At 52.0% G+C, this 70,614-nt stretch overlaps 2 protein-coding genes across 6 annotated transcripts in view; one reads left to right on the top strand and one right to left on the bottom strand.

Annotated features, from left to right (window-relative positions):
• Nucleotides 1-23,765: 23,765 nt before the first annotated feature.
• On the top strand, nucleotides 23,766-35,914 carry POMGNT2 (protein O-linked mannose N-acetylglucosaminyltransferase 2 (beta 1,4-)). Its single transcript, XM_066351249.1, has 2 exons — nucleotides 23,766-24,028; nucleotides 33,568-35,914. The coding sequence occupies exon 2, from the start codon at nucleotides 33,676-33,678 to the stop codon at nucleotides 35,416-35,418; it is 1,743 nt and encodes a 580-aa protein (XP_066207346.1). The 5' UTR covers nucleotides 23,766-24,028; nucleotides 33,568-33,675; the 3' UTR covers nucleotides 35,419-35,914.
• Nucleotides 35,915-45,347: 9,433 nt separating this feature from the next.
• GASK1A (golgi associated kinase 1A) overlaps nucleotides 45,348-70,614 on the bottom strand; it is a 35,610-nt gene continuing 10,343 nt past the window's right edge. For 3 of the 5 annotated variants that reach the window (XM_066350748.1, XM_066350746.1, XM_066350745.1), the window contains exons 2-5: nucleotides 54,414-55,670; nucleotides 48,033-48,155; nucleotides 46,533-46,636; nucleotides 45,348-45,855 (exon numbers count right to left, since the gene is read on the bottom strand). In XM_066350748.1, coding sequence (XP_066206845.1) covers nucleotides 45,645-45,855; nucleotides 46,533-46,636; nucleotides 48,033-48,155; nucleotides 54,414-55,625 — 1,650 coding nt within the window. In that variant the 5' untranslated portion in view covers nucleotides 55,626-55,670 and the 3' untranslated portion in view covers nucleotides 45,348-45,644. Of the gene's footprint in view, nucleotides 45,856-46,532; nucleotides 46,637-48,032; nucleotides 48,156-54,413; nucleotides 55,671-58,897; nucleotides 58,989-70,614 lie in introns of those variants that run through there. The other 2 variants (XM_066350747.1, XM_066350750.1) reach the window with 2 other exon arrangements.

Genomic DNA, 70,614 nt, shown 5'->3' on the forward strand with positions numbered 1-70,614 from the left:
TCACGGCCCTCACCTGCCCGCTCTGCCGGAGTGGAACCCCCCACAAAGTGCTGTGTCGTCCCCTCCCCACACACACGCAGCCTGTCCTTGGGGTGTGGGAACAGCAGAGACCACTGCTGCATAGAACAGAAACCCACTAAAAATTTCCCGGCAGACCTCACTGCTGGCTGAGCGCACTGCCTGCCCTGCCTCGGGGACCCACGGGTCCTTCCTTGGCCACGTGTATCCCGGGTCTCTGGTTGCGGGTCTCCCTCCCAGCCTTCCTCCACTCCCTCTGCCCCCTGAGACACAGCCCCGGCCACTCGTGCCTGCCCTCGGCCTGCTCTGCTGCTTTCTCTTTCCTCTACTCTCTTATGATCAAGCCTCTGAGCTCCGTTTCTCCTCCAAGTCTCTCCCAAGCCCGGTCTGGCAACTGGTTCTCTCAAACCCAAGGGCTGTTTTCTCTCGCGGATTCCCCCACACCCCCATCCGCACCGGCCAACAGAAATATAACATGAGCCACATGTGAACTGTTAAAGTGTTCCAGTAGCTATCCTGAAAAAATTCAAAGAAGCCGGTGGGGTTAGTTTTCTTTGTAACCCAATATATCCCAAATATTTATTATCATTTCAACATCTACTCAATATAAAATTACTGAGATATTTTAATTCTGGTGTGTAACAAGATATTTTAAATCCCATGTGTGCATTACACTCACAGTACCTCTCAGTTCAGACTAGTCACTTGTCACGGGCAGTACCACATGTGGCTCATGTGCAGAATAACTCTAGAGCACAGACAGACCGTAACCACCTTGTAAACGATGACCAGATTTCCACCATTTCGCGGGGACAATGGATTCACCTTAATGGTAACAACCCGTGTTTCACTGCCCTGGTTTCTCTGGCCACGAAGAGCACCTTGCAGCTCACCCAGGTGTTTCTGCAGATGAAATCCTGCTCTCCCCGCCTCTGTTTCTGTGTCTCACAGGAACGCACCAAGGCCAGCGCCCCCCCTCCCCCCTCAGCGACTGCTGCCAGGGCCTCTGGGGACTGTCGCACCTGTCCCAGGCAGGACCCCAGCTGCGTTCCTCCAGATGTCCGCGTCGCAGTGGCCAGAGCCTGTGTGTCCTCATTGTTCCCAAACCATCGTACCTCCTGGCAGTGGAGAGGACACCACACTCAATTCCGAGGCACACTCTATCAGCAGCGCCCCACAGTGGTTTTGTTTGAATATAAACTCCTAGCGGGCACAGCCTATGGGTCCAGAGGGCTGGGGAAGGGACCAGGGTCCAGGACAGACAATAGGTTGTCCTCCCTCCTTGTCTCCTCGGGCACCTGTGCACCCCGCCCTTCCTTGCGCCTCCATAGCTGTGCAGGGGGGAAATGGGAAGCGACAGCACGAAGTGTGGAACCCCTACGGTGTGTGGAGGATGTTGACTGCTGTCACTAGAGAAAGGGTGGGTGTCCGTAGTAGAGCAAGGTTAGAGAACACTGCGTTGAGCAGCAGGTGTCTGAACGATGTATCCTCAAGTCCACAGCATGGAGCATGTCCCCACTTGTTTGACCAGAGAGCCCCCTTTCTGCAGCGTAGTATGAGGAATGAGAATTTGGGGAAATAATTTTCAGGTATCCTGATACACAAATGATCTCTTTAAACCAAGGTTAGAAGTTTCTTTTCTGGTAAAGAGTTCTCAATCCCATGAACACCAACCATCCTACTTCATCCTTGACTGTGTCCTCCATGCCTGTTTATGCTACAGGGACACCCCACACACTGATGTGAAAAGCTAAGGACTTCAACACTGAACTCAAGCCAGACTTTTCAGAAGTGCCCGTCCTGGAGGCCTTGAACACAGCATCCTCTCCCGTTTGTTTATCTTTAGAATATTTTCCCCCAAATTATACACATTAATACATTTTTATTAACACGTAAATAATAAATCTCCTTTAACATTGCCCTGTCTCACTAGTTGGCCAGGGACACCTGTCATTGTCAGCCTTGTCTCTAACCTTCACTGCTTCCTAAGCATTTATTCCTCCATGTAAGTCCCTATGGAAACACAGATGTTTTGGTTGGCGGATTTGTTTGTTCTTCGTGTAACCCACTGTACGTGTTGTTCTGCAATTCTTTTCCCCTTAACACTTCTTAGCTACGTATTCTTTTTTTTTTTAAAGATTTTATTTATTCATTTTAAAGAGCAGAGAGAGAGAGAGAGAGAAGAGGGAGGAGCAGGAAGCATCAACTCCCATAACTACATACTCTTATTGATCAATGTCACCCCATTAAATTTAATTTTCTAAATTAGAAAAAAGAAATCTTTGCACATCAGTATATGTCGGCATCTTATTTTTTTTTCAACTGGGCCATGGAATTTCACAGCATTTATTAGACCATTCCCAAACTGATAGCCATTAAGGGAGGCTTCTAATTTTCACATTTGCAAAGAGTTCCAGTAAACAAGTTTGTGCACACAGGTTGAGTATTCCTGTAGGGTCCAGACCAGAAAGGGGAATGGTTAAATCAAAGCTTATACTCATTTAAATTTTAAAATTTAAAGATATTGCCAAATCACCGTCCATATGACCATCAATTTAAACTCCCAGCAGAAGTGTGCAGAAAACCTACTGCCCCACCCGCCCAAACAGCTCTCTTGGCTCATCCGGCTTTAACTCCCTTGCTGATGTGAGCACAAAGGGAGGCAGGAGAGCGAGACATGTAAGAGCCATCCTCGTGACAGACGGGCACCGGGCCCCCAGGAAGCTACGCCCAGGTCCCAAGGAAGCAGAATTAACAGAGCAAATGGAGGGAGACTTTATTATTTGCAGATGCAATTAATACCCCCAGGGAAGCAGGCCGACATGAAAATATGATAGAAACAGAGAGAATGGAAATAAGAGTTTGGCTACTAAAATGTTTTTGAAAACTCAATAGTTGAGAATAGAATGGGTAAGAGCGAGTTATTGTCGACCCCGATGGAGGTTTATAGAAAGGGCACACAGATGGACAAAGATTTGGGGAGGATGAGGGGAAAATCAAAAGACCTAAGTCTAGAAATGGAAACATCTGTCTCATAGCACGAAAAGAAGTAATCAATTAAAACTTCCCCAAACTGAAGAAACGTTGGCAGAAGTGTCGAAAGCAGACCTACACCTCAACATGCATTTATTTCTCAGGTGCAAAACTTCCTATATCAGAATATAAACGTCTACTTATTCTTTCTGATGGTGGCGTAGAAGACCATACTGTGCTCAGGTGTGCATAATGTACACGTAATTTAATTCACAACAGCACAATTCATTTTTCTGTTAATGCACACTAATCTGATTGCTAATAGTCACTATTATAAACAATGGTTCAGATTCTTGTCACTATGTCTGTGCGGATGTGGGTGAGTATTCCTGCAGGATACTTTCCTAGGAACAGAAGTGCTGAATGACATCTGAAATGTGCTCAGCTGCAGCTAAGATGCCCTCAGGAAGGCAGTGACAGAGGACGTTTGTGAAAGCACCGATTTATCATCTCATCGTCAACACTGGACAGTACAGTTTGCTTCACTGCTGCCAGTTTGATGGGTGCAGAGTATAATTTTCCTTTCCCTGCTGATACGTGAGATTCAGCTCTTTTCAATTTATGTACTAGCTATATTCATGTTCTTGTCTGTGAATCATCTGTGTCCTTTATCCATTTTTCTATTAGAATTATTGCCCTTTTTGAAAAAATGAGTTTTAGAAGCGTGGTTTGGATCCTGCTCAGCTCTCTGCCGGCCTCTTTCTCTCTGAAGCGTTTCTTCAGCACAGGGATACTTTCTTCAATATCTTTATTCTCTCCTCTCCATTCTCCGTGTTCTCCCCTCCGGAACTCCTATAATAAAGGAGTCTATATTTTCATGTTACTGAACTTTTAAAAGGATGACATTTCATTATTTTTCTTTCTAATACAGTTTGGGGGGATTACTTAAGCTCGATTGGCCAGCTTACTAATTTGGTAATCATTTGTCTATTTGGCTCATTTATTGGGTTTTTTTTTTTTAATTTTTATTTATTTATTTTTTACAGAGACAGAGAGTGAGTCAGAGAGAGGGATAGACAGGGACAGACAGACAGGAATGGAGAGAGATGAGAAGCATCAATTATTAGTTTTTCATTGTGCATTGCAACACCTTAGTTGTTCATTGATTGCTTTCTCATATGTGCCTTGACCGCGGGCCTTCAGCAGACCGAGTAACCCCTTGCTGGAGCCAGTGACCTTGGGTTCAAGCTGGTGGGCTTTTTCCTCAAACCAGATGAGCCCGCACTCAAGCTGGCGACCTCGGGGTCTCGAACCCGGGTCCTCTGCATCCCAGTCTGACACTCTATCCACTGCGCCACCGCCTGGTCAGGCTCATTTATTGGGTTTTTAATATTAGCAATCACCGTTTTAATTTCCAAGAACTCCAATGGTATGTTTTTCATGGAGGCTTTATTTTTTAAATGGATATGATGTTCCCTGAACTCTCTCTGGGATGTTCATTTTCACTACTTAAATAAGGCTCCTTGCTGTCTTAGATGTTAATTCTGTGTTCTTGGGGTCAGTTCTAGGTGTGCACCTACCTCTTCCGGGCTCGAGCTTTTCTGAGTGGCCCGCCAATGCTTGGTTTTCTGTTGGAATTTGCAGGTGAGCACATGGGCCGAGCCGTGTTGGTGGCTGGAGGACATTTCCCTGCGCCCCTGAGAGCCACATTCCCCCTGGCAGGGGCTATAGTAGCTGGTGTGGGAGCTGGCCTCCGGTGACAGTGGGTCCAGGGGAAAGGCTAGTGGACAGTGGAAAGGAATCAGCTCCAACTGTCCCACAGTCCCCTCCCTGCCCCCGAGCCCACGCTTTCCACCAGTACTTGTTGCCTCTGCCCTGGAATCCCGCTGGGAGAAACCGCGCCTGATGGCTGGGCATTCAGCTCTTGCGATGGTATTGCTTCCATTTTGTTTAATCATCAGTTCGCCCTTAGAGGTTTGTCCTGTATTTATTGAAATCCCACAGTCGTCTGGACGTTGACCTCACTGCTTCTGACGGTCCACAACCACTATGAGTCACTGTTATTTTTGTATGTCTTCTGTCATTTCAGTGGGATTTGGGGAGGGGGCGGGGAACGAGAGGTCCGCGCCAGTGTGTCCTTAGCCACGTTGCACTTTAAGACACGTGTTCTGCCTTTAGGACTCTTTCATGAGGATAGGTTGCCGGACATGGGATTACTGCATCAGAGAGCTAGAATGTTTTTGAGGTCGGGTTGTGGGCACGCCTCTACAACCGCTCGCTGGACCGAGGAGGCAGGAGGCACCAGCTTCAAGCAGAGAGAGGGCTGAGTTCCGACCTCAGCGCCTTCACTTGCCAGCTGCGGGAACCGGCTGAGTTAGGGGCCTTCTCTGAACCTCGGTTTCCTCATCAGTAAAATGGGCGTGGCCATAGTACCAACCTATAAGAACAATGCGGAGGGTGAATTGTGTAGGCATCCTCCGCAGGGCCCAGCCTATAAACGGTGCTTGATAAATGCGGTTAGCGTTGTTTCCAATAAGAGGTTTGTCAGCATCAAAGAACTATGACTTTAATTAGGTGCTTGGAAAAGCATTCTCTCCACTGGTCACCAGCATTTCACGATCTCAGCTAAAGCACTGCCCAGCTTGGTACCTCCATCTCCAAAGACAAAAGCCTGCTTCCCACCTGCCTGTCTGTGAGGGTGTCTATGATGACTTGCTGTTACTTGTAAAACCCTTAGAAACACCCCAATGAGAATCCGTGGGGTTGGTCCTGAGCCCCGGCCTCCAGCTCCAGATTGACTCCCTACCAGCTGACTCCTCCTTCCCAGCTTGGCCAAGTGTAAACTCCCGTGGGAGAGAATACCTGATCCTTATTCTGGGCCAACTTCCAGAAATTTCATTTCTTCCTCCGCTGAGATGTTGGTTCTCATGACTTCCTTTTCCTATGTGACAACTTGTTAATCAGAAACCACCAGCAAACTTGGTCGGGGGAGGCAGGCTGAGCCCTCCACACGGCATGCCCCGTGAGCCCAGGAGGCGGGACAGTGACACATGCAGGGACACATGCAGGCGGGGGCTTTTGCTGGAATCTCTGAAGGCGCTGGCCCAGGGGGCACCATGGCCTGGGGGCGAGGGGGTCAGGAAGCATAAAGGCTAAGACTGTTTACCAAGAAAACCAGCTCAGGGGCAGAGAGAGAGGCTTGCCCAGAGCAAGGTCAGCCAGGGGCCAGCACTGCGAGAGGTCACTGAGGCAAGGTTTCCACAGACTGAAACTGAGGCGGGGGGGGGGGGGGGGGGGGGGGGGGGGGGGTTTGGAGGGGGAGGGGAGGGAGCGGAGAGAGTCTTCACAGAAATATCAGGCAGGTTGTAGGGCAAGCAAAAGGTCTGAAGGATGCTTTTTTTTTTTTTTTAGATTTTACGTATTCATCTTTATGGAGAAAGGAGAAAGAAATAAAGAGAGAGAGAAGAGGGGAGGAGCAGGAAGCATCAATTCCCACATGTCCCTTGACCGGGCAAGCCCAGGGTTTCAAACCAACAACCTCAGCATTCCAGGTTGACCCTTTACCCACTGCGCCGCCACAGGTCAGGCGAAGGGTGCTTTTTAATTTTATTTTATTTGGAGGTATTTCACTTGGCTTTTGTTTTGATTTGGTAAAAAGTAAACAAACAAATGAGATGCAGGCGTGAACATGATAGAGGCAGGCCTTTGCCGGGAAGGGTAGTCACTTTAGAATCTCTTCCTTTCTTCCCATTTCGTGGCCTCACTCCCAGCAGGGGCGACAGCCACCCGCGGCCCCACAGACAGGCCCCCGCAAGGACCACGACATCACCTCTGCAAAGAACCAGGCCTCCCCCTTCAGGGTAACCGCTCCCAGAATGCACAGCGGCGTCTGGAGAGGTCCAGGGACTGTGCCTTGGCCACATGGCAGAGCTGGCCTGAAGAGACTGGCAGGGACGCAGCAGGCACAGTCAGCTGTCACAAGGACCAGAGGAACATTCTGTGCCACTTCCACAGAGTCACATTTCTGACTTGATTGAAAAAAGAATCTTTAACAATATATAGATTTTTCAGTGACTGGAAGGCTTGCCCTTGCCAAATCCTAGCATAAAGCATATTTTTACAGCTGGGAGAAGTCTCTGAAAGATGGCATTTACCATGGAAACGCTGACACAGCCTCATTCCCTTCATGGTGATTACAATCCTCATTTCAATTTGTTTTTCTTTATTTTGAGCTAGTCATTTGCAAGCACGCCCAGGAATTGCTCTGGCTGTAACAGAAAACTAAATGCTGCCCCCTGTCGGAAATTAGTTGGAACTGCTTTTGACTTGCTGGAGTGGAGCAAATTCTGGTTTGGAGAATTATGGACACCCAGGAAAACCACCTTTCTCATTAACAATCTTACCAGGAAAGGAATTCCTGCAGGACTTACCTTGTTTCCTAGGAAAGTGAGGCAGGAAAGGGAAATTGGTGATAAGGGGTGCATTCTTAAACCAAAGGCCCTTATGGACAACTGGCCATTCAACCCGGTGGGGCAATTCTAGGAGTCAGTGTAGACTATGCACCTTAATCATCCCACCTGCGGGGAGGGGAGGGAGCCCGTCATTGGGCGCAGGCTGCTTTATATCAGTTCTCAACGCACCTCTGACGTGCTGACCACCGCTGGCTCCAGTGGCCAGAGGAGGTCTTCCAGCCGAGGACAGATCCAGCCCTTGCCACGTCGAGACCCCGGTGGATGTGGGCAGCTACTGACCTACCTGCTGCACCCACTCGCCATTATGACTTTTATTCTCCTTTGGACACTTTCATTTGCTGACAATTTATGCCCTTGGACTTCAGGGGCATGTGCCCTGTTTATTTAAGGCCTGTCGTTTCTGCTGAAACAAAAGCTCAATAGCGTCCCTAACAAAATGCCCGAGAATGTCTTTCTACTTTCCAGATGTCTTTACTGATAATAAAATTTGTCATGGATCTGGCCACTCTTCTCGATTTCCCGGTGAGATCACAGGGCTCTGAGAGCTGACGTGTTCTCAAATTTCCCCACCCAAACAAGGCTTCATTCAACGCTGCAGATCACACTAGACCGTGGCCGAGTGCATTTCCCCAATCCTGCGCACAGACAGCGCTGTGGGGTAGAGTTCTCCAAAGTGTGTTTCGCAGATAATCAGTACGCAGAGATACTCCCCACAAGAGGAGTTCAGAGACTGAATAAGGCTGGTAACGTTGCAAGCTGCAGTACCCTCTATAAGGTCATCATACTCACCAGTGTATTTATTAAAGGCTCTGAGAAGTCCTGCAGGGACAAAAATCCAATTAATTTTGTTTTACTCATGTTTCCTCACTGGACCATGTCTTCATGGAACATCTATTACCATCCTGTAACACTTCAGGCTGTGCTACACATTAAAAGCTTAGCTTTTTTTTTTTTCCATTACAGAATTTAACATATTTTTATTACACAAAATGTTTTACATGTTCACTGTAGAAAAACTGGAAACATGCAAATAAACAGAAAGGAGAGAAAGGCACTGAGGCATAATTACCAGGGGCATTCGGAGTTTTGACGAGCGTGTGGCACTGTTGGAGCAATCCTCTGTGAAAAGGGATTTTTGTTGGAACGAAAGTCAATCTGCATTCCCCAGACTACATACAATTTTCTGACCCTGATTCTAAGTGGCAGATCTCATAAAGTAAAGCCCACATTTCAGCCAACAACAGCTAGAGAATCATTTTGAATTATTTCCAAAACCCCAGGTAGAGGAAAATTCCTCTAGCATATGTTAGAATTTTTATAAGAAGTGGCAGGCCAAGACAATAAATGAATTGGTAGGAAGAAAAAAAAAAAAGATATATAGCGATTTATCAACTATGTGAAAATATTAAAAAGATTGAAATGAAATGCACTCAGGAATTAGGAAGATTATCTCTGGAAGATGGGCTCAAGGTGACTTTTATTTTCTTGGTTGTTGTCAAAGCATAAATTAAAGATAAGTATTTTTAAAAGAAACACAAGACCAGTTTCAGTGGGAATTTAAAGCAGAGCAAGGCATGCTGAGTCTGGTGGGGGGCTCTTGTCTGGGAGGGGCAATTGTCTAGGGAGTTGGGGGGGTCCCTCATCCCTCATGTCTTTCTCATCTGAGATTGCTCAGAATGTCATCACTTCCTATTCCTCCAGATGCAATGAGCCATGTTTGGGAGTCACGAGTGGTTTGGGATGAAGTAGGAGGTGAGGCCGGTTTGCTGCTCCTCCGATCAAGCCTAGGAGGGAAGCGCCTTTAATACCACTTTTCATAGATGCTTTCTGAACACAGGAGCTCATTCCTGCCCTTGGGGCTTTGCACTGGCTGTTCCCTCTGCCTGGCATATTCATCGTTCATGTCTGAGCCCAGAGAGGGTCTGTGAAGACCCCAAGATCACACAGCAAGGGATGAACCCACATCTGCCTGGCTGCACATCTCCCAGGAAGAAGCTGAGTTCCAAAGCGTTCTCAGTTACAGCTGGAGGAAATTCCTGTTCCAACTTTGACATAGGAGGCCTGGTGCCACCGAGGAGAACAGCTAATGTGTCATTCAATCCAGATTGCTTTTTAAAGATAACAGCCTGTCTGAAAGGTGTCCCTCCAGGCAGAGCCAGCCCCCATCAGCGACAGCCAGTGTTCACTGAGCGCCACCAGGAGCCACACTGGCTCTACAGCTGCTGCTTGAGCACCGCATTCCCCCCCATGTGTCAGAGGGGACCTCGTGGAAACCATGCTCGGGGTCTCCCTGACCCCTGGGCAACACAGCAGCTCCGTCACCCTCAAACCGCTGGTCTCTCTCTATCTCTCTCTTTTTTTGTATTTTGCTGAAAAGCAGGGAGGCAGAGAGACAAAATCCCACATGCACCCAACTGGGATCCATCCGGCATGCCCACCAGGGGGCAATGCTCTGTTACAACCAGAGCCATTCTAGCACCTGAGGCTGAAGCCATGGAACCATCCTCAGCACCCGGCCAACTTTGCTCCAATGGAGCCTTGGCTGTGGGAGGGGAAGAGAGAGACAGAGAGGAAGGAGAGGGGGGAAGGGTGGAGAAGTAGATGGGTGCCTCTCCTGTGTGCCCTGGCCAGGAATCGAACCTGGGACTTCCACAGGCCAGGCTGACACTCTACCATTGAGCCAACCGGCCAGGGCCTCTGTCTCCTTTTGTTCTTAGCATTTATCACTCACTGGTGGTACATTATTTAGCTCTTTCTTACAAGAGGCAGATATGGGAACCGTCTCGTCCACCTTGCTCCCCAGCACCCAGAACGTGAGGGGCAGGCCCTGTTTCGCTCGTTTGGAGATAATTATGGGCCATGAGGACCATTTGTGACTGTAGATTTGGAAGCTCAAGTCCACTAGTGTGGCCTAGGACCCAGAATAAGTCATTTTCCTCTGTGGGCCTCAGTTTCTTCACGTGTAAAATGTGGTGGCTGAACAAAATGATCCCTAGGAAGAATGAACCTCGGTTGCAGTGGTTGCAGTTCCGAGGCGTGCCAGGAGAGGGCGCAGGCAGTAAACTCAGCTGCTGCGGGAATTCGGGTGAGGAGCGCCCCAGCGGCCGGGAGGGTTTCCCGGGGAGTGAGTGCCATGACCTCCACAGCTCCTCTGCTTGCTTCTTATGGTCGTCACGTGGCTGGTGCATCTCCCATCTCCGTGCGCTCTGAAACCCGATCCTCCCTCATTGCAGATTCACGCTCCTTGCCTCCTGCAGGGCTCCCTGGACCCCGGGTCTCTCGCCTGTTCTAGCCCGAGGGGTGTGCCCCGTGACTGCCACCCCCTGCTCTAAAGCTCGGGCACTGGTATTCATCCTCACACCTACGCGCTCCATCCAATCGCCCCGGTCTCTCAGCTCAGCTCTGCCTCCCCCACCCCGGGGAAATGGGAACGAGAGAAGCCAGCTTAAGGGGACAGGGGACGGGGTAGGTGGGGTTGCTAGGGTTGGTCCTCACAGCGCTTCATTTCTGGAAGCTGGAAGGGAATTTCTAGGTGAACCCACTCTGTGCTCCTCTCACACCTTGTGTTCCGGTGTTTCAGCACACTGACCCTGGGTATCATTTTTTAAACTTGAGAACGGTTCCTCATCCTCTCTAGAGCCTCTAACTGCCCCAGGCTTCCACCTCGGGGCCTCCGGACAGGCCGCCCCTCTCACGGCTGGCCCTCTGCCAGCTTTGCCCTGCCGGCTCCTGCTCAGACTCAAGGGTTAGGCTGACAGGCCTCCTGTTTGGGGCTGTTCTCCCACTCGTCCCCCTGACCAAGTCTGTGTCCAGGTCCTGATTAACTTAAGAGCACAAAATCAAGCTGAATGCCTTAAGCGAAATAGAAAAGCGTTGCAGGGGTGTAAGATCTCTCAGTGTGGACAGATGTGGAAGAGACAGCAGGAATGGCCTGGTCATCCAGGTGAGGTGCTGACCCTGGGGCGAGGGGGGGTGGCTTCATCATCCCATGTCACTCAGCCAAGCTGCAGAGGCCTCAAAAAAGTACGGCTGGCGGGGCCACATGATTGGCCCTGGGACGATAGTGGACCAGGGCCCTAGATGCAGCCTCCTAAGACCGTGTACCTCCAACACTGTCATCACATACAGGGGAAGCTTGCAAGGAAAATCAGGGTGCTGATTGGAAGGAAAAATGGTGCTGGGAGGCCCAGAGCAGCACAGCCCGCCACGCGCCTGCTCCATGTCCCTCTGGGCCTGTCCCCACCCAGTCCCAGCACACATACCACATGGTGCTGGAGCGCACCGGTTATCAGCTCTCGCCCCACTGGACCGTGAGTGTCCTCAGGCGGGGAGGCTGTGTCTGGCACACGGTTCCGGCTGAGCAAGTTCTTCATGGATGGATGAATGAGAGAACAGGGGAGGGAGGGGACTGCCTTCCTGTTCTTTGTTCCCGCCTGCCTCCCTCTGCTGCGTGACCTCACAACAGGCTGAAGTGGGGGAGGTGGTTCTCCTGCCCTACTGACCTCAGACTTGACCACGGCCACGCAGGCAAAGGGGCAGAGCCAGTTCTGAGCCGAGGCCTTCGGGGGCTATATTTCTGCTCATGGTCCCGCACTCCTCACTTTTCTTAGAATCAGTTGGCGAGAGCCAGGAAGAGGCATTTTTTTTATCTTGCTTGTGTCAGGTGTCCCTCGCTGGGCCAATCAACAATGGCTAGGAGGATGGGTCAGGTGGCACCCATAGGCTATTATCTGTCAGGGCTGTTCTCAAAGTAAAAGCACTGTGAGCCAGGAAGCAACCCCAACTGGAGTATATGAAGCCCCCCCCCCCAAGCCAACATGAATTCAGAGAGAGGGGCTCCCTCTTATAAATCTTGGTCCTTGAAACAGGGCTAAGTGCGTAGTAGATGCTCAGTAAATATTGTACCGGACTGTATTTTCCCACAGATGGCTACAACAAAACCTCTCAACCCACCTTCCCTTCTTACAAAGTGACATTAATTGCCCCCGTCCTACACACACACTGAGAGGTTGGGTCCATTCCGTATAACCTCCCCTTGATTTTGGGTGGACTTGCAAGTGTCATGGCCACCGCACCTGTGACTTCCAAGACTAGATCATCAAAGTTGATCAAGCTTCTGCCTGAGCTTTTTTTTTTTTTTTTCCCTGAAGCTGGAAACGGGGAGAGACAGTCAGACAGACTCCCGCATGCACCCGACCGGAATCCACCCGGCACGCCCACCAGGGGCTACGCTCTGCCCACCAGGGGGCGATGCTCTGCCCCTCCGGGGCTTCGCTCTGCTGCGACCAGAGCCACTCTAGCACCTGGGGCAGAGGCCAAGGAGCCATCCCCAGCGCCCAGGCCATCTTTGCTCCAATGGAGCCTTGGCTGCGGGAGGGGAAGAGAGAGACAGAGAGGAAGGAGAGGGGGTGGAGAAGCAAATGGGCGCTTCTCCTATGTCCCCTGGCTGGGAATCGAACCCGGGTCCCCCGCACACCAGGCCGACGCTCTACCGCTGAGCCAACCGGCCAGGGCTGCCTGAGTCTTTTGAGATGCTCACTCATAGAACCCAGCCACCACGCTGCAAGGAAGCCCAAGCACAGAGAGATGTTCTGACCAGCAGCCCTGGGTGAGAGAGCCCAGCCAACATCTACAGACATGTGAGTAAGCAGCCAGCCTTTAGCTGGTTCCAAACCCCAACAGTCAAGTCACCCCCAGCTCTTGAGCCATCCCAGCTGAGGCCCCAGATATCATGGGACAGAGACAAGATATTTCTACCGTGTTGTTTCTGCATTTCTGACCCACAGAACCCATGAGCATAATAAAATGGATGTTCTTTTTATGCCACTAATTTGAGGTGGTTTGTAATGCAGCAATCGTAATTGGAACAAAGACTGACTGGTCAGTTTGCTTATTTGATGTTTGGATGTTCCACTTTTAGTAACGCTAAGATCTATCAGCTGTTTGAGGTGTTATCACACTGATCTGTCCCTTATGAAGTTCCTCGTCAACATTCCACCCAGTGGTTTCAGCATACATTGGTGATTATTACATAGGTACATTACTCTAAAAGATTTCCTAATTGTATCTTTCCATTTGCATTCACTAGCTGGAATTCTCTACAAAGAACTTTCATCAGCTATTTGGTTTCTCTGTAAACAGTTCATGCAGTCACTCAGGAATCAAATGCTTGATTCTTTTCCTTGCTTTGTCAGCGTCCTTAGCAACCTCCAAAGATTGACCAGCAAAGTTTTCTTCTTGCAAGTATCACTCTAAACTTACCAATTTTAATTCTGTCCATTGGAATTTCAGTCTATTGCATTAATTTTTATGTCCAAATTGTTCCATTTGTAGCCAGTGGGAGACCCTCACATTGACCCCTGGGTGCTATTCCATTAATATTTGACAGTTTCCTCCTTTTTTGGAAACACCACATGTCCCAGATCACCTGGCACATTTTCTGCCTCACGTGTGGAATCAGCCATTCCTCAAGAAGCCCTGATTCCCCCAAGAAATGATATTTAGAGCCATTCATTGCTTCTAGCCCTTTCCAACAAACAGAGCTAAGCAACACAAACTTCTTTTAAAAAAATAACAAAAAGAAATAATGAGTTACTGATCATTTCTATTTAAATGTAAGATGGCAGGGTTTTTTCATTATTTCTTTGATTGTAGCTCCCAGCTTTGTCAGTCTCACTGAGTTTAATTGTAAGGACCAAGACCTAAACACCAGTGGGTTCAGCTCCACCCCTTACTCCCGTCCTCTCACTTTCCAGCTGAGCACCTTCGGACTCTGAAATGTCGTGAGCAGTCGATATTCCCCCCATTAGCGCTAACACGGTGGAAATAAGATGGACTTGAGGGGATGTGGTGGAAATCTTCCCACCCAGGACCTGCTCAAGGTCATGTGAGCCATTGGATTCCTTAATACCAACCGTTTCCATGCAAACACCCCCCAGCCTTCCCAGGAAATCAATCCTGGCATAAACACCTCCCCCAGGGAAATCACAAACAAAAGTAATTAAATGAGTATGACAGTTAAGAGCATATGGCCAGAGATCCCATCTCCCAGAGTCCCCTGAGACAGAGCTGAGTGTTTTTCTATTTCTTTTTCTTTTCTTTTAACAATCTGGTCCAGGTAAAATTGTGTTCCATGGCAACTTGCATCAATGGAGTTGTCATGGTTACAAGTGAACCTGAAAGCGAGCTGTGACACAGCCTGGGCTCTGAGCTCCCCAGGACGCCCGCCTTCGTCTGCCCACGCGTGGGGGAAGCAGTGGACAGAAACTCTCTGAATGGAGAACCCGTGAACCACTCGCAGGAATTCTCCTGAGATGAAAGGTGAGAAATAATACCCCCCTTCCCCTGTGGCAGAGCGCAAGCCACCAACAAACCGCACGTGTGATTTTACATTTTCTAGCAGCCACATTTTAAAAGTTAAAAGAAACAGGTGAATATAGTTTAAATAATTTATATCTAACCCAATATATCCAAAATACCCTTTCAACGTGTTCATCATACAGAAATTAAGGAGGTAGTTTATATTCCTTTTTCATAGTAAATCCTTGAATTCTGGTGTAGACATGACATGTAAAGTACTTCTCAATTCAACCCCCAAATTCTATTAGCGATAGTCGATCTATCTTGAGATTCCATAAAATTTATAGTTGAAATTGTCAAGTCACGTACCCAAATGAAAGCAAACATATTTAAAAGTTTTTCAATAACAAATTGAGCGTGTTTTCAACCATTAATTTAAAGGGAGTAAACTATAAAATAAAAAAGCCTAGCTCCTTAGCCTCACTGGCTACATCTCAAGATCCAACTGCCACATACCTCTGGTGAGTGGCATATGGGACAAAGGGTCTGAGATTGCTCCCCGAAGTGTGGTCCTTGACCAGGCGATACCTGCCCTAGAAGGTTATCAGAAATGTCCGTGTGTGGCTCCGCTGAGCCGCTGATTCGGAATCTGCATTTTGATACCATCCCCATATGATCCTCGTTGGTCAAATAAGTTTGTAAAATATGATTTTTATGTTTGCTCGCTTATAGTTTGCATTAGGGGCTGGGCAGTGCCAGGTATATGTGGTCTGTGAAATTGCAAATTACCTTCCTGCTTGGGAAGGGCCATTGTCTTGCTAATGTTTGCCGGAGGAGAGGTTTTTGTGCCAGAAAGTTTTGAAAAAAAGAGAGAGAAGAAGAAGAGGCAGAGAAAGAAGCCACGTTTGCAGAGACAATGCAGAGTGCTGGAGAAGAAGCCATGTTGGCAGGGAGAGAGAAGGTGTGCGGATGGGGAACCAGAGCTGAGGGGGCTTTGTGAGCTCTGCTGAGACTGGTGAGGCCTTTGATTCTGGGAGAAACCCGAGAAGATTCTCCCGGTTGTGGGACCGGATAATGTGTCAGAGCTTTGGGAGCTCTGAGTGAGAGGGAAGTGTTTTCCCTGTGCGTTTGCTCATCAGCCGGTGTGAGACTTTAATAAAGGAACGGCCCACCATTTTTTGGCTCCACTGTTCTTTACCGTCTGCCCGAATCCAATGAGAACCTGCATGCGCATGGCCTCGACGGCCACGACGCCTGGCCATACAACCCTCAAACACGCTAGTCTGAGAACTCTGCTAAAGGGTGAAATTCCTGACCCACAGCACTGTGAGTCAGATAGTCATCGACTTCTCCAGCTTCACCCTCATCACACCACCCGGGACCTAGTTTTATACTCATCCTCCTTCTCCCTTTCCCGTTAGCCTTGACCTCACCGGACCCCAGCCCAGCTCAGGGATTCTATTTTGTCATCAGCTCCCACGATCAGATTTTCTTTCTTTCTTTTTCTTTCTTTCTTTTCTTTTCTTTCTTTCTTTCTTTCTTTCTTTCTTTCTTTCTTTCTTTCTTTCTTTCTTTTTTTTGTATTTTTCTGAAGCTGGAAATGGGGAGGCAGTCAGACAGACTCCACATGCGCCTGACCGGGATCCACCCGGCACGCCCACCAGGGGGCGATGCTGTGCCCATCCGGGGCATCGCTCTGTTGCAACCAGAGCCATTCTAGCGCCTGAGGCAGAGGCCAGGTAGCCATCCCCAGCGCCCGGGCCATCTTTGCTCCAATGGAGCCTTGGCTGCGAGAGGGGAAGAGAGAGACAGAGAGGAAGGAGAGGGAGAGGGGTGGAGAAGCAGATGGGCGCCTCTACCTGTGTGCTCTGGCCGGGAATCGAACCCAGGACTTCCACACGCCAGATCGACGCTCTACCACTGAGTCAACCGGCCAGGGCCACAATCAGAGTTTCTACTGGGGTTGTGCGGGTTCCTGCAAAGGGACAGAAGATACAGCCGAGGTGCCTTTAATTCAGTGTTCAGATTAAGTGTCAATACTACGGCATTCTCAAATCTTTCTGGTTATGCTATTTCCACAAGACAAAGGCATTTGGAAAATGTGCACACCACTTCTGGGGATTTAAGAAGTGCCATTTGCCAGCTTTCTGGTCCAAGTCTGGTGCCAGCTATCTTGGACCTCAATTTTCTGACCCATCACATAAGGGGGTTAGACTGAAACATTGCTCAAGCCTCTTCAACCCCTACTGAATAATTTCCCTATGATCTGAAAGACTGAGCGATTAGCTCACATTACTGGCATAATTAGACTCACCCCAATGGGATAAAGCACATTAATCTTTAACAGACTGAAAACATGTACCCATGGCAACAAAGAAAATCCTGGGCTTATTAAAAATAGAAAATTATAATTTAAAACTGTCTGCATTCATCTCAAAGGCACTTAGAGAAAGTGGTTTTGGCCAAGGCAGATGAGTCAGCAACCTTCTTCTGATCTGTTTGTGATGCTCATGAGAATTGCTGTCATTTCCCAAATATCCTTCTTCCCAAAACACTCACGACCTATTGGCAAGTGGAAAGATCAGGTGACAGAACAATGTGCACAGTGTGACCTCACCTCGCATATTGCTGTAACCATGCAGAGCCAGCAGTTTAGAAGGTGGTGCAGCGAAGGCGAAGGCGAACCACGGGGCTCTCCGGGTGGTGAAATTAGGGTAATTCTGAATGCCTCGTTTAGCTTATCGTGCCCTTCGCCTTTGCCCATAACGAACATGTGATTACTGCTTAGATAAAGAAAACCCAAAAGCTTTTTCAAAAAATACCTTTTATTTCCAAACTTACACCTCCTGAGTAGCATACGCATTGTGGAAAGAAGACCGTGTCACAGGTGTCATTTCATCAAGGACGCGAGCAGGTTGATTTCCCCGGGGGGCGGGGGGGGGGCTGGGTCCAAGCCATTATTGCCGGCCCAAGCCTCCACCCACGGCGTCTGTCTACAGTGGCCCCCGTGGGGAAACAAGCAGTTGTTTCCTGGTGCTCTCAGGCCTCTGTCTATGTAGAAACTTTGACTAGGCAGGGAGCTCTTCCAGCTTTTCATTAGTAAGACATCCACAGATCATTTTAAATCATGTGTGTGTGTGTCTGTGTGTGGGGGGGGGTGTTTCTCTACCTGTCTAGGTTCTATCTGCTGGTCTAATAATTACATAAATAGACGTGAAACAGATCAACAAGAGGAAATGATTTGACAATGCCCATGGCATGAATGAATTAAAGTTGCTGTGACCTTGAGGATGGAAGCCAGGCAACTAAGGATAGGGGAGCAAGAAGGCCAGGTAAATCTGGCTTCTTGAAATAAATCCCTCCTCGAGTTTCTAAACATCTCTGGGCTGTTTATCAGCCATGAGCAGAGTCCTAATTGCTCTAAGCTACCTCAGTCCGGCCTCTGTTGCTAACGGCCCAATGCGGCCCTAACTGGTTCACGCTGATTTACCGTCTTGCCTTTCCCCTCATCCTCTCACTGGCATTGGGTATTTTTACAGTGTGGCCTGTTTTTTGCCATTCCGTTTTCAGTGCAATGCTCCTCCAAGAAATTCAAGATGTGGAGTGAGGGAAAGGGGATTAAATTACTGAGCCCAAGATTTCAGAGGCAGCCATATTGGAGGGGTGGCTGCCTGTTTGAGTGAATCAGCTACCAGAGACAAACGAGTGGCCCAGGACAGTGTTGTAGGGTGTGGGGAGACCAGTGCAGGGGTCATCTCTCAAGTATGTCCCACGCGTGTGTACCGAGTGTACTTTTCCCGGATGTAACTCTGAGACTTTGCCACGCACGGGAGGATGTGTCTTCCTTTTCACATTCAGAAAAGAATCTTGTGCAGGCCTGTGTGGGTGGGACAACTCCAGTAACCGTGATTGGCAGGAGCTAAAGGAAAAGGGCGGTGCTGGGGGCGAAGAGGTGAAGGAAAGGGATGAGTTTGAATTATGCAAATTGATGTGTTTCCCTGCTGAACGTGAAGTGCCTGAAAGGCATGGCAACTGTTTAAGCTTCAGTTTCAGAGCGTAATTGTGTCTTTTATGAATCTCCTCTTCCCTAGGTAGCATTTACTTATCTCTACAAGCCTCGGTCCCACCTCCGCGCCTGCTGGCGGGGAGTGCTCCCGGTGGGAGGGAGAACGGAGTGTCCGTCCCCTGGCACACAGACTGCTAAACTCAAACCTAGCGACACTGCCTATCCTGCCATCAGTGAGCTGGGCAAATATAATTTTGAATTAAAAACATACAACAGGGAACGTTTACAAAAATTACATTCTCTCAAAAGCAATTATTAAATTTTAAAAAGCATGTGTTTTAAAGCCCTTGGAAGCCTCATTCGGTTGCCGTATCCAAGCCTCCAGCCCTGGATTAACATCTGGCAGAGGGGCTCGTGTTCTCTGCCTTTTCTCTTAATCTGGCCCTCCTGGGCCTCCTCCTGGCCTTGTTTTTTCCGTTCTGGGCACAGAGACCATTGAGATGATCTGGCTTCCTGTCTCTCCATTTGCTTTCAGTCTGAAGATTCCTTTTCAATATCCTAATAGATGCACGGGCTTCAAACTGAGTAAAGTTATTACAGGTTGCTATGGTTTCTTCATTAATTTAATAGACATGTACTTTTTTTTTTTTTTTTTACCGTATGTTTTTGAAATAGCTAATACATATTGGACCCCCTGAATCAGGACAGTAGAAGCAAGGGGGAAGGAGGGGAAGGAAAAACATTGAAGGAATTTCTACAAGCTACATGACCTTGGGCAAGACGTTTAAAGACTCCTAGCCTGTGTTTCTCATATGTAAACTAGGAACAAAAATGATCTACTATATAAGATTTTAATGAGCGTTAAATGAGATCATTTCTTTCTAAAGCCAAGCACATCATAGGTACTGAACAGATGTTACTTCTTACTATCATTGTGGTAGCCAAGAAGGTCTTCAATGGTCCTCAGTGGAATTCACACCCTTGCACGCTCTCCTCCCACACTGAGTCAGTGCCGACCTATGCGACCAGTGGAATACTGCAGAAGGGACAGTGTGAGGCTTCTGAAGCTATGTCACTACGCTGTGCTGCTGCTGCCTTGGTCACTTCTCAGCTTTTTCCCTGGTCTCTTGGATCACTTGCTCTGGGAGAAAGTGATTAGGACACTCAGGGGGCCACACAGAGGTCCACATGGAGAGGGGCCACTGAGGAAACCAAGCCTGCCATCATTTTGAATTTCCAGCCTCCAGAACTGTAAGAAAATAAACTTCTGCGGTTTAAGCCCCCAGTCTGTGGTTTTGTTTTGGCAGCCCGGGTGCACTGATACACATGCATGTCCTTTTCACGCAGCCTGAGCTTCCTCCCGCGTGGTGGCTAAGTCCCAGAGGCGCACAGGAGCACACGCATGCGTGCGCATGCTCCAACCCCCCCCCTACGCCCCCACACATGCTGGAGCGAGGAGGGGCAGCTGGATCCTTTTTATGACCTAGTTTCAGAAGTCATAGAACATCCCTCCTGGCATATTCTACATACTTATTCGAAGTGAGTCATTAAGTTTTGTCACTGAGTCACTAAGTTATTCCAAGAAAGGGGAATTCAACTCTACCTTTTAAAGGAAGGAGAGTAAAACAATTTGCAGCTACAGTTTAAGACCAGCCCTATGATTACTATCATTGTATTCATCACATAGATTTTAAGATGCTGGCAGGCCAGCTGGGGAGATATGCCTGTGGAATTTCATCACAAATGTGGCTTTGGAAGTCATAGCTAGATAGGTGGATTTGGGAGTCATCTACATAAAGAAATAGGGAATGTGATCACAGAGACAGGGAGGAAGGCTCAGCCTTAAGGAACGCCAAACCCACCTTGGTGCTGCATAAATATTATCGATTTACTGAAAGCATTGGCAAGACCTCAAATAGCCAGTCACCCAGCCCACCTTGGATATTTACTCACAAGGAAAGTACTTGCTTCTTCCAGACTATGAAAGCTTCTGCCAACAAATAAAACACTAACTAATCCTCCAGTGCCAGAATAGTTTCTAAAACATGATGGACTCATAAAACAAAACATCACCATTGTCTGCAAACTGGGTCCTAGGCGCCCCACAGGCCATGGCCTTCAGTATCCTAACCAGAGACTGCTTTGACCAGAACACAACCCCACCCTCCTCCAGTGATGGGCTGCTCTCTCGGGCTGCTGGGTGCCTCCCCACCAGCGGACCATTGCTGGCTTCTTATAGAGAACCATCCACTCAACACAGGAGCTCCTTAAAACTAAAAAATTTTAGTTTAAAAATCACAAAACAATACATGTTAATTACAGAAAACTATACAGGTAATCAACAAGATTAAAATAAAAATCACTCGGCCTGACCAGGCGGTGGCGCAGTGGATAGAGCGTTGGACTGGGATGCGGAGGACCCAGGTTCGAGACCCCGAGGTTGCCAGCTTGAGCGCAGGCTCATCTGGTTTGAGCAAAAAGCTCACCAGCAAAAAGCTCACCAGCTTGGACCCAAGGTCACTGGCTCCAGCAAGGGGTTACTCGGTCTGCTGAAGGCCCACGGTCAAGGCACATATGAGAAAGCAATCAATGAACAGCTAAGGTGTCGCAATGAAAAAGTGATGATTGATACTTCTTATCTCTCTTCATTCCTGTCTCTCCCTGTCTATCCCCCGCCCCTCGTCCCTGCAAAAAATAAAATAAAAATATAAAAGTAAAAATCACTCATAATCTCACTACACAGGGTGTGTGCACAAATACACCCTTTTAAAAAAGCAATCATATTGCATGTTTTGATGCTTTTTTCATTAAATATGATATTGTTTTAAATATCATCCACAGCATTAAATAAATATTATTTTGCAACATCCTTTTAATGATTTCTTAGAAGGTCCATGGTTTTATTTAATCAATCCTGCACAACTGAGAAATTAAGCAATTTCCAACTTTTTGTTTCATTCTCTCCTAGAAACTTTTTGTTTTGAAATAATCATAGATTCACAAGAAGTTGCAAAGATAGTTCAGAGAGGGTCCATGGAACCTCTTTCTCCAGCACCCCCCAATGATGATATCTGACATTTTAAAGTACTGTACAATATTTAAACCAGGTATTTGACGTTAGTATAAATTTGTGTATGGTGCTATGTCTTCATATCACAGATGTAGATTCATGTCACCACCACCACGATCAAGGTACGGAGCTATTCTACCAGTTCAAAGATCTCCCTCCTGCTACCCCTCGGTAGCCCAGTCACCACTCCCCATCTACCCCACCCCCAACAACGGGCAACCGACAATCTCATTGCCATCTCTAGAATTTTGTCATTTCAAGAGTGTTATATACATACAGCAACAAATGAAAACACTCATAGACACAGACAACAGTATGGTGGTTACCAGAAGGGAGAGTGGATGCGGGTGGGGTGGAAACGATCAAGAGGGTCAAAGGTAGGTGGTGGAAGGAGACTTGACTTTGGGTGGTGAGCACACAGTGTACTATACAGATGAGGTATTATAGAGTTGTACACTTGAAACTTACATAATCTTATTAACCAACATCAACCCAATGAATTTAATAAAATTAAAAATTTTAAAAGAACGTTATGTAAATGGAATCATAGGGTATGTAAGCTTTGTGAGTGACTTTTTTCATTCAGCATAAGGCCTTTGAGATCCATCCAACTTGTTGCCTATATCAATTGCCCATTCCTCTTTATTACTGAATAAATAGTATTCTATGGTATGGATGTACTACAGTTTATTTAATCATTCACCTATTGAGGGATATTTTGTTTGTTCCCAGTATGGGCCATTACAAATATAGCAGCTATAAACAATTGATAAAGATTTTGTATAAAGATGAGTTTTCATTTCTCTGGGATAAATGCCCAGAAGTATTATTGATGAGTCATATGGCAAGTGCATCTGTAGTTTTTAAAGAAACTGCCAAACTGCTTTCACCAGCAATGTATGAGAGATCTGGGTCTCTGCATACTCACCAGCATTTGGTATGGCCGTTGTTTCTTCGTTTAGCTGTTCTCGTAGATATGCAATGATATCTCAGCGTGGTCTTAATTTGCCTTTCCCTAACGGCTAGTAATGTTGAACATCTTTTCATATGTTTAATTGCTATATGTCTATGTTCTTCAATAAAATATCTATCCATGTCTTTTGCTAACATTTAAATTTATGGTCCCGGATACAGTTTATTTTAACATAAGTATTATGGGTGCTTGAAAAGAGTACATGTTCTGTTGTTGGGTGGACTATTCTGTAAATGTCAATTGGATCCTGTTGATTTGGGTATTGCTAAGCTTTTTATATTCTTGCTGACTTTCTAGTTGTTCTGTCAATTGTTGAGGGAAGGATGTTGAAGTCTCCAAGTATAACTGCAGATGTGTCTATTACTGTTTTTAGTTCTATCAGTATTTGGTTGTTTTTTATTTATTTATTTTTTGAGGCTGTATTGTTAGGTACATTGATATTTGAAGAATTATGTCTTTTGGGTGAATTGTTGTTTGTTTTTTAAATCATTTCATACTATCCCTTTTTATTCCTGATAATTTTTATAGATCTTAATTCTGTTTCGCCTGAAGTTAATAAAGCCACTCAAGTCTTTTAATTTGTTATCATTATAAACAACACTGGTCAACCTCTGCATTCATCCAGAATTGTTAGACTTCCTTGGTCCTAGGGCCGCATGTTTTTAAAGACTTTTGACTGTATTGTCAACTTCCCTTTAAAAATTTACCAACTTACTGCCTCAATACCTGAGCATTGTCGTTTAAAGTAGTTATAAAGCAATGACAGGTTTTTCCCACCTCAGTTAACAGAAATGTTATCTCACAACTCAGTGGAGGTGGAGATAGTCATGGTCGGTGCACATTTAAACGAGCGAAACTGCAACTCCCATGATCCCGCGGTTTGAAGAAGTGGGTTGTTCTTGGGCTCAAACTACGATTCCCAGAACTCCGCGAGCCAAGGGGGTGGTCCTGGACGAGGGCTGGGCACACGCACCTACCGCCGCGCCGGGCTCGGCAGCCGGGCGGGCGCACGGGGGGTGCCCGCGAGCCCGGCGGGGGCAGACGGGACGGCGCGGCGCTGCCTGCGATCCCTGCGCGCCCTGCCTGGGCCTCCCCGGCTCCGAGCAGGCCCCCCGGGGCGGCGTTGCAGCGGTGATTCAGCCCAAGCTGTCGCTGCAGAAAGGACTCCTGGACGCGTCGGCCGAGGCGGCTTCAGCCCCGCCGAGCCCCGGCTGCGGGTGAGACGCGCGCGCTCGGGGCTGGCGAGGGCTCCGCCACCCGGCTGGGTTTAGAGTAGAAGGACGGGCCCCCGGCCCTCCCCTGGGAGTGGACGACAGGGCCGCCGGGCCCCGGGGTGTAGGGGAGCCGAAGGGACTTTGCAGGACGGAGGAGCGACGCGCGAAGCGGGCTGTGGGAGGCGCAGGAGGCGGGCAGGGGTCAGGGGACGTGGACCCCGAGGGTCCCGGGGCCGTGGGCCCGGCCGTGCCCGTTGAAGCCCTTAGCTCCGGGCAGGCACTAGTAGCGGGTCCCCAAGCCCTTTGCCTGGGACATGATGATGCGCATGAGACGCGGGTGGCGGGGAGCCAGGCGAGGTGTGCGAAGAGGGCCCGGGCCGCCGGAGCTCCCGGGGAAGGCAGTACCTGGACAGGCCTGCAGCCGGATCGCTGAGCTCCGTCCGGTGATGAGCCTGCCACACCTGCTGGACGGCACCTGGGTAGCCTCTGAAGGAGGGACCCAATGGACTCCTGACCCCAGGCACGTGCGGAAGGACCTGTCTCCCGATCTCTGCTAGGAATCCTCTGCCAAGGTCTGACTGAGGTCCTGGGGGGGCCAAAGCCCTGCACGTGACCTGCTTATTTCACGGCAGCCTGCTGGCAAAGCCGACTCCGAGGAAGCAAGGCCCGGCGTGAGTAGGGTTACCAGGTGAATTTGACAGGACTCGGTGGCTAAGAGCACAGATAGGACAGGGTTGTTCACCAAATGTTTACTGTTACTCGTATTGGACTTGAAGATCTAGACTCTCCTGTATATACTGAAGCAAGTCACTTATCCTCCGTGAGCCTGTTTCTTCCTCTGCAAAATGGGAATAAAAGTGCCTTCATCAGGGTTGCTGTGACCATTAAATGAAATATTGCCCTACAAGTTTTCAGCCCGCATCTGGACCACAGTTAGCACTTTTGCTTCTGATAGAAAATGTTAGAGGTGAGATTGGAGCCCAGGTCTGTCTTTGTGCTGGAATCAACTGCCCCCTCTGGCTCTCATCAGTCTTGGAGATCTTCTGGTTCATCTTTTCACGTTACAGATGAGGAGTCTGAGTCCCTGTTGGTGGCACAGCCAGGAAAGGGAAAGGGTCCCCTCGTCCCCAGAGGTGGCCAGCCCATAAGCTCCTGAGCCTTGGGCCCCCAGAGGGTGCGGAAAAACGGGGAGTGGAGATCCTCAGCAAAAAGGAGGGTGGGGTGCTGGTTCTGGTGGCTGGGTGCCCGCACACCCTGGCCAGGTGGGCATCCTGGTGGCCTGATGTGGTGGGCTCTCAGAGCAGCTGTAGCTTTTTGTGAACTGGCCTTGTGGTTGGCGAGCTCTTGCTCTAAGCCTTGCTTTAGAAAATATTTACCAATAAACAAAGGCTTCTGGTGAATATATTGAGCTAACCCGAAAATTAAATTACCAAATGCTTCCTTCCCCAAGGAGCCTCATCCCTCTCAATTTGGTTGTCACTGGATACTCTTCCAGGACCCGCTCATTGCCTGACAGGCTTTTTAAATAGGCTGAAATGATGAATGTGAATGGGGGAACCCACAGATGTCATCATAGGCTGTAGAGTCAGACCCGGGCTCGAATCCCAGCCCCACCACGTAATGGCTGTGCAACACTGGGCAATTCACTTAACGACTCTGAGCATACTTCCTCAAATATGAAATGAGGTTGCTAACCCCTATTTTAGGTTTGTAGGAGGGAATAAATGAGATCATCCATGTAAAGGACTTAGCATTGTGCGTAGCGTAGCGTAAGAGCCGGTGAATGGAGTTGTTATGTCATTAACGTGAATATTATTAAGAATAATGGTATAAAAATAATCATCAGGCAATGTGCTTCGCTTGTGTTGTTCTCTTTGAATTAAAAAAAAAAAAAATAGGTGTAATTGTGTATTTTTCAGACCAGGAAATGGAGGCTTGCAGGGGTCAAGAATTGGCCTAGGCACACACAGAACAAATACAATTTGCCAACCACTTAGATAATGAAGCTAACATAGCCAGACTCATAGAAGCTGAGAGTGGAATGGTGCTGGCCAGAGGTTGGAGGAAGGGAAGCGGGAAGGAATTAGTGAAAGGGTACAAAGTTTCAGGGATACAAGTGACTACAGCCTAGAGATCTTCTGTACAGTGTGCTGTCTATAGTTAACATTACTTGTGTATTATTATATACTTAAAATTTGCTAAGAGGATAGCTCTTCTGTGTTAAGTGTTTTATCACAAAGAATAATAGTGATGATAAGAGGACAGGAGGAAACGTTTGGAGGCGATGGGCAGGTTTATGGCATACAGATTACGGCCATGGTTTCTCGTGTGTATATGTATCTCCAGACTCACCAAGTTGTAGGTATTGTATGCAGCTTTCTGTACGTCCAAAGGAAGAAAAAGAAATGGTCTAGAGTCATGCTGCTGCTAAGCGACAGGGCAGGCGCTCACATTTGGCCTCTGGGCTCCAGATCTGGTGCCATTTAACTCTCCAGCTGCCGGTCTTGGCAGCTTTTGACGCACAGCTGTGACCTGGGGCGGCCTCCAGTGTTACGGCCGCCCCGGGGGTGTTCTCAGCCTGGCTGCAGGACTTCCTGTCCCTGTCTGAGGAAGGACAGGAGGAGGGTGACCTCCCTGTGCGGCTGGAGGAGGGTGAGCACCGGGTGAGTCTGGGAGGCAGTGTGAAGAGGAGGCAGTGAAGCGAGGACCCACGGGGCCGGGGACCGTGCCACCCGGGTGAGACCCGGAGAGCTTGGCTAAGAGAAGAAGGGGTCTTGTTTAGGGGCTGGGAAGGGTCCCGGAACTGTGTTCTTCTCTGAGCCTGCTTTCTGCTTTTGGGAGGAGGGCCCCTCACGAGCTGCGGAGGTCAGGACAGGCCCTGGACTGGACCAGCATGTGCTGTTTTAATCTCAGCAGCCCGTGAGAGCTCACACTGCCTCTCACGATCTCTCTTATGGAGTAGAGTTGAAGCATGTCATTCCTAAGGGTTCTGTTAGCTCTAGAAAGTGGGATTTTGTCATTCTAAATGGGCGGCTTAACCCTCTCAGCATAGCTCCTGGGCAGGTGGGATCATGGTCACAACAGTGTGTACCCAGACTTCCCTTAAGGGACAGGGTGGCACAGCACCCTGAGCCTCCTGCCACCGCGAGTTGCTCTGTGCCTGGCCGGGTAAGGTGGAATTACACAGAGGAAGCCCTGGGTTGCTAAGGTACAGTTGAGGACCTGTGGGTCTATGTGTCCAAAGCCCTACACACCTGCTCTGCCCTTGAGTGACAACAGTGCGTTGCTCTGAGGTCTGTCCTGCTCCTCTGTCACTACTTGTGCCTCCAAGTCTGATGGCCAGTGAACACGGTGCTTGAGAACAAGAGCTCTGGAGTCCGACCCAGATCTGGATCCTGGCGCCCCTGCCTGAGCTGTAAGATCTGGAGAGAGGCGCTGAATTCCACTGAGCCTCAACTTTTTTTTTCATAATCAAAGGAAATGGAGATAATACTAGTAGTACCTGCGAGGAAGGCTTTGGTGAGAGTTAAGTAAAAAGGGGCAGGAAAAGGGCGGAGGACCATGCCTGGCACATAATAGGTGCTCAGTAAAGTAAGATGGTGGTAGCATGAATCTCCACCCTCCGCCCGGAGGCCAGCATCGTCTGTTCCTGAGCCGGCATGGACAGTGACCAGTCCTTCTGTTCTGTCTGGCTTCCTGTGTCCCGGGGCTCAGCGTCTGTCAGAGAATCAGACTTTCTGCTCTGCCAGTGGTGACTGCCGTTGGAACAGCCTTATGCTTCAGAATTGTCTCTTCTCCACTTTGAGAAGTGTAACCAAGGGCCCCTTCCTGCTGGGTAGTGGGTCCTCAGCCCTGAGCCAGGCCTCGGGGAGGGCTGGGGCACCCTGGTCTGCAGTATCGCCTCTGTTCGGCTGTGACTGCTGTTCCCAACCCAGAATCCTGTGGCAGGAATCATGGCACACCCCAGGGTGGCATCAGGAATGGCCACAGTTGTATTGGGTCCCAGAGCTTCCGTGAGAGGTGTAAGTAGCCACCATAAGGAACCAGAGAAGCAGTCCAGCCTTGCTCTGTTCAGGACTCATTTCTCAGGGGACCCACCTTCTCCCTGCTGGTGGGTGTGAGCGTCTAATACAAGGTACCACTGGATCTGGCCCCTCCCTGTGTTTTTCTCTGGTGGCTGCTTTAGACCCAGGCTGGACCTTCCCTCCACTTAGCCGTGGCCAAGAGACCCCCGGTAGGCGTTTGCCGCTCACACTACAGTGATGTAGGTTTGGGACATAGGGTTGGGGAAACTTCTCAGGGTGCCTCTCAGTGTGCCCTGGAATGCGGTGCACTGTCTTGGCCCAGGCTGGGAACAGTCTACTTAGCCTTTATTCAGAGGGAGGTGATCGTCTGTCGAATCGGTTGTTTATGCTGGGCTGGACTGAAATGCCCTCCTGGGTAGTGAGAAGCAGGGACTTGCAGAATTGAGGAGGGTTAGAAAAACCTCAGAGCAGCGCTTCTTAAAACTGAGCGCATAAGAAGACTCACCTGGATACCCGGGTTCCCGGGCAGCCCCGGAGATTCTGGGTCAGCAGGTCCAGAGGAGGCACAACAGCCTGCATTTCTAGTCTCCCAGGTGAATCCGAATCCGGGTCACACCATGAGTCCGGCCCCCTCCCTCCCTGTGAAGTAGCCCTCCCAGGGACTGCCCACTGGATATGTGTCCACATTGGGGTCTGAGCATTCCCTGTAAGAATTATTTTTATTTGAATTTGCAGTTTCTCCTAGAAGAACTGATGCAGATCTGTGGACTGCTTCTAATCCTCTCTCGCTATGCTTCAGTCCTCTCAAACAGGCCAGGGGCCCACTGGATATGTGTCCACATTGGGGTCTGAGCATTCCCTGTAAGAATTATTTTTATTTGAATTTGCAGTTTCTCCTAGAAGAACTGATGCAGATCTGTGGACTGCTTCCGAGGCGGGTCTCACCAAGTGGCTGATCTCCCTGTTGAAACAGCATCACCCTAAGAGAAGTCCTCTTCCTGTCTGCCATGCTGGACACCCTCCTCCCTGTGGCTTCTTCCTGCGGGCTTCACATTGGGGCCCTGGACCAGCCCACACAGCTGTGCTAGGGGCAGGGGCAGAGTGGCAGCCCCTGGGAATTAGGTGTACCCCAAGTCTACACCAGTGCCTGGGGGCCTGGTTGCATGTATCACCATCACGCATGTGCATCCAGTCGGTTAGAAAGGGTTGCAGCCAACCCCTCTGGGGCGAGCTCGCTCTTTCTGTCAGCCCCTCAGGTGTTGGAGGACTGTCTAGGGTCCAGGGACTTCTCTTCTCCGGGGACATGCCCTCCTCCTTTGAACAGACTACACAGGAAGGTGTTTCTTGATCCTTCCTGATCCTGACTGCCCCGTGGAATAGGGTCATATTAATAGTTGAGCCCATAAGCTCTGGTTCCTGACAAAGGTGCAAAGTCTGAGTCTAATCATGAGAAAAATCAGACAAACCCAAACTGAGGAACAAAACTGTCAGGGGCATGAAAGTCAAGGAGAGGCTGAGGAGCTGCCCCAGACCGGAGGAGACTAGAGACGCGATACCTGGATGCGTGCCTCGTTCTGGATTGATTCTGGACCACGGGAGAGAGGCCACGGAGTAAACATCAATTCATGTCAACATTAACTTCCCGACTTCGTGCTACGTGACAGAATGTTCTCATTCTTAGGAAATTCATGTTCAAGTATTGAGGGCTAAAGGGGCAAGATGTCTACAACTTATTTTTAAGTGGTTCCGGAAAGAGAGAACAATTAAAATGTGTCAAGTGGACAGTTGGCAGATCTGTAGGAGAGCTCTTTGCACCAGACACACAACTTTTGTCAGTCTGGAATTCTTTCCGGATAAAAAGGAGACAATAACGAGCGCCCAGACACCTCCGCCAGCCTGCTCGGGTTGGAGCCGCGTGGTTGCTTCCGTGCGGCTGGGCGAGTCGACACTCCCGCGCTTTGGTCTCACCATCCGCAGAATGAGGATTGTCATTGCTGCGTGGAGAACCTGGCACCGAGTCATTGGCGAGCGTTGTTGTAGTTGTTGCTGCAGTCGTTGTTGTTACTGAGAAAGGGAGAAGCTGAAGATGGTGACGAGGCCAAGGGGAAGCCTGAGCCAAACCCTGTCACCTCCCTCCATTTGCTGATGTTGGGTTCCAGGCTCCCTGGGTGTCTGGCAGGGACCTCTAGTGACTAGTGGCCTGGCCAGCCACCACAGCTGTACCTGCAGAGGGCTTTGCAAACGGTTACCTGAGCCCCTGGGGCTCCACCGGATGAGACTGGCAGCGTCGTCACCATGCCTGCTCCTGCCCTGTTTGTGCCTGCTCCTGCCCTGCGGCCTGGGCTTCCCAGCTCCTGCCTGTCTTGTCATGCAGTGCCCATTCACCTGCACATGGCTTTGGGCCTGGCCGTCACTGTGCTGGGATGGCTGAAGAGCCTATGGCCTAGTGGCCTCAGGACTTGCTTAGTGGGCAGATGTGATAACTGGGCATAGTGCTGCCTGCTGTGGGCAGAGATTGGTAGCAGTCGCTGCCAATGGGGATATGTGAACACACAACAGAGATGTCCATCTTAAACCCCATGGCCGCCAAAATACGTCCAAAACCTTGCTCAAAACTGATTCGCCCTCCAGGTCGCTTCTCTGGCTGGCCCAGCCCCAATGACTGCGATTTCCTGCTGTGTGCTTGGGCGCTGTGAAAGTTTCACACTTCCTATAATGCGTTGTCTTCTAATCCTCTCTCTATGCTTCAGTCCTCTCAAACAGGCCGGGGGCCCACTGGATATGTGTCCACATTGGGATCTGAGCATTCCCTGTAAGAATTATTTTTATTTGAATTTGCAGTTTCTCCTAGAAGAACTGATGCAGGCATGTTCCATGTCACCTGTTTGAGCATCAGCAGGTGCTCACATGATTCTGTTCCCTCCTTGCATTGCTGTGTCTGGCCACATGGGTGCGCAGTTGTGCTGTTTTCACGCTAGAGGGGACCACACAGGCAGATCTAACTTGCAGGTGACTCATGGGTGCCAACCAAAAGCCAGATGATGTTAGAGCAGGCAGTGCGACCAAAGGTTTCTGCTTTGGGAGGCTGGTGAGAGGGATGGTGGCGAGCTGAGATCCTTGCAGCGTTGGCTGTCCTGGGCCAAGCCTGACATCACTCATCATCATGCCAGAGTCACACGGACTGGGATTCTACTGGGGTCCCTCTCTTTGAAGGCGTTCCATACCTGTTTGTTGATAAGGAAGTGGAGTCACAGTCACCAGTTATTAACCTAGGATTAATGTCTCCAGCTTTGCCCTTTATACTTGAACAAGGAGATACTATTCATATTAAGGTTTCAGTCTAAGAATGTGAACTCTAAGTGTTAAATATGTTTGCTCAATTAAATGTTAACTTTTACAAGGAGTTCTCAGAGGCTGCCAACATTTTGGCAAAGGGTAAGTACTTTTGTCAGAAAACCTGAGGCCCTGTAAATGTTTGTCTAATTTGGCAGCACATTTAAGCAATTTGTTACCAGTCCCACTAATTGAGGCACATCAATGCCGGACCGAAAGCTTCCATAATTCAGCTCTAGTAATTCAGGCTATATCTAGGATAAAAACACTTTTCTTTTCTTTTCTTTTTTTTTTTTTTTAACAGAGACAGAGAGAAAGTCAGAGAGAGGGATAGACAGACAGGAACGGAGAGAGATGAGAAGTATCAATCATCAGTTTTTCATTGCGACACCTTAGTTCAGGGGTCTCAAACTCAACTCAGCATGTGGGCCGCAGAGCAAGATCACAGCCGTTTGGCGGGCTGCACTAGGTCTACAAAAGGCAACTGTTACGCAACACTTTTCTCACTGCAGTTGAAAACAAGGGCCGCGAGTTTGAGACCCCTGACTTAGTTGTTCATTGATTGCTTTCTCATATGTGCCTTGACTGCGGGCCTTCAGCAGACTGAGTAACCCCTTGCTCGAGCCAGGGACCTTGGGTCCAAGCTGGTGGGCTTTGCTCAAACCAGATGAGCCCGCACTCAAGCTGGTGATCTCGAGGTCTTGAACCTGGGTCCTCCGCATCCCAGTCCAGCGCTCTATCCACTGCGCTACTGCCTGGTCAGGCTAAAAACACTTTTAAATGACAAAGTAAGAATGCTGTGGTTTTCAGTGAGAATTAGGAATAGCCTTAGAAGTAAAATTGTTGGAAAACTGTATAAAACCTGTGTGCACACTGTCTTGGCCTGGCCCTGCTGGGTCTCCTGCAGCCTGGGGCGGCGGGGGCTGGCGGGGCTGGCAGTCCTGCACCTCGACAGCCCTGCTTCTGGAGGAGAGACCAGTCAGCAGCTGCATGGGGAATCGGGTGCCTCTAGTGAGGCCAGCAGCCCCAGCCCTTGGGCCTGCATGTCATCTTCATTCAATTTGAAAGTTGCTGGAAGTGATAAATGAGCACATTTTACGTTTTAAGTGAACTTCTGGCTTCTCTGGAAAGACCAGTGGAGTGCTATTATGAACTGAATTGTGTCCCCACAAATTCATTTGTTCACACCCTAACCCCCAAGGTGACTCTATTTGGAGATAGGGCCTTTAAGAAGGTAGTTAAGACTAAATGAGGTAGTAAAGGTGGGGCCCTAATCTGATAGCACTGGTGTCCTTATGAGAAGAGGTCCAGAGATCAGCGACCTCATTCCCTCTATGCACACACAGAGAAGAGGACACAGCAAGAAGGCGGCCATCTGCAAACCAAGGACAGAGGCCTCAGTAGAAACCACATCTGCTGACACCTTGATCTTGGACTTCAGCCTCCAGGACTGTGAGAAAATCAATGTCTGTTGCCTAAGCCCCCCAGTCTGTGGTGCTTTGCAGAGGCAGCCTGAGCGGACTAATACAAGCCAGTACCGCCAGGCCCCTTTCTTGCCAGGCCCTCATTACCTGGAGCTTTAACCTAGGTGTTCCTGTCTCCAGGTCACCCAGCCTTCTCCTTCCTGGCTCTGCTCTCCCCTTGAGCTCTTGGCTCCAGTAAGCATGTGAGTTTGTACCTCCTGCTCTAGGCCTAGTGTTCTTGGAGCTTTTACTCCTGATGAGATCCCTACGCCCTTGTGAGCGACTTTCCTGTTTCTCTTGGAAGCCGTTCTTGTCTGCGATCGGAGCCAAACACGCATCGGCTTGTGCTGCACTCATCTCTCTCATCACCCCCAGGGATGGCTTGGCTTATTTTCTTTGTTCCTGAGTATCAATTTATGACTCATCTACTATCCAGAATTGTCATTTGTAATTGTGATTTATTTGATTCTTTATTGTTTCCTTTTTGGCCAAAGCAAGTTATGTGGCCAAGCCCAAAGCTGAGGTGTAGATGTGTACTACCCCAGTGGGGGTCGGGGGTACTTTTAAACCAGTCTGATCTGCCGTACTGCCAATGTGCAAAACAGCACCCAGACCCCGTGCGGTAGCTGGGACAGCCGAGCTCAGGGTGGCGCGCAGTGGGAGCTGGAGACTACTGCAGACACACTGTGCCAACCCCTGTTCCTTTCCTTCTCTCCTGCAGGCTTTTGCCAGTCGGTGCCCGGCGCCCGCAGTGATGGGTGGCGCCCGCCGGGCCGGCGGCACTCCTCAGGCGCCGTCCTCCCACTAGGGCCCCCCCGGCGGCGGTAGGATGCAGCTGTCGGCCGTGTTCAACGCCCTGCTGGTGTCGGTGCTGGCAGCTGTGCTGTGGAAGCACGTGCGGCTGCGCGAGCACGCGGCTGCGCTGGAGGCGGAGCTGGCCCGCGGCCCGCCGGCCCCAGATACTGCCCCGGCGCTGGGGGCCGACTACCCCCGGGCCCTGCAGAGCCTGGCGGAGGGCGGCACGCACATGGTGTGCACGGGCCGCACCCACACCGACCGCATCTGCCGCTTCAAGTGGCTCTGCTACTCCAGCGAGGCGGAGGAGTTCCTCTTCTTCCACGGCAACGCCTCGGCCATGCTGCCCAACCTGGGCCCGCGGCGCTTCCAGCCGGCGCTGCTCGACCTGTCCACCGTGGACGACCACAACACCCAGTACTTCAACTTCGTGGAGCTGCCGGCCGCCGCCCTGCGCTTCCTGCCCAAGCCGGTGTTCGTGCCCGACGTGGCGCTCATCGCCAACCGCTTCAACCCCGACAACCTCATGCACGTCTTCCACGACGACCTGCTGCCCCTCTTCTACACGCTGCGCCAGTTCCCGGGCCTGGCCCGCCAGGCGCGGCCCTTCTTCATGGAGGGCTGGGGCGAGGGCGCGCACTTCGACCTCTACAGGCTGCTCAGCCCCAAGCAGCCCCTCCTGCGGGCCCAGCTGAAGGCCCTGGGCCGGCTGCTCTGCTTCTCCCATGCCTTCGTGGGCCTCTCCAAGGTCACCACCTGGTACCAGTACGGCTTTGTCCAGCCCCAGGGCCCGAAGGCCAACATCCTGGTCTCGGGCACCGAGATCCGCCAGTTCGCGCGCTTCATGACGGAGAAGCTGAACGTGAGCCAGGCCGGCGGCCCGCGGGGCGAGGATTACATCCTGGTCTTCAGCCGCACCCAGGACAGACTGGTGCTCAACGAGGCCGAGCTGCTGCTGGCACTGGCCCAGGAGTTCCAGATGAAGACGGTGACCGTGTCCCTGGAGGACCACACCTTCGCGGATGTGGTGCGGCTGGTCAGCAACGCCTCCATGCTGGTCAGCATGCACGGGGCCCAGCTGGTCACGGCCCTCTTCCTGCCGCGCGGGGCCACCGTGGTGGAACTCTTCCCCTATGCCGTCAATCCCGACCACTACACGCCCTACAAGACGCTGGCCACATTGCCCGGCATGGACCTGCACTACGTCGCCTGGCGGAACATGGTGCCGGAGAACACGGTCACACACCCCGAGCGGCCCTGGGACCGCGGGGGCATCTCCCACCTGGACCGCGCCGAGCAGGCTCGGATCCTGCAAAGCCAGGAGGTCCCGCGGCACCTCTGCTGTCGGAATCCCGAGTGGCTGTTCCGAATCTACCAGGACACCAAGGTGGACATCCCGTCGCTCATCCAGACCATCCGGCGCGTGGTGAAGGGCCGGCCGGGGCCGCGGAAGCAGAAGTGGACGGTCGGCCTCTACCCGGGCAAGGTGAGGGAGGCGCGGTGCCAGGCGTCGGTGCAGGGCGCCACCGAGGCCCGCCTCACGGTCTCCTGGCAGATCCCGTGGAACCTCAAGTACCTGAAGGTGCGGGAGGTGAAGTACGAGGTGTGGCTGCAGGAGCAGGGCGAGCACACCTACGCGCCGTACATCCTGGCCCTGCAGAACCACACCTTCACCGAGAACATCAAGCCCTTCACCACCTACCTGGTCTGGGTCCGCTGCATCTTCAACAAGCTCCTCCTGGGACCCTTTGCAGATGTTCTGGTGTGCAACACGTAGCGAGCGTGCCCGGCCAGGCCTCGGGAGGGTGGCCCTCTGGCTCAATGTCCCTGAGCCCGCTAACCCCCACCCCCGCGGTGGCTTCTGGGAATTGTTTGTTTATTTATTAACAGGCCTGCCCCGGGCCTGTGCCTCCGTGTCTTCCTACTGCGTCTGGGGTGTGGGGTTCGCAGCACTCCTCCGTGCTGTTCATCGGGATACCCCATACCCCCCGCTCCTGTCCCCTTCTCCTATCTGATCATCCATACCCCTGAGAGGGTCTTTAGGGGGAGGAGGTGAAGGAAGAAGGAAAGTAAGAATCCCAAGGAACCTCTTTGGCTGAGAGATCGTGCTGTTCCCGCCAAGGTTTTCTGGTTGGTACCCAGGTTTCTGGAAACTGCAAGTAATAAATCATGTGGTGGTTTGGGCCGGTGGTTCATCAATTTCTGTCCCCATAGAAGTCACCTGTAGCCCAGTAAAGGTGTGTTTGGGACATTCATTAAATGATTATAAACAACTTGGCCAAGTGTTTTTATTGGACAGTATGAAGTAGGTCTGGGAGATACCCTTTAATCCTGATTGTCAGGAAGGGGGTGTGGCAGAGGGAGCCTGTTGGGGACCAGGAAGCGAGGCCGCTGGGTGACTGTCACATTGCCATCAGAGTGGGAGGGAAGCCTGGGAGCAGGTGGGTGAGGGCTGTGGGGAGGAAGGGCAGTGTCCACAGGGGTTCTGAGGTCCCCTGGACACTCAGACTCACAGGCCCACAGCTGGCACGGGCTCCGCTCGGGACACAGGGCGGGACGCTCGGCAGGGTGGCGGGACAGCGTCAGGCTCTTCTCTTCCACAGGAGGAGTCCTCACACCAGACCAGGGCCATTCTCCCGCCCTCCCTACCACAAGGGGCCGCTCAGGGCTGATGTGACAAGCCCGCAGTGGTAGCTATAGGGGCATTTTGGCTTCAAAGCCCCTTGGGAGCCATTATCTTCTAAACAACCCACAGTCAAAGTTGCAGCGTCCCTCAGGGGACATGCCCAGTTACGAGTGATCCTGTTCACGGAAGCCTGTGCCATGGTGTCCTGCAGGGCTTCTCGTGCCTTCCTCGTCCCTCCGGCCCAGGGGCAGTCTCTCTGCAGAGGTCAACTTTACCGTCAGCAGTTCTGCCAAATAAAACACCCGACATTCCACCTTTTTCCAGCTTCCCTGGAAACAAAGCTAGAAAGTTAACCCCAGATCACACTTGTCCTTAGAGAAGGAGGAAGAGTTTTAGCCCTTTCTTCCACGGGAGACGCTGATGCAGATCTGATTCCTGGGAAGAGAGAGGGACAGCAGGAGGGTGGGTGGGTCGTGGAGTTAGTCTTGGGCTGTAGGCTCAGTTTGGAGAGATTTGCATCAGGAAAAGCAAGTGTTTCTTGAGCCAGAGTTGGTTTTTTTTTGTTTTTTTTTTTTGTATTTTTCTGAAGCTGGAAATGGGGAGAGACAGTCAGACAGACTCCCGCGTGCGCCCGACCGGGATCCTCCGGGGCGTCGCTTTGCCGCAACCAGAGCCACTCTAGCGCCTGGGGCAGAGGTCAAGGAGCCATCCCCAGCGCCCGGGCCATCTTTGCTCCAATGGAGCTTTGGCTGCGGGAGGGGAAGAGAGAGACAGAGAGGAAGGAGGGGGAGGGGGTGGAGAAGCAGATGGGCGCTTCTCTTTTGTGCCCTGGCCGGGAATCGAACCCGGGTCCCCCGCACACCAGGCCGATGCTCTACCGCTGAGCCAACCGGCCAGGGCCGAGCCAGAGTTGTCTGTTAGCCGAGGATCCTGGTCACTGGCTGCAAGCCACTGGGGAAAGAGTGGTCTCGGTGCTTGCTGATTCAGATTCTTGGCAAGAGATCTGACGGGGCACATTGTGGTGGCCTCCACGACATTCCTTTTACCCAGTATCTCTGTCTCCCTAAGGGTACCCTCCACTGCCACCCTCTCAGACTGCCATGTGAACCCACACATGAAAATTCAGTTCAATGGGAAGTGTCCGACACAGCTGCGGGGGACGTGTAAAATGGTACAACCACTGGCTGACCCAGTGGCAGTTTCTGCCAGAGCTGAACAATTAGCTACCGTTTAACCCAGCAATTCCACTTCTGGATATACACCCAAGAAGCAAGTGCTGAGTCATCAAAAAGACATGTATAACATTCCCAGTTCTAACTAGACAAAAACTGTAAACAAGCCAAACTGTCCCTCAACAGGCAAATTCAACTAAAATTGCAAAGGACAATTAAAAATGAATGAACTGTGTATCTCAGAGCTGTAGAAATCAAACCCAAGAGAATATATACTAAAGGATTCCCTTTGTATGAAGTCCTAGGACAAGAAACAATCTGGGGCAGTAGAAGTCTGAGTCGTGGTTACTGGGAAAAGGGTAAAGACTGAATGAACCCAGGGGAGCTGGGGAGCTTGGGAACGGCTTGGTCTGGGTGGTGGCTGTCCATGCAAGCGATCATCAGCTTACTCTCGAGATTAGTGCACTTGGCACACTTTATATATGCATGTTACACCTCAGTGAGAAAGGAAAAACGGCTCAGGCGGTGGAAAACCCCATGTGTCTCCTCCAGCTCCCTAGTTATTAGACCTGTGGTGTCCCCCAGCTCTGCTGCCCTGGTGTGTCCTCCGGAAAAGCACCCCACTCCCTCTAGGGGGAGCTCACGGGCTAGAAGCTGGGTGTGGCTGTTTGTGTCTGCATCCGGACAGAAGGAGCTCCATGAACGGTTCAGGTTCGTTGGTTTGGTGAACCAGCGTGTTTCTGCCTCTGTCCAGTTCACTTTTCCCGAATTTGAAATCCTGCTTTATGTGAAACTTGGTCCTGGTATTATTTTTTCTCTTTACCATGTCACTCAACATTCTTCTTGGAAAACAAAAGGTTCTGGTTGGCTATAGAGCTTGCCATTGTGTGGACTCACAAAGAAATTAGGTAGTGTCCTTTCCCCGGGTCGTAGTACTCGTGAGGTCCAGCCCTGGCCACCCTTTGACAGCACTGAGTATTACTGGCTTTTTTTTTGTTTCTTTTTGTTTTTAATGTGTTTTTTAAATCGATGTTTAGTTGATTTGTGGTGAAGTACACAGACCTGTGGTGTAGAGTTCCATGGATTGGACAAACATGCCACCCTCAGATACCACGCCCCACGCGGTGTGGATTATTTCCATCACCTCATATTTGCATTTTTTTAAACTTCAAAAATTTAGTAGGCAAGAATTATTTTTTTATTACATAGGAATTGTTAAAGTGCATTTAATATTAAGGGTATTATTTCTTGATGCAGTTTGTTTTTAATCAGCATCTTAATGCATCCAAACTCAGGTGAAGGTAGACTCCGCCCACAAGGAAGCCTGGTTTGTGTTCTGTCCCCAGCGCCCCTCCAGTCAGATCCCCCCACCTTCGGGGGTCCGTGAGCTTTCTGCCCCCTGTCTTTCTGCCTCCTGGACACTGCCGTCTCCTCCCTAAGGCCTCCTGCAGAAGCGTCCTACCGTCCAGCACGCCCCCAGCCTGTCGCCTGCCAGGTCCTGGGGCCCCACAACCACGCATACCATTTTCTTATAAATACTGAACTCTGTCTCTGCTGTCGTGTGAAACCGGAGTTTCTGCCTAGAGATGACTTCCTCTCTGGTAACTCCCTCAAAGACTCAGTGACTCCTGTTGGTGGGACAAAACCAGAAGCCCCTGAGGTCCCCCAGCAATCCCGCTCACCCCCCAGGTGGGCCAGGAGAGGGCGCTGGTGTGGGGAAGGAGAGCCGATGATGGAAACAGGAGGGACAGGGCAGAGGACGGAGAACTCCACACTGTCCCTCAGAGTGATCATAAGACGGTTTTCCTCCTGCCACTCGGGCTCCTCCGCACTGAAGCGCCTGCTGGCAGAGTACGGGCAGGTTCAAGGGCAGAAGAGCCAGCGTCCATGGCAAAGCCCAAACCACGTGGTCCAGGAGTGGGCCTGCAGAAGTGTCTTACCTGAGCTAGCTGGCGAGTCTCAGGGACTCAGGTGGGACGTCCAAAAGCCCAGGCCAAGGGGAAACGTCTCAGGATGTTCATGGAGGTCTCCGCTCCCACATCTCCTGCGCCCTCCGGCTTGGGCCCACAGCTGCATCCGCAGCTACAGGGACCTTGCTTTCCAACAGAAAGCCAAGATGCGTGCTCTGACAACCAGATGGAGAATGTAAAACTGGGCCTGCCTCCAAATATCTGGAACATGTGGCCACCACAACACACAGCCTCTAATTCTTTCCAAATTGTATGTGTTCTGGGGAAATTTGCTCAATAAGATCTATTAAAGGAAGGAAGGAAGGAAGGAAGGAAGGAAGGAAGGAAGGAAGGAAGGAAGGAAGGAAGGAAGGAAGGAAGGAAAAAAGGAAGGAAGGCAGGAAGGGAGGAAGGGAGGAAGGGAGGAAGGGAGGGAGGGAGGGAAGTTACAGTGGTGGAAGCAGAGGCTCTGGAATCAAACGAGCCTCGGTTCAAATCCCAGCTCCTCCAGTCCTGCTCTGTGACCTTGGGCAAGTGACTCAACCTCTCTGAGCTTCAGTTTCCTTTACTGTCGAAAGGGAGCAATAAAGCCTACTTCTTGGACTCATTTTGAAGGTTTGCCATAGGAACACAAGGAAAGCTCTTGTCCCAGTGGGATCCATGTTCAGTTCATGCCAGGAGGTGCTCCCAGGCTCACGGGCAGACTCTGCTGTCTCCGTGTAGCCTCGGACAACTCACTCCCTATCCAGCTGGGCTCTCCATCTGCAGAGTGACGATCTACAGCTGGGGTGGTTGTAGGCATTCAGAAAGTCACCTTGTAAGGCTCTTCGCACTGCACCTGGCTTGTAATAAATTCGTTATTACGACTACAGAATGCCATACCCAGACCCTGGAGGCCAGATGTGATTCAGAAGTCTGAACTTCTCAGATGCAGAAAGGTACCATGTACCATGCAATCCTCCCAGCAGGGGCTGAGGTTACACCCAGCAACTGAAGTCTCTGCAGCGAAACTTGAATATTCACGCAGCATGGGCCCTGAGTTCTGGCGCCAACCAGATGAGAAAGCTTTTGATTTGCAGAGTTTGGGGACTGCTGGACTTGCACCCAGGGAGCTGTGAACCTCTGTTACTATCATCAGCCTCTCCCGCTTGGAAATGCCAGCGTTTTCCTTGGAATAGCTTTCCTGGGGTGAGGGCAAAGGGGACGGTGTCAGGCCTCGGATGAGGCCAGCGGTTGTGAGAGCCTCTTTCTGAAGGCTGATCAGCCTGCAGCTGAGCAGACCCCCTTCCCACGCACCCTCAGCCCCTGCCCTGCAGACCGCGGCAGCTCCCGCCCTCGCCGCCTGTAACGTCGGTGGGAATGTCCCGGCCGCCATCCCTGGCGGTTTGCCTCACTTGGCATTATTCTCATGCCAGAGGGCCTGGCTGGTTGGCGCAGGGCAAGCACTGAGGCTGAGAGCGCTTTTTGAAAAGGATAGAAAGCAGATGAAGTTTCAGGTTTGCAGGAAAGATGCAGTTCATAGACGGAACAGACCTGAACAAGCAGAGAGCAGTGGGCAGGGAGCCAGATGCACGGGCATGCGCTTGGCCAGGGCCTCAGCTGGCCGCTCTGCATTCTGGGGAACATGCCTCGTCATCAGCTCTGAACGCACGGGGGTCAGAGGAAGAGGAGCTGTCAGAGGGGGCGGACTGGGCGGCAGAGGCATCTTGTAGTGGTGGTGGTCCTGGGCTCAAGGCTATAGCACAGCTTCTGCCTGGGTTTGAATTCTGGCCCTTCCACCTATGAGCTGGGTGACCTAGAACGAGTTACTTAACCCCTCTGTGCCTTATCTGTGAAGTGGAGATAATAAGCATCACACCTACCTATCAGGTCGTGGTGAGGCTAGATGCTTTAAACATATAACGCACGGTCACGGTGGCTGGTACGTAGTCATCACTCATTACCTGTTAGTGGCTGTTAAAGTGGGTGCTCAGGACAAATGTGTCAAGTGCTGGCCCCAGGTCTGAACCCACAGCTTCCGCATTCAAGTCTGGGCCTCTGAAAGGCAAAACTAGAAACAATGTGAAGGATGTAGATATAGGTATATATTTATAAAGACTTTCTGAAGCAGAGGGTAGGGACTCAGGGGACACCTGTTGAGGAACAGCAGCACATTGAGAGGCCTGTGCCCTAAATAGGAGCCATTCTCAGCTGCGGAGTAGACGAGGTCAGGGCTGGTCCAACCCTGGAGTTCTGTGGACGTGGGCAGAGCTTGACTCAGAGCCCCCCCGCGCCCCCCACCCTGTCCCCAGAGGAAGAGGCCAGTGTTGAGGGGAGCGCCCGGCGATGGTGTCTTTGCCCGGTAGGCTGAGCAGGGTGAGCTGGGCCCTGCTCCACAGTGCCACAGGCGGCTGGCACGCACTGGGCAGCTTGGGAGGGGCCATATCGTGTCTGCCTGCCATCCCGCCCTGAGCGCAGCAGAGCGGTTCACATCAGGACACAGAAGTGCTTGCTGGGAGCTTGGGGCCTTGCTCACTGACAGGAAGACTCTGGATTGGTATCTTCACAGAGAAACTCAATACACACAGGCACACGCACAGCCCACACAGCCCAGCCAACCGCCCACCTGCTGGACGGATTTCCCTCCCTTTCCAGGCAGCCACCTGGGCCTGCGTCCAGGAAAAGGAAACGTGCCCTGGGCTGTGGCTCAGTCAGTCGGCCTCCCTGCAGGGCACGGCCAGCTGCCTCCACCCAGACTACCCTCCCCTTTAAGCCTCACAGTCAGGTGGAGGAGTGAAAATAAAGACCACCCAGATAGAGAGGTGAGCGCCCTAACTCTGCCCTGGCAGCAAAATGTTTCTCGGTTTCCTCTCTCCTTAGCATTGTGTGACCAGGGTCTCGCTCCCGCCTCTGGCTGGGTGTAGGTCCCAGGCGGGAGGGAGGGAAGGGGACTCCAGACAGAAGGCTGAGCGGGGGCTGCTGAATGGACACCGGTTGAGTCCGGGATGGGCAGCATCCCTTGATGAGGGCATCCTAGGGAAGAACTGAAGGCAAAAGGAGGAGAAAATACAGGAAGACAAATGTATCAATGATCTTAAGAGAAATACCTGAACCTTCTGAAGCCAAACTCCCCCTTCCAAGGGCCTAAATCATGCCCAGGACATTGCTGCTTCCCCGTACCTGCCGAATATGTCAGGCATGAAAGTTGTTTACAGCCCCTCCCACACACCAACTGCCCATCTCCCACATTAGATCAGAAGCTCCTTGAAAAAGTTGTGAGAGATCGAGAGAAAGGCTCAGGGCCCAGGTGGTTTTATGGGAGAGTGCTATCAAACCTTTGAGAAATACATGATTCCAGAGAGTTAAAAAGATGAAAAAATTCTAAGTCCATTTCATGAGGTCTGCCTGGTTTGAATAATAAGACAACCACAGAGTGCATAGGAAAGAAAAACCTTAGACCACATATAAATAGATATGCAGAGATTCAAAATAAAATATCGGCACATTAAATCCTGTAGTTTCTAAAAGACTCATGTGCCTTAACCAAGTAGGTTTATTCTGGGAATGTAAGGATGATTCAGCATTAGAAAATAATGGAGAAAAACTATACATTCAATAGACACTGAGAAAGCATTAAATAACATTCAATCTCCGTTTTTTTTTTTAAAGCCAAGCTAAGCATAAAGAAAAACTTCCTTAACTAAATAAAAATATTTATCAGAAACTATTTCTTTAAACCTGATAACACTCAGTGGTGAAGCTCTAGAGGTGTTCCCATTAAAGTCAGGAATAAGAAGAGAATGCTCGCTATTGTTGCTATTACTTGACTTTACCTCAGAGATCCCACCCAAAGTAGTGAGACAACAAAAGTAACTAACGGTGTTCATACAAACACACACATTCACACACATATACACATACACACATTTGTAAAATAAAAATGTAAATTACCATTATTTGAAAATAGGATTTTTTATTTAAAAACTCTAAGACATGCATTTAAAATTCTATCTAGAAGAGGCCCTGGCCGGTTGGCTCAGTGGTAGAGCATCGGCCTGGTGTGCAGGAGTCCCGGGTTTGATTCCCAGCCAGGGCACACAGGAGAAGCGCCCATCTGCTTCTCCACCCCTCCCTCTCTCCTTCCTCTCTGTCTCTCTCTTCCCCTCCCGCAGCCAAGGCTCCATTGGAGCAAAGTTGGCCTGGGCGCTGAGGATGGCTCCATGGCCTCTGCCTCAGGTGCTAGAATGGCTCTGGTTGCAACAGAGCAACACCCCAGATGGGCAGAGCATCACCCCCTGGTGGGGCATGCCAGGTGGATCCCAGTCGGGTGCATGTGGGAGTCTGTCTGACTGCCTCCCCGTTTCCAACTTCAGAAAAATACAAAAAAAAGAAAGAAAGAAAAATGGACAAATATAGCAGAGAAAATAATTAAAGTAGAATAAGAAGGTGAGAACTTGCCCTACTAAATAACAAAATAATAAAATAACTTTAATTAAAACAGCATAATATATATGAAGGAACTGAAAAAATAGCAATTGAATAGAACATAGAATTCAGCACACTGTAACAGTATCTTCAGATCAGCAGAGAACAAGTCCACTGTTGAATAATGATGTTGGAACAACTGACTATTTGGGGGTAAAATAAAACTTAAGTTAGATCCTTACCTCACACCACTCTCAAATATAAATTTTATATAGATTTAGAGTGAATGTATAAGAAATGTATATAAACATTTATACTAGGATAAAGCATAGAAAATTATTTCAATAATCTTGAAAGAGTGACAGCCTTCCTAAGAAGGCATGAAACTTGGAAGACTTAAAGGGAAAGGAAAACAGATTTGACTCCATGGTAATTAAAATTTTGTACTTGGCAGAAGATGTCATAAACAAAGTCAAGAGAAAAATGACAGGCTGGAAGAAAATATTTACAACGTAACTCACAGGGAAAAGATTGATTACACTAATTAGATTCAAAGATCTCTCACAGATTAACAAGGAAAGAAGAAACATCTCAGAAAAAGATAACTCACAGAAAATCAAATACAAATGACTAACAAATAATTGGGAAGATAATCTCATTAGTGATTAAGGAAATGCAGTTCAAAATTAGGTTTTCTTACCAGTTGAATAAAAAGTTTGAGCGGAGCAAGTGTCGGTGAGGTGGTGGGAAGACATTAAGTCCCCTCTCTCTTGGTTGGATTATAAATTGACACCACCATCTTGGAGGGCAATTTGGCAGTTTCTTTCAAAATAATAAATGTTCACGCCTCCCCTTTGGTGCAGAAATCCATTTATGCGGCTGTAGCTAGCAGAAATAATTGCACACCATGCAAAGGTGTGCATGGCATCATTGTCCATAGTTAGCGAAAAGTTGGAGCCACCTGATGTCCATCCTCATGAGAACAGCTAAATAAGACATGGCGCATGCTGCCTTAGAATGCCATGCAGTCGTCAATACGAATTGGGTCACGGGGGGGGGGGGGGGGCTGATACAGAATAGAGAAAACATGGTAAAGTAAAAGTAGTGAGTTGACAAAGACAGACGACCCTACTTCTATTGTAGTTTAATTGGCATGCAGTGTAAGTGTAAATAAAATACATACGTACCCATCTCTGGGAGGTTTCTGGGGCTTCCGTGTTTTATTTAATGGGCTCCTGTTATTTATGAGTTGGTTTTTGGTGAGCATGTATTACTTTTGTAATTCTTACACCAAAAACATAACTGAATAAGAATCGAGTATCTACTGCCTATGAAAAGAAAATGCTCAGTGTTTCATTTCTTAGACCTGAGTCCACTTTCAGCCCAAGCAGTTCTGGGCCATGAGTGTAATTCTGTGAAGACCCGTTATTAGGCTCATTGCACATATGTGCACAGGCATGTACACATGCCCCACATACATACATGTGTCTACACACACACAGTTGTGTAGCTCTGCACATGCATGTGGGATGCACAGTTTTACGGTATATGGAACAGTTCTCAGAACATTCTTGAATGTATTTATTGGTGCGAGGAAATAAAGAACCAGAACTGAGAAGGCAGAAAAGAAGGTGGTGACATTGAAAACCCAACACCCCTACCATTCCCACCATCCCAAGCAGGTGACATTTTCCATGACACCCATGCTGTCCTTCTGGCTCTGGCTTTTCCCATTTGTCATCAAGATGAGTGAACCCAAGGAAGTGTGGCCGTCGGGACAGGTGCTCATCCACTTGGGTCACGTGTGAGCACCCCACCAGCAAGGCGGGAGCCCTGCCTGGGATGGGGGGGCTCATAGGTCCTCGTCCCCAAAGACTGTCAGGTTGTGCTCTCGGATGTGTCCCAGAAGGACCTGTCCTCGCCGCTCCAGGGTCTGGAGAACGCGCTCCAGCCCCTGTCGGCCACCCTGGCTTTCCCAGAACACCAGGTCCATCTGCAGTGACTTGAGCAGCATATTCGGTAGACACCCTGACTGGAGCACCTTCACAGCAGACTCAGGAAACCTAGACGCAAGTCCCCCGAACGTCAGAACAGAAAAGAAAAGGAAAAGTGATCTCAGGGATCTTCCGGAAAGGCAAAGCCAGATGGCGGCACTTACACAGCTGGGGGACCATGGCAGGGGCAGCCTACAAAATCCCCACGGCCACCCGCCCTTGAGGACTAGTGATCAGGGACTTTCCCGCTCCGCTGTGAAAGCAGGCCAGGGATGAAGCTTTCAAGTGGGTCCCACTGCCCAGAGGAGCGGGCGAATCAGCTCTGCTCTCCCGGGTGCAGTGCCTGCTGCCCTGCTGGGCAAATGCCGGAGAGCGCTAGGAAGGCGGACTGCCTGCCAAGGCTGAGTGGGGCAGACAGGCTGCCAGGCCGCCCTCCCCACCACCAGCCCGGGGCCAGGGCGGGGCTCGCCTGCCCCCACCCCGCAGGGCAGCGTGCTCCATGGGGCAGGGAGGCCCTCCGGATATTAGGGGTGGGGGCACTCCGTCCAGGAGTTGAAGGGCCGGCTGGCTGTGTCCCCTCTCAGCTTTCCCAGGGCCTCACATCCTGTCCAGAGGCTCAGATCTAACAGCTTTTGTCCCACGACGGACAGCTGACTTCTCAGGAGCCACAGTTTCAGGTCCCACTGTCTGGAGCAGGGCCATCCAGCCCCAGCCCCTGAACGCCCGCCCAGACCCTTGGCGCTCACCCGCCTATGCCCTCCAGCAGCCGGAAGTTCAGCCTGTCCGCAGGGTGCTGAAGGTGGCCGGCGTTATCGATGTAGACCAGGCGGGATGGCTCACTGCTCCGGACCTCGGGGAAGAGGACGGACCGAGACAGAGGTGGGTGAGGGTGCAGCCTCGCTGGCGCCAGGGACTCTGTCGGGGAGGGGGGCTTGGGGGGCCCTGAGCTGGCAGTCCCACCATCCACCCTGCTACCTGCCCAGATGGTGTCAGTGCTGAGCCCTCAGCTGACGCTGCTCAGTGCTTCCCGGCACCATCTCAATGAGCCCTCCCAGCACCCTTAGAAGGGGGCCACTAATGTGAGCCCCATTTTACACAAACAGAGGCACAAAGAAGTAATCTGCACAATAAGTAGCTGGCTGGTTCGAACTTGGACCAAGCCACCGTGCCGTCCTGTGAAAGCACAAGGCAGAGGGACAGAGCCTGCTCTGGTGGACACAGGGCCGAGGGCACTGGTGGGACCCGGCCCAGAGGCCCAGAGGTGAACTGCCCAGCAGGATGTGAGGCACAGGTGCATGCTCACACACACGCTCACCCCCCCCCCCACACACACACCTGGGCATCTCCCCAAGCACCACTGAGGACACACAACACTGTCATCCCCAGGAGCACTGATCACGCCTCATCCCCACGGGAGGAGAGAGAGGTTAGCGCCTCCTAAACCTCTTCAAAACTAAAATCACCCATAGAGAACTCTTCAGCACCTTCAAACCATGGAGCGTTTGGGAATAAAAGGCCGTCTCTTCCAGCCCCTCCTCCCACCCCCTGCACACACCCCATTCCTTTTCATTCTCCAAGATTTCACGGTTATATCTCATGATTCTCTCCAGTGACTGGGCACCATGCTCACAGCTCTCTTCTAAAGGCAACTGGCCAGGTGCGCGCACATCCCGAGGCCGCGGGGACAGCAGGCCTCACGGCGAGGTGTGGGGGGGGAGAAGCTAGGGAGCCCCTCCTCCCCAGGTGGCACCTGCTCCTTGTGCAGGAGGGGGCCATCCTGCCGCACCGGCCCCCTCGCTGCTGGCCACGCACACCGCTTCCACCCTGAGCTCTAGTTTTAACAGGAGGCGGCACAGTGTCTCTCTGAGCAGCACAGCCAGCCTGTGAGCCAGCAGGGTCCTACCAGCCAGGTGGCCTTGGAAATGCCCTCCTCCAGTCCAGGTCAGTGACTGGCACAGGGAGGACATGTGACGAGACACACAGTTCTCACTGCGTCCAGGACCCTCAAGGCACTCTGGAGTCTCTCGGGGACAGCGGAGTTGATGGAAAAGGCTCCCAGCCCACCCGACACCTCAACCACATTCTCAAGGCTCCTTTTCTCAGTTTTCTGTGTTATTCAAACAAAGGGTTCTGTTGCTAAAAGGAGCAGGATTGGGAACCCCAGGGCCACATGCTCTCTGAAACTCACTGACAGCCTCCTCTGAAGGGGACAGGACCCCCAGAGTCTGGGTGGCGAGGGGACGTACCAGGATGTGGACCAGCTTCAGCTCGCCCGGGTTCCCACATTTCTCCCGGAGCCCCTCTGCCACACAAGGCTCCCAGGGCACGGGCTCAAAGCCGCAGCAGTAGCGATCCAGGCGGTCATGGACCTGTGGGGACACCCATTCTCTGAGCGGGCGGCACACCGTGTGTCTCCACCAGGCCCCGCCCCCCAGCCGCCCGGCCCCCGGGCCACACGCTAGGGGCAGCCCTCAGTGGCTCTGTTGCTGGCCCCTGGCTCCAGATGGGGCTTCTGCACTGCTCTCTGGCGGATGGCATTCCCTGCATACAGAGAGCTGTTTGCGCACGCCTCCAGCCAGCGTGGACTTCCAGCACACACACACACACACACACACACACACACACACACCCCCGCCGCCCTCTACCTACAGCTGTGCCTGCACTCTGGCCCAAGGCCCCGGGGCCGGAGCCTGATGCTGACCAGGGTCTACCTGGGAGACTGCATGTGACCCCAGGACATTCTGCGCAGATTTCAACTTGCAGCAGTGTTTCTTTGCAGAAAGCTACATGGAATATGGACTGTATGACATGTGCTTCGCTGGCTTCCCCAAATCTTCACCCGTGGGGACGTCCAGCAGGGTGGCCTGGCCAGGCCCACTTGACAGTTTGATTATAAACTGTGTCACACCGTCTGCTCACCTTTTCCCACTTAAGAGAAATTCAGTTTAAAAACAGCAGACTAGCAGCCAAACAAACACGTTCAAATTTCATCCCCACCACCTTTCAGGATTTCATCCTTCTTCCCCTTTCTGAAAAAATGTTAATCCTTTGCTGTTCTGACTTTCTGACCAACCTAGCAATATTGCACAATCATGATATGAATTGAAGTTCTTGTTTCCTTTCACATAAGCTGCTGTAAAAAACCCTTACTCCGTGCTAGGGACTGCTCTGAGTGGCTGGTGGCTGGGCTGGCTGTCTGCCAGGGCTCAGGTGACTGTGGAGTGGCAGCCTCTCTCTCCGAGGATGGCAGTGGGCTGGCCCCGCACTGACCACTGACAGTTAAAGATTTCATGAGGCTTCGAGGAGGTCAGATTGTGGGGGAGGAATGGGTCGTTTGCACTGACTCTCACTCCCCTCTGCGGTCTCACCCTGCGGTGCCTCCTACGTGTCCCGACAGAGGACCACCTTCCTGGAGGCTCCGGGAAGGAACAATGTGCATGCCTGTCTGCACGAAGCCAGAGGAGGAAGTCTAGACACCAGCTTAGGGTTTGGATGAACAGCCCGGCCGATGGGCTTTGAGGAGACAGATGGGGAAGAATTACATCTTAGCTAGCAAGACATGTGTAGAGCATTCTAAGTGTTAAATATCAACATGAAAACCAGCAGCCGTTACAAGATGAACCCTCCACAGCAAAAACCCTACAAATTGTCCCAAGGCTGCAGAAACAAGTCGCATCCGCCATGCAGGTAATATTTACCGTTGCTCTGGGGTCACCAGCAACAGAGTGAGAGAGAAAAGAGAGGCGATGAGAAGACAGACCATTCACTACCAATAAAATGATGGTGAACTTGGAAAACCAAGGACAAACTGAGCAACTGTTGAAGAAAAGCGAAGTTAGTAGGTGGCCAGTAACCAAATTAACACACAGAAGTAATAGCCTTCACACAGACCAAGCGCGACCAGCCAGAACATATGAAAGAGGAGGAAGATCCTACTTCAATGGCCGCGGAAGATGAAATACCCAAGAATAACCCAACATGGAAGTGACGACCAGCTACAGCAGGGGTCCCCAAACTACAGCCCTGCGGGCCATTTATCCACCCCTGCAGCACTTCCGGAAGGAGCACCTCTTTCATTGGTGGTCAGTGAGAGGAGCACAGGATGCGGATCCTGGAGTACTGTATGTGGCGGCGCTGCAAAGCGTCACAGCTCGGGAAGCGCGTCATATCACTTGTTACGGCTAGCAGTGACAAATATGGAACCGGACATTGACCATCTCATTAGCCAAAAGCAGGCCCATAGTTCCCATTGAAATACTGGTCAGTTTGTTGATTTAAACTTACTTGTTCTTTATTTTAAATATTGTATTTGTTCCCGTTTTGTTTTGTTTTTTACTTTAAAATAAGATATGTGCAGTGTGCATAGGGATTTGTTCATCTTTTTTTTTTTAATAGTCCAGCCCTCCAACGGTCTGAGGGATGGTGAACTGGCCCCCTGTGTAAAAAGTTTGGGGACCCCTGAGCTACAGGATATATCAAGATACTTTGGGGAGCGTGAATAAATGGAAAGACATATCCTATCCTTGGCTAGAAGACTCTACATTTTAGGGTGTAAAATCACTCTATCTTAGTCCACACAAATTTAATTTGATTCCAATAAAATCCCAAAAGGATTTGGGAAGGAGAAGGAAGTAGCTTGCTGACTCTAAGTTTCACGAGAATAGATGCAAGAATATCGGGACATTCTAAGAAAGAGCAATGAGAAAGACCAAGCCCTGCCAGTTGTTAACATGAAGTATAAAGCACAGTAATCGAAACAATGTGATCCTGGGTATATCAATAGACCCTCTACTGGAACAGAAAAGAGTCCAGAAATAGACCTACATACATATAGAAATGGACAATATTTCAGACAGAGGGAATGATTACTTATTCAACAAATGGTGCTGGGACATTTGGGTTGCCATCTAAGAAAAAAAGGCATTGTTTTGTAGCTTATCTCTTACTCCAAAATACTTCCAGACGGACCAGAGATATATATGAAAACACACGGGAGAATTTTTTAAATGACCCCGAAGTAAGGGTAGCCTTTTGGAATACTAACCTAGAAGTCAGAAAGGAAAAGCTTGATGATTTTAGCAATATAACAATTTTTTTAAATTTCTGCACAGCAAAAACACTGTAAACAAAACTTAACGACAATTAAATTTGACATAAATATTGCAAGACCAATAGCCCAACAGAAAACGGGGCAAAAATATTAGCAGGCGATTAAAAAGTATCTAAACAGAGACAGGATTGGGGTGAGGCGGAAGAAATTGAGGAAGATGCCCACTCTTGGGGTTATGCCGTGCAAGGTCACCTGAGAGAGTCCACCTACAATGCTTGCACCTGGCGCCCTCCCTGGCCTCAGAATTCATTATCTACTGCTGTATGACAAATTCCCAGGAGCTTCGTGCTTCCAAGGACCCATGGATCACCTCCCCGCTTCTAGGGGGGTCTTGGGGACCATCTTAGAATTCTGCCTATCACATCTCACCCCATCAAGGTCCCATTTTTACACATATGAAAAGATGCTCAAGGTCACCCTTCCAAGACCCTTGTCCAGGCAGGTGTTTCTGTCCTCCGAACTGGGCTCTAGCACCTGAGAGACGGGGAGGAGGCAGGGCTTGTATTGCCTGTCTCTGGTTGGAAGCCTGAGAGTCACCGGTGCCCATGAATCTGGGCTCCTCTCTCACTAAGAAAACACCTGACGTCCCAGGTAAACCAAGGCAGAGGAGGTACCTGTGAACTGAAGCCGTATATTTGGACTCAAAATAAGGCATGCACACAGGCGCACAAATGACTGACATAGGCTCCTGGGGAGGGAAACAGGCCAGCCTCACCCAGAGAAACCAGCTGGCTGAAACCCGGAACACCGGCCTGCTGAAACATGCTTCTGACCTCACACCATTGTAAGTGGGAGCTGCCGCTGGTGTCCCACCATTCCCCTGGCACTCACGCTTCCCACACAAAGGGCCTGTGGCTCTCTGCCTCAGCCCCTCTCTGGGTGCAGGGACAGGCATGGCTGGCCTGTGCACGGGCAAGGCTCCAGGTGCCAGGAGACCCACACCCTCAGGAGCTGTCTCCACCAGCGACAGTTGGGGAGTTGGTGGGTAAATAGCAGGTGTCCTCGGCCCCCAGGTGGGGCAACTCTGAGGTATATCCTCCATGCACCCCCAAAGATCTCAGCAGGATTGAGCCCCAGGTGCCCGCAGCAGTATCTGGGCACCGCATGGAGGGCATACATGGGTGTGGCCTCCAGCAAGCATATGTGGAATTTATAAGGCACCTGTATGGGTACAGTGTGTCTGTTTGAATTCTGTGTAATTGATCTGAATATCATCCAACAAATAATTTCACCTCTTTCCCTGCTACTCGGGGTAGAGTGTGCTTCCCGTCCTTGCCCATGGGCTCGGTCATTGACTTGCTTTGGCCGGAGGAGTATTAGACATTGGCGGAGGCCTTAAATGTGCTCCCGTAGTTTGACTGAGCTCTTGGGCTTCTTCAGTTCCCTGTGAGAGGCTCGCCCAGGTGGCGCTGCTCCTGAAGCCTGGGCTCCAGAATGAGAAGGGAAGAGCAATCCTGGACCCACCCATACCTGGAGCCAAGTTCCACAGAGCCCTGCTGACCCACAACCCTGGGGGAAGAAGTGAAGGGCTGGCGTTGTAAGCCGTTGAGCTTTGGAGAGGTTTGTTACACAGCATTATCTCCACAATCACTAACTAATACAGGGTGCTGTGCGGGATTTGCAACACAGAGGAGTTGTGGGGGTTTAAGGACTGTGTATGTGTGCAGTGCTTGTGTAGTTTGTGTCCAGGTAAGTGGTATGTTGTAATATACACACACGGGAAAACAAGGGGTTATAGTGCATCAAAACAAAACCAAGCAGCAAGCAGAGCACAGAGTGGCTGGATGTGGAGCTGGTCTCCTGCTCCCGGTCAGAAGGCACCTCCGGCTCCTGTGCTGGGAAACCCACAGCCCCACCTCTCTCCGCTGCCAGTGGTTTCTAGGAAGGCAGCGTCAGCCAGACAGGAGTGCTTGGCTTGACCAGTCTTCAGCAGACCAGGGAAAAGGTGTCAGGGGGCCAGCCAGCTTGCGTCTGACCACACACCCAACCTGTGTGTGCTTTGGCTGCTGGGACTTCCATCCCCACAGCAGGCCTTGGCAGCCGGGAGAGTCCCGCACCGCAGCCCCAGGAGACAGACAGAGGGCCTCTGTGTGGAGCAGAAAGCTGCTGTGTGCACGGCAGCTGGACCGGGGCTTTGCAAGGAGGTGCTCCGATCTCACGGTCCCAGGGCATCCCTGCAAAGGTCCCCTTTTCCTGCCCCCGGTGAGGGCCAGGTGAGTAGTGACTCTGATCGCCAGGGTGGGCTCTGGAGTCAGACCATCCAGGCGGCGTCTCCGCTCCACCAGCCGTGACCTCGGGTAAGTAACTTCACCTCTCCAGGCCTTAATTTCCCAACTTCAAAATACAGATAAATGTGGTATCTCACGTATAAGTTTGCTGTGCAGATCAGATGAGTTGATTCCTGCCCCGAGTTGGGGACAGTGTCTGCGTACTATTGAGCATGTGGCATGCACCGGGCACTATCTGGTGCCCACTACACAAACGACCTGGTGTGCAGAAACCTCACACTGGTCAGTATCATCATCTGGGTTCAGCTCTCCCAGAGACAGACCTTGAGACAAGGATTCAAGCGAAAGCAGCTAATCCCAGAACACAAGCAGGGGAAGTGGCAGGGAGGACCAGCACTGACCCCTGCGGGGACCTGGGCCGCAATCCCGGCAGGGAATCTGACAGACACCTGGGATAGGCACCACAGAGCGACCCCAGGCCAGCCAGTAAATAGCTGATGCCTGCAGTCCCCCAGTTACCCCTGTGCCCTGACTGGGGGGTCCCCAGAAACTGCAGCCCCCTCCCCGGGGTCCTGAGAAACTCCAGGTTACCTCCTGGCACAGCAGGGGCCTCAGAGGTCCTGTGGCTTCCTTCTCTGTGTTTAGTGCCCTGGCTAGACTAGTATCATCCATTCCTCTCTCTCCCTCTCTGTTATTAAGTTACACAACCATCTGGAGTCCTTGTTGAGTCAAGCATATGACATTATAGACATCAGTGTGCTGATAAATGTGTAACTGCCCAGGAGTACGGGGTTCCCAACATATAGCATGTGCTGATTTCCATGGTGCGGACAGTCCCGCCTTGGCCGGTTCCAAGCTGCCAGCATGACAGTGAGGAGCTGGCAGGAGATGTGTGGCCACCATTACATAGTATTCACTAGACAGGCGCAATCAGCCTCAAGAGCGCAGATAATAGGGAAAGTGTAGTAAAAGAATTAGGAAGTAATGAGTTCTGAAGATTACCTCTGCTGTTAAAATAATTATTATATTGTTAGCTTACATAATTTAATTTTTTAAATGCCTGTGTTTCACAACAGGGTCACAGAATTCCCCAGACTATTAACCACCAGCTCTTGTGAGCTGACCCGAGCTAGTCCAGCACCCACTAACTGGATGAGAAAACACAGAGGCTCAAAAATAACAAGACCAGATGCCCCCGGGGGGGGGGTCAAAAGACAAGGCCTAGGGGGAGAGTCGCCACCCACCCCCACTCCTGCTGCCCTCCGGCCCCACCCACCGGCCCCGCGTACCTGGAGCAGGAAGTCGAAGAGGGCGAGGCGAGCCCACTCGGCGTGGCGGATGCCCAGGCACGGCGCCTGGCCCGGCCCGCCGCAGCCACGTGCCAGCAGGGCCTGGTACTGCAGCCAGCCCAAGGCCAGAGAGTTCTGGTCGTTGTCTGGGTCCCCCAGGTGCTGCACGTCCGGTGCCCACCAGATGACGGGCCTGGCGCCGCCGTCTGTGTAGCGGTAGGGCAGCAGGGGGCTGCGGAAGCGCCTGGCCACGGCAGGGAGGCTCCGGCGCAGCCCGAGCACGCGGTCCACGTGGAAGGACAGGATCTCGGACAGGTCCCCCGGCCTCTTGATCAGACCACAGAGCCCCTGGGAGCAGAGTGTGCTGAGCCCAGGAGACGCGTCCTGAAGGGCACCCTCAGGGGACAGGCCGACCTGCAGCACCTGCCCGTGGCCAGGGACCCTGGCTTTGCCCACCACCTGCCCCTGGGCCAACAGCCGGAGGGCCTGCACATCGTGCTCTGTGAGCCACGGGGGCACCGGCCCACTGGTCCTTGAGTCGGTCAATGGCCCAGGGGTCTGGGCGGCACACCAGATGGACTCTTGCAGGTCCCCTACAGAGCCAGGCCACCAATGGGTCCCCGTGGCCGGGGTAGGTCCCCCTGCTTGCTGCCCACCAGTCAAGGCTCTGTCCCCAGCTCCTGGCGGACCCCTGCCTTCTGCCGGATGGGGCTGGAGGGTCGGTCCAGCAGTAGCTCTCCAGTGCCCTGCGAGGGGGCTGACCAGGGTGCCCGTCTCACTCTGTGCCTCCCTGATGGGCCCATCCTCCCGAGCGGGTCGCAGGTCTGTGGCTCCAGGACCTCTGACCTCATCCTCCCTCAGGAGCGCAAGATGCTGAGTACTGAGTCTCAGATCTCCCAGAGATGCCACAGCAAAGTCCCTCTCGATGCTCTCTCCACGCCTGCTGCTGTCCCCTCCCGGGGACCTGCCGTTGGCCAGTCTCCCTCCGTGGCCTTGCTCCTCAGCCCGCAGCAGGACGGGACTCCTGGGCAGGGCCCAGCCTCTCCAGAAACGCAGGTTTCTCGTCCGCTGCTTCCGGCCGGAGCTCAGAGCCCGCGGGCTATGCGGGGCATGGCCGCTGATTACCCCGTGGGGCTCCATGGTGGCCTGCGGCTGTGCGGGGAAGCGGGTGACAGCCACCACAGACAGCGTCGTCAAGAGGCAGGACGCCATCACCAACCGCCTCTTGCCACGCAGCCTTCTCCACAGCCAAGTCGCCTGGGGGACGGGGTGGGAAAAGCACATTTGAGAGCTGGGATGACGTCAGCCCCAACCGGCAGAACAAGGGAGGTGGCGGAGGACGGCGCTTCCTGGATACCTGCGGAGCCCAGGCGGAGTGACACCCAGCCGCCTTCGAGGGGACGGCCCACCTCAGCCAGCATGCCTGCTTCAAGCTCAGCTGGTCTGCATCAGGGGCAGCGTCTGCTGAGGCCAGCAGGCAGACTCGGGCTTCCCCCTTCAATGAACCGCCACGTGACACTGGTCACCACGCAGCATAAGAGCCTCTTCCACATCTGTCCCCACCGCTGAGGGCTGCCCCTCTCTTGATCGCCATGTGAGTCCCAGGGCCACTCTGCCGGCCTCTCGGTGCCTCCCAGGAACACACTCTCCCCTCCCCCAGGGGCTCGCGGCTGCTCAGCTGTGGAGGATCTGCCCGGGCTCCCCTGCAGCTGGGCGTGGCCACGGGACCGTCCTGGCCCTGGTAGGAGTCCGCCGCTCTGCCTGCCCCTCTTGCTCCAAAGGAACTCGGCTGCCCGGCCTTTCTCTCTCGGCACACGGATGTGGCAGCGCCAGCTCTGTGGTGTTGGCAAGGACACACCCTGGGCCGTGATTTCGCGACACGTGACCCCCGGGAAAAACAGCCTCAGCATCACCTGGGGACTTGTCAGAAAGGCAGATTCACAGGCCCTGTCCCAGAAGTCCTCAGTCAGAAACAGGGGCCCAGAAAGCTGGCCTGTCAGAAGTCCGCCAGGTGATTCTGATGCTCGGGCGCCGTGGGGTCACCAGAAGGAAGAAGCCCGGGGGCCTGGGGACCAGTGGGAGCAGGGCCGCCAAGAGCCATTCGGGTCACTGTGTTTCAGAGTCAGACTCATTCATCTTCCAACCTGGTCAGCTCAGAACACATGGAAGTTCTTATTTTAACACTTTGAGAAACCTCCGTACTGTGGTAATTATTTTTAGCACAAAGGAGGTGACTACTCTACAACTTGCCTCGGTTGATGTGACAGTATGTCCTGAGGCTTTTTCTGTATCTGTCTTTTTCAATATAGAGTTAGTTAACTGCTGCATACTATCATATAGTTCGTGGGGAAATATGCCATAGTTCCTTTACCCATTCCTCTACAGGGAAAATATTTAGCTCATTTCTAATTCTTATGACAGCAAACCATGCCACACTGAATATCTAGTCCATGCATCTCTGGGGGAAAGAGTGATGATTTCCATAGAGGAGACCCCAAAAGGTGGACTGCTGGGTCCCAGTCCTTTGCACTGATGTGATCCTTTCATTGCATGTCAGGTGGTAGCTCCCTTAATCCTCCTGAGATCAGAAGGAAGTGGGAATCCTATCATCCCTGTTCCACAGATGAGAAAACGGAAAAGGCCAGGCGCTGAGACTCGTGCAGGCTCACACAGCCAGCAAGAATGCCAAAATTTTAAACGAAAACTCAAAGGAGAAAAAGCCATGGACACAGACTCTGAGCTATTTCTTTTTTCCCTTCTCAAAAGAAAAATATGTTTTCAAGTTGGATTTATAATCTACATTCTGAAACTTTTGGAGACCACTGGGGGAAAAGAAATCATCTTTTCCAAACGTCTCAAGAAGATGGAATGTTTTGATCCCTCTCTCGGCCTTCCTTGGCTTCAGACAACCTGGGGGAGTTGGCAAGAGAAAAGGTTCAACGCGGCCCCGAGCAGATGTCCCCACAGGGCCACCCAAGTAAAGCTTTGGGGAAAGAAAAGCAGCTTTGATCAAACTGGGGGGAAAATCCTCTGAAGAGAAGTACTCAGCAGAATAATAAAGAGTACATCAGAGAAAGGAGAAAGGGAACGGCATACAATGTACTGGAGAGTTTGCTGGTCTATTCACCCACGGCTGCACACTCGCTGCCTGAAGCCTGCCCGCCTCCCCAATGCTCCCCACTGGAAATACCCACATACTTGTCTCTGCCCTGCAGTGATGGTGTTGGGAGGGAAAGAAGGAAGGTGAGAGCTTCACTGTCTGGTTCTACAGTGGCTCTTTTTCTCCTCCGTCCTCAAATCCCCTCTCCCACCCATCTACCAAGACCCCCCTTCATTCCTCAGCGATGAGACCCACTGGCCCAGTAGTCTCCTCGGCCACAGCTCAATGAGAAGCCGGGGAAGACTGGGCTGAGTTCTAGACCAGCTCCTGCCCTTCTGAGCGGTGTTACCACGGGCGAGGTGCACAGTCTCTCTTCCCCCTTTCCTTGGTTACCAAACTGGGGAGAATGAACTAATTCTTCCCTCCAAAGACTGATGTGGGGAATAAATGTGTCGAAATATGGGTCCACTACACGGTTTGGTACATTTCAATGAGTGGTGGGATCACGATGTTTGTGCCTCCGCTTTCTGAGCGCCCCACCTCGGTGGGGTCGGGAAAATGCCTACTCCCCTGCAGACGTCCGGCACACGGCACTGTCAGAGTAAAAAGGGGCGGTGTGTGAGAGCGTGGCTCAAGGCAGTCAGAAAGAGAAACCACAAGAGTAAGCCGGAAGGCCACCTGGGCCACGAGAAAGGCCGCATCCTGCAGAGGCGATACCCACAGATACCCACATAGAACAGGAAGGAATCGCTTGGCTTAAAGGTGAGCGGGAAGGAGAAGGGGGGAAGGGTGGGAGCTGGGGGGGGGGGGATATGCAGAGGGGTTACTGGGAAAGACTGAGAAATGACAGGAGGGTTTGGGGTCCCTAGCAACTGCGGGGAGGGAGCCCAGTCCACTGAGGAGCTGGTGGGCTGGGGACAGGAGCCCACCACCACACTCTGTGTCATTGTTTCCACACTGGGTAGAAGGCAGCTCAGAAACACGAAGTTCAGCCTGACCGGGCGGTGGCGCAGTGGATAGAGCATCAGACTGGGACACGGAGGACCCAGGTTCGAAAGCTTGAGGTCACCAGCTTGAGCGCGGGCTCATCTGGTTTGAGCAAGGCTCACCAGCTTGAGCCCAAGGTCGCTGGCTTGAGCAAGGGATCACTTGGTCTGCTGTAGCCCTCTGATCAAGGCACATATGAGAAAGCAATCATTAAACAACTAAGGTGCTGCAATGAAATGCTTCTCATCTCTCTCCCTTCCTGTCTGTCCCTATCTCTGTCTCTCTCTCTGCCTGTCACAAAATAAATAAATAAATAAATAAATAAATATATAAACGTGAAGTCCAAGACAGTGTGATTGAGGGTATTGTTTGTTCCCGATCTTCCCTCCCTTCTCACCTTGCCGAGCTTCACTGGAGATGGAGTTCACTTCCCCATCCAACTCCCGACGTCACAAAACGATGACTAGACCTGGCCCTCCACTAACCGGCTGTGGAGGACAGGATAACACACTGGGCAGGGGAGTGGGAGAAAAGACGGAGACCACATCTTCCTCCCCCACCAAAACAGACAAAATTACAAGGCACTCATAAAGTGCTTCTTGGTGGCAGTTTTCTGGGTGGGAGAAAGGGTGTGGGGAGCCACGTGATGAGGATGAGGATGATGAGGATGACAGCGGTGGTGGTGGTGGTGGTGTGTGTGTGTGTGTGTGTGTGTGTGTGTGTGTGTGTGAGATAAGAATGAAGATAGGCTCTGGTGCTACAGCAGTCACTAAAGATGTCCTTCTGTGCTGCTCCCCGGGCTCTGCCGCCCACCAGGCAGCCCTGCCGGCTGGCCACCGATTCATCACTACTCAGACTCTCAGTGAAACTGACCGAGATTTTTGGAATTTGGAATTTCTGCCCCATTTTTAAGAAATCAATTAAATAATTTTCCTAACTCTGGCCAGGGTGAGAGGGAATACATGACCATGTTGTCAGAGGGCTGGACTGACACACAGGTCAGTGCTGTGAGCGATGCTGCAGCCAGACCTGGTCAAAGCCTGCTTCCCTTGGCTGAACCCGGGGTCAGGTCCCAGGCAGGGGGAGCTGGGCTGGCACGGGCCTCTGTGGGTCAAGGCGACAGGCACCGCCTCTCAGAACCTCCAGGCGCACAGCGTCCCCCCCCCCCCCCAGCCAAAGCTGCTCCGGCCCAGGAGGCTGGCACTGTCTGCCGCTCTGTGGGCGGGACCCAGGCTGCCCGGCTCCGCAGCCGCCGCCCGGCCAGGCTCCCTGGCTCAGCATCGCTGGAGAACTGTGATTTCCCCTTCACATCAGCAACCTCAAGACAAGAGAGAATGTTTGTCCCTGTAATCTTTGGCCTGGCCAATTTCCAGGAAAAAGAAAAAAGTGTGGTGGTGGTGGTGGAACCAAAGCAATAACAACTAACATTTATACAGCGTCCACCATGTGCCTGGGGCTGTCTGAAGGATCTTCTGTTTACTCTGTCGGACTGCATGCCAGTCCTACGAGGTAGGAGTACCATCCCTTTTTTTTTTTTTTTTTTTGTATTTTTCTGAAGCTGGAAATGGGGAGAGACAGTCAGACAGACTCCCGCATGCGCCCGACCGGGATCCACCCGGCACGCCCATCAGGGGCTACGCTCTGCCCACCAGGGGGCGATGCTCTGCCCCTCCGGGGCGTCGCTCTGCTGTGACCAGAGCCACTCTAGCGCCTGGGGCAGAGGCCAAGGAGCCATCCCCAGCGCCCGGGCCATCTCCGCTCCAATGGAGCCTTGGCTGCGGGAGGGGAAGAGAGAGACAGAGAGGAAGGAGAGGGGGGTGGAGAAGCAAATGGGCGCTTCTCCTATGTGCCCTGGCCGGGAATCGAACCCGGGTCCCCCGCACGCCAGGCCGACGCTTTACCGCTGAGTCAACCGGCCAGGGCCAGTACCATCCCATTTTACAGCTCACTGGCACCTAGGACTGAGAAAAACAAGGCACGGAGACTCGGGGTGACCCAAACCCCCAGAACTGGCAAGGGCGCCACCGGGACATGAGCCCAGGCAGCTGGGCTCCAGGGCGGGGGACCTCATCACTGCGCCACCCTGGGAAGGGGCTTCTACCCACAGTCCCTGCTCCAGCCCTGATTCTGAAGGACTGCACTGGGTCTCAGGGGTGGACCCCACTCGCAAAGGAGGGTCACCTCTCTGGTCTGGGCGAGTCGTCTGTCAAGTGAGTCTTGAACGAGATCAGGGTAGGTGGCAGCCTGTTTGCACCGGGACAAATCGTGGGAAACTAAAAATGTTTTCCGGCTACGTTTCATTTTCTTTCGAAAATGAAAATAACTTGATTGTGTCTGATGTCCTGCTTCATTAAATAGAAGAACATCAAGGAGAAAATGCCACCATGTGACCCACTCAAATCTGGTCATCTTGAGAGGTAACATCAGAAAGCAGGTCTCTAATAATCCATCATCCTCAAATTAGGTCTCAGGTTTGATTTCCAAACCAGGCAGGTTCTATGCCTCCTGCTCCTTCCAGAACCAGGTGGTACCCGAGTTCCTATCAGCTCAAGTACTCCCAAGACTGCGGCCAGGAAACTGAAGAGATCTGGTTTGAGAGATGAATACAGCAGACCCTCTTAGCCATAGCCACTTACCACGCATATACCGTGTGCCAGGCGCTCTCAAAACCCTATAAGGTGCACAGTAAGAGAGTAATTTTATAGGTTTAGAAATTAGTTTTTTTTTTTCTTTTTTCTGAAGCTGGAAACGGGGAGAGACAGTCAGACAGACTCCCGCATGTGCCCGACCGGAAACCCCCCCCCCCCCCCCCCCCCCCCCCGCACGCCCAGCAGGGGCGACGCTCTGCCCACCAGGGGGCGTCGCTCTGCCGCGACCAGAGCCACTCTAGCGCCTGGGGCAGAGGCCAAGGAGCCATCCCCAGCGCCCGGGCCATCTTTGCTCCAATGGAGCCTTGGCTGCGGGAGGGGAAGAGAGAGAGACAGAGAGGAAGGAGGGAGGGGTGGAGAAGCAAATGGGCGCTTCTCCTATGTGCCCTGGCCGGGAATTGAACCCGGGTCCCCTGCACGCCAGGCCGACGCTCTACCGCTAAGCCAACCGGCCAGGGCCTAGAAATTAGTATTTAGAGGAGTGCCTTGCTCAAGGTCACGGAGCGAGTCCCTTACAGGCAGGATATGAGTTCTCTCCAGAGCCCATCACGCCATCGTGGAATGATGAAGGAAGATTCGAGAACCTTGGAGACTTCATGGGGTTTAGAAAGAGGCTAAACGTGGGAAAGGAAACTGGGATTTTGCTGCCTCTTTCCACAACTTCCTGCGGCTCCGGCCTTGACGTGCAGCGACCCAGTGGGTGCTGTCAGGAAGACAGCTCAGTCTTGCAAACGGTGGTCCACACAGCGGGTTCGGAAGGACAGGAAAGGGAGTCCTTTCTGACCGTGACGATCGTTTCCTCTCCTCCTCACCCTTCCTTAGCTGCCCAGGCACGTGCGATCCCCGGGCACATCTGAAGAAAAGCCTTTTGCACGGGCAAAGGCACTACAGATATCTGGCCTTGGGACTGATGGCACGCTGGGATCTGGAGGTCCAGGGCAGGGGCAGCCGGAAGTCCTCCTGGGACTCGGGTCGGAATCTCGTTCTCCCCAAGCGAGTAAGTCTGGGCTGTCTGCCTGGGTTCTGCGGCCCCACCTCCACGGCCCGACTTCAGGGACGCAGGCACCTGCGCCAAGATGGCAACTTCCTTGTCGGACAAAGGGCCCCTGCTAGTGCTGGGGACAGACACGAAGACCAAACGACATCTTACAAAGCAATGGGTCTCAGGGGAAGACAAGAAACGGGGAGACGAGCCCCAGAAAAATACCAGCTATGAAATCAATAAAGAGAAGAATGCGCCCTGGCCGGTTGGCTCAGCGGTAGAGCGTCGGCCTGGCGTGCGGAGGACCCGGGTTCGATTCCCGGCCAGGGCACACAGGAGAAGCACCCATTTGCTTCTCCACCCCTCCGCCACGCTTTCCTCTCTGTCTCTCTCTTCCCCTCCCGCTGCCAAGGCTCCATTGGAGCAAAGATGGCCCGGGCGCTGGGCATGGCTCTGTGGCCTCTGCCTCAGGCGCTAGAGTGGCTCTGGTCGCAACATGGCGACGCCCCGGAGGGGCAGAGCACCGCCCCCTGGTGGGCAGAGCGTCGCCCCTGGTGGGCATGCCGGGTGGATCCCGGTCGGGCGCATGCGGGAGTCTGTCTGACTGTCTCTCCCTGTTTCCAGCTTCAGAAAAATGAAAAAAAAAAAAAAAAAAGAGAAGAATGCTACATGTAGCCATGGCAGAAATCTGGGCTCCAAATGAATTCTCCACACCCTCCTGAAAATAAGAAAAGCAGTTCAAAAAATTGTTTCAGCAAAGGCTTGGCCACAGTAAAAATGATTTTTCAAAAACAATAATAGCAACGGCAACTGAACTCTCTCAGACCACTTGGCTGCACTCTAGTTAGAACGTCACACGCTATGAGGTGCTTTTACATTCGGGGATTGGAACGCAGAGCTCCCTGTGGCCGGAGGCCTGGGGCTGGAGAGACCGAGGCAGGACGGGGCACAAGGACCCTTGCGTCTAGCTCTGAAACACACATTCCGGACTTCCGGCATCCGGAACTGTAAGAAGATAAATCTACAGTGTTTTAAACCAGTGGTCCCCAACCTTTTTTGAGCCACGGACCAGTTTAATGTCAGAAAATATTTTCATGGACTGGCCTTTAGGGTGGGATGGATAAATGTATCACGTGACCAAGACAAGCATCAAGAGTGAGTCTTAGACAGATGTAACAGAGGGAATCTGGTCATTTTCTATTTTTTATTTTTTTAAAATTTTTTATTTATTCATTTTAGAGAGGAGAGGGAGAGACAGAGAGAGAGAGAGGAGAGACAGAGAGAGAGAAGGGGGGGAGGAACTGGAAGTATCAACTCCCATATGTGCCTTGACCAGGCAAGCCCAGGGTTTCGAACCGGCGACCTCAGCATTTCCAGGTCGACACTTTATCCACTGCGCCACCACAGGTCAGGCAAGAATCTGGTCATTTTTTAAAAATAAAACATTGTTCAGACTTAAATATAAATAAAACAGAAATAATGTAAGTTATTTATTCTTTCTCTGTGGACTGGTACCAAATGGCCCACGGACCGGTACTGGTCTGTGGCCCCGGGGTTGGGGACCACTGTTTTAAACCATCGTGTTTGTGGCAATTTGTTAGACCAGCAATAGGAAACTAATATAGCCATGAATGGCTTTTCTGTAGTCAGAATTACGTAAGCACTGACCTAACCAAAATCATCACTGGATCATGCCAGGAGGACGAACGATGAGAAGGGCGTGCGTCTGGGAGAGAGGGGTGGGGGAGGCCCAGGTCCTCAGCTTCCACAGAGGGGGAGTGAACAGCAGCCATCAACACCGAAAACAGTGTGAGAAGCACGCGCACGCTTCCCGGGTGAGGAGAAAGACCCCCAGGGAAGCTGTGGTTAGCTATCCAGTGCACTACCTTCTCTCGAGAAGAAGGTGGCCCAGTCCGGGCTCTTGTGAGATGCTCTCTCTTTAGCTGGTGTATGCTTTGTGTCTTAATTCATGAATGAAACATCCGGCAGGTGACTCCAGGCGCCTGAGGGAGCTGCAGGCACAGGGCAGGTGTGAGATCTCCAGACCTGCGACGTGAGGAGCACTGAGCCTTCGCTCTGAGCCGCTAACCCTCTCCTGGCTCCCCTGAACGGCTCGCACTTGAAACCATCGCATTGTTTTCCCCACAGCCTGACCCAGCCATCTCTCCTCAGTGAAGACATCAGCTAAGCACTAAACGGCCACCTTGGCAAGCCCAAGAAAAGAGGTCTCCATTTCTCACTTCTCCACTCACCCCATCAAGCGCCTGAAGCCTGCTGAAACTTCTTCCGGCCGTTAGGTGGGCAGAAAAAGAACTGATTCAGACCCCAAAGCCACTGCCGACTTAGAACAGATGCTGAGTCTTTTGTCTCACCAAAATAAAACCACAGAGTTGGGAGAGTCTAGCGCACACTCAGCCTCTGACCATCCGTCCTGAGAAACACACTACTAGACCTTCTAACACGGGTTCCGGGATGGGAGGCTGGAACATGACCCACCCTAGCTCCGATCTCATCTGGAAGGAGACTAGCGGTGATCAACAGATTTCCTATCCACCAGGTGTCTGTGTTGTGTAGTTTCTAGTCATAGGAACCCAGAGAGAAGAGGAGGATGTGTGTGACCACAGAAAAGGGCAGGGAGCTGCCTCGTCCACACAGGAAGCCTGGGGAAGACACAAGTTCAGGTGTAGGAGAGGGTGCTTGAGGCCTCAGCTCCGAACCCTAGGAACTGCAGGAGACAGGAGCAAGCCAAGGATGCAACTGGCAGGAGGCCTCCCTAGCCCCCAGGAATCCTTCCTCCAAAGCAACTTTGCTCCCTCACTGGCCACATAAATAGAAAAAGTATTATTGTTCCAGAGTCTCCCAGGGCCAGGGGACTGTCCCTTTACCTTCCTCTCTACCCTAAGTTCTCGCTGAGGCTCCTGGCCAAATCAGGTGTTCCTGGAAGTCAGCGGCCGTGGCTCCCTGCTACAAATCTCAGTTCTCCTCTTTCGAAAGGGGTGAAGTCAGTCCATCAGCGTTTCCCTGTCTCAGCCTGTGTCCTTGAGCAAATAAGCACGCGCTGCTTCCCTGTCCGCATACTTGGTGAGGGCCACGCAAGCATGCCGACCGAGCACAGACCCGTATTTCATAGCTCTGGCTCCTCTTCCTCTGCTCTGGCCTCCTGCCCTGGGCTGGACGGGCCAAACCCGTCTCAGGCTGGATGTGACCACATGCTGCTTTGCAGTAAGTTGCCTCCACTGTGAGAAGGAACTGTCCCTTCCCCAGACTGTGTGAGTCATCAAGTTCTACCCAGGAAAGGAGCCGGAAGGGTTCCACTCGGCTCCTCTGTGTCCTGCTGGGGAATTTCGTTCAGCACTTGACCCAAGGCAAGCTTTCTGGGCCAGTTCACAATGCCAGAGCCCCGGTTAGACCGAGTTCTGCCAAGACACAGATCTGATGCCAAGGGGCCTCTGGAATGGTGTACCTGCTGGGCGGGAGAGGGAGGCGGTGCAGGGCAGAGGTGGGAAGGAGAGGAAGAGCCCAGGAGAGAGCCTCCTGGCCCGAGATCGTGGGCCACCCTCCATCTTCCTCCTGTGACGGGTGTCCTGGGAACCTCACCTGTGCACCATGGTGCCGTGGGGTCCAAAGAATGAGATTTTCCTTGTCTTCAAGGAAATGTACATTTTAGTTCAGGAAATGGGTCCAGGGCAAGCATGACTTTAAAAGGCAAAACTTGTGGCCCTGGCTGGTTGGCTCAGTGGTGGAGCATCGGCCTGGCGTGCGGAAGTCCTGGGTTTGATTCCCGGCCAGGACAAACAGGAGGGGCGCCCATCTGCTTCTCCACCCCTCCCCCTCTCCTTCCTCTCTGTCTTTCTCTTCCCCTCCTGCAGCAGAGGCTCCATTGGAGCAGGGGATGGCCCGGGCGCTGGGGATGGCTTCTTGGCCTCTGCCCCAGGTGCTAGAGTGGCTCTGGTCGCGACAGAGTGACACCCCGGATGGGCAGAGCGTCGCCCCCTGGTGGGCAGAGCATCGCCCCCTGGTGGGCATGCCGGGTGGATCCCGGTCGGGCACTTGCGGGAGTCTGTCTGACTGCGTCCCCGTTTCCAGCCTCAGAAAAATACAAAAAAAAAAAAAAAAAAAAAAAAAGGCAAAACTTGTGGCCCTGGCCGGTTGGCTCAGTGGTAGAGCGTCGGCCTGGCATGTAGGAGTCCCGGTTTTGATTCCCGGCCAGGACAAACAGGAGAAGCGCCCATCTGCTTCTCCACCCCCTCCCCCCTCCTTCCTCTCTGTCTCTCTCTTCCCCTCCCACAGCCAAGGCTCCATTGGAGCAAAGTTGGCCCGGGCGCTGAGGATGGCTCCACAGCCTCTGCCTCAGGTGCCTGAATGGCTCCAATTGCAACTGAGCAACGCCCCAGAAGGACAGAGCATCGCCCCCTGGTGGGCATGCCGGGTGGATCCCGGTTGGGCGCATGCGGGAGTCTGTCTCTCTGCCTCCCTGCTTCTCACTTCAGAAAAATACAAAACAAACAAAAAAGCAATAGGCAGAACTTGCAAGTAGGAGAAGTTAGTCTTCAGTGTCTTCCATGCCCCATCCTGCTACCAAATACACTGGAAACTAAATGGTCCATAACTTCAGTCAGTTGTTGGATGACCCGACAGTTAATCTCACGGGCCTAGGGCTCTAAAACAAGAAATGTAAGAAGGAAAGTATTTACCAAGTATTGATGTGCTTTCCTGTTTGCATTCCTGGGAACCTTGGCTACCCAGAAGTGTTACAGGAGATCTTACAGAGAGTTAGACCAAGTAAATGTCCGCCTTCTGACACCCTGGGGTCTGCCGGGCGTGAAGGGTGCTGGCCTGCGGAGAGGCACCAGCGGGCACCAAGTTGGTCCAGAACACAGAGTTCATGTTGGCAGGGAGCTGTGGTGATCTGGAAATGCAGCCACAGGCACGCTGCCTTCCAAACTGGCTTCACCCCCGCCCCACCTGACTCCGTGTCCTCTGGTGACATCTTCCAGATACACTGCCTGTACTGCAAGCCTCCTCTGAAGGTCTGCTTCTGGGCGAAGCCAACCTGAGACACAAACTTATAGGCAGTTACACGAATTAAATGAGGTAACTATCAGATGCTTACAATGAGCCTGGATGCATACTAGATGCTCAGTGAACGTCAGCTTAAGGAGGAGGGGGAAGGGAGGAGGAGGAGAACGAGGGGGAGGAGGGGGAGGAGGAGGAGGAGGGGGAGGAGGAAGGGGAGGATAGGGAGGAGGGGATAAAGGGGGAGGGGGAGGGGAGGAGGAGAAGGAGAAGAAGGTGGAAAAAGAGGAGGAGAAGGGGGAGGGAGAGGGGGAGGGGGAGGAGGAAGGGGAGGATAGGGAGGAGGGGACGGAGGGGGAGGGGGAGGGGGAGGGGGAGGGGGGGAGAGGAGGAGGTGGAAGAGGAGGGGAAGGGAGAGGAGGGGGAGGGGAGGAGGAGAAGGAGGAGGGGGGAGGGGGAAGGTTCCTCCTTGTGTGCAGTTACGTGAGGGACAGTTGGGAGAAGGATCAGCACTGCCCAGGGTGAGAGTCCCAGGAGGTGCATTTTTGTAAAAGAATGTGCTGTTTTCCGACCTGCAGATTCTCCCCATCTCTGCGAACCCCACATCTATCTATCTATTCCGCCCTCCCCCACCCTCAAGAAAAGGGCAGCCTGCACACTCAGTACCTAACGCTTGAAAAACAGAAGAGTCAGGCCAAGAGGGAGCCCTACTGAACGGGGTGCAGAGACCAGCAGTGGGACCAACAGGACCTGCTGAGGGCCTGCCCACCCTCCGACCCAGCAGTTTGACTCCAGACCCGTTCGTCAATCCCCAGACACAATCACACACAAAACTACCTTCCTGCGTCTCTGCTATAGGGAGCTGCACGTATCACCCAAAGCAGGGGTCGCAGAGGGTGGAGAGAGGGCAGTTAAGAAAACTTCTGCATCAGCTGCACCAAGCAACGGGCCCTGGCTTGTGGGGCTGCCCCTCGCAGGGCCCCCGGCCCCACCACTGAGGGGTCAGTATTCCAGCCCAAGCTGCAGCCTCAGCTCTGACTCACTGCTCAGCACACGGACGGAGTGTGGAATGAGCGCTTCTGCACGAGGCCCCGAGGCCCCTGGCGCAGGCAGCTGCCGGCTCTCGGCTCCAGGGACAGAGTAACCTACTTGTCATCAGAAAGACAAACAGCCTTTTGGGATTTGTGCACATTCTCCGGGGAGGCCACAAGTCCTCAGGCTCAGCGTGGATGGCCCTGGGCCCCTGGGCCTAGGCTCAGCGAGGGACTGAGCACCTCACATCCCCATGGTCCCCGAGGGCCCACCCCGCTCAGTCCCCAGTGGAAGGAGGAGCCCCCAGGACCAGTGTGCTCGCTGCGGTCTTTCTCCAGCCCTCACACTGGTTGCCAAGCTTCGTCTCTGGGCCCAGAGGAGGCGGCAGCTCACCAGGTTTCCTCCCATCGCCAGTCCACACACGCTGAACTCAGAGCCAGGCTGCCTGGGTGCTGCCTCCAGCTCCACTGTGTCCTTGCTGCGTGACCTCAGGCCTCACTTTTCTGCCTGTACCATGGTGATAAGAGTAGTACCTCCGTCATGGGAGGGTCCCTTCATTAGTTCATTGAGCAGATGTCCCTGAGCCTAGCACTGCTCCGGCCAGAAGAGATGCAAGCAGCACAAAGCAGACGACCCACTCCCCTTACGAAGGTGACATACTGGGGGGAAAAGACTGTGTCTTCTCACTCATAAAAACAAAAATTACTCCACCGAGCACCTCGAGTTTTATGGGCTGTTGTAGGTAAAGCATTCGAGGCAGAGCCTGGCATAGAGTTGGCTTCAGTCAGTGTTATTATCGTTACTACCACTATAATGGCTATTTCCTGATGGTGCCCATGGGGTTACTCCGAGGTCGGGCCCCTGGGACCCGGGAAACGCCAGCCCTGTAGGTGGACCCCCCAACCCTCTGCTTCCAAGATGGGGAGGAGTTAGCCATTGTGTCCTTTCCCTCTCCCTCCTTTCCTGGTTGTCGGGCTCCGGTCTCTATGCTGATTACACGCTCAGCCCTGCTGGCCCCCGGAGCCCTCTCCACATCCGTAAATGAATTACCACGTTGTTCCAGCTCACAAGAGCGCCAGTGTGGGAACACCGCAGAGACGAAACTGCGGAGACCCTGTCATTTGTTGGAAATTTTCTCTGGCTGCCTTTGTCTTAACAGCCATACATTTTGCTCTCAGGCTGGGGAGGGAGTGGGGTGGGGACTGTGGCTGAAAAAAATTAAGCTTTCTCTCTGGGCCTCCCAGCCTTCCAGAGAGTTCTATCTACTCTCTCCCGCTCAGAGGCCAGGACACAGCCCCCGACAAGACTGGGGGGGGGGGGGGCAAGCCCGAATCTTCCAGACACACTTCTTCCCTTTTCTGACCAAACTTGTGACAACAGGGGAGGCTGAGCCAACTGGGACAGGGGAGGAGAAGCCGCCTCGGCCTCCCTCCGTCTGCCCGGTCTCCCTCCGTCCGCCCGGTCTCGGCAGGTCATGCGGGCTTCTTCGTGGAAGGCCCGGAGGGCAGTGACCCTTGGGACCTCACCTGCTTCACTGGCGTTCACAGAAGAGAAGCGCCACGCTGACCACAGCTCAGACTGACTTTTTTTTTCACTGTACCGAGCCCACTTCATCGACCTGTGCTGGTGGCCTGGGCTCCATCCGCACTTCCGTTTATGCTTCTTGTCCAGAGCCGCGCTGTCCAGTGTGACAGCCACATGTGGCTATTTACATTTCAGTGAATCAAAATTTAAAACTGCCATTCCGGGCCCTGGCCGGTTGGCTCAGCGGTAGAGCGTCGGCCTGGCGTGCGGGGGACCCGGGTTCGATTCCCGGCCAGGGCACATAGGAGAAACACCCATTTGCTTCTCCACCCCCCCTTCCTCTCTGTCTCTCTCTTCCCCTCCCGCAGTGGAGGCTCCATTGGAGCAAAGATGGCCCGGGCGCTGGGGATGGCTCCTTGGCCTCTGCCCCAGGCGCTGGAGTGGCTCTGGTTGCGGCAGAGCGACGCCCCGGAGGGGCAGAGCATCACCCCCTGGTGGGCAGAGCGTCGCCCCTGGTGGGTGTGCCGGGTGGATCCTGGTCGGGCGCATGCGGGAGTCTGTCTGACTGTCTCTCCCCGTTTCCAGCTTCAGAAAAACAAACAAACAAACAAACAAAAAAAAAACCCCTGCCATTCCATTGCACTAGTCACATTCCTAGTACTCCACAGCGATCTGTGAGTGAAGAACCCTTGAACTAGGGACAGTTCCCTCTACCATTTGGCTCCATCTCTCTCTAGCTCACCGTTACAGGGATGGACCCCCAGAACTGACATCAAGGGAGTCCGTTTGCAGCACAGATGCCCCAATCCAGTACCCCTTTTCATGGGAGTTCTGGTCCAAGGCTATTAACCCCCAACTCACGGTCCCCCCAGGCACCCCTGCAGGATGCTACTAACTGTCCTGAAGGCCCAG

Source organism: Saccopteryx leptura, chromosome 10, assembly GCF_036850995.1.
Source record: "Saccopteryx leptura isolate mSacLep1 chromosome 10, mSacLep1_pri_phased_curated, whole genome shotgun sequence".
NCBI lineage: Eukaryota > Metazoa > Chordata > Mammalia > Chiroptera > Emballonuridae > Saccopteryx > Saccopteryx leptura.

Bases quoted from the DNA above. Each gene is read 5' to 3' on its own strand.
- POMGNT2 (XM_066351249.1), top strand. From the start codon at position 33,676: ATGCAGCTGTCGGCCGTGTTCAACGCCCTGCTGGTGTCGGTGCTGGCA.